The sequence below is a fragment of the Crocodylus siamensis genome, chromosome 3, assembly GCF_052110815.1.
Source record: "Crocodylus siamensis isolate JL-2025a chromosome 3, ASM5211081v1, whole genome shotgun sequence".
In the NCBI taxonomy this organism is placed as follows: Eukaryota; Metazoa; Chordata; order Crocodylia; family Crocodylidae; genus Crocodylus; species Crocodylus siamensis.
This window is the reverse complement of record NC_143397.1, coordinates 234,763,730-234,835,818: the sequence shown is the minus strand read 5'-3', so window position 1 is coordinate 234,835,818 and position 72,089 is coordinate 234,763,730. Positions and strand designations below refer to the sequence as shown.

The 72,089-nt window shown below is 43.1% G+C and overlaps 1 long non-coding RNA gene across 1 annotated transcript; it reads left to right on the top strand.

Annotated features, from left to right (window-relative positions):
* The first annotated feature begins 28,656 nt into the window (after positions 1-28,656).
* Positions 28,657-66,609, top strand: LOC149869564 (uncharacterized). The gene is made up of 3 exons (XR_016441110.1): positions 28,657-28,968; positions 53,809-53,914; positions 66,545-66,609. It is a non-coding gene; the product is annotated as an uncharacterized LOC149869564 (long non-coding RNA).
* The last annotated feature ends 5,480 nt before the right edge of the window (positions 66,610-72,089 follow it).

The following is a 72,089-nucleotide window of genomic DNA, read 5'->3' as shown; positions in this document are numbered from 1 at the left end:
AAGACTCCAGCTTGTACTTTTACCATACTTGCCTTTGCTCAAATATGTGCCAAAACATAATAACCATGTGATGCTCCATGACATGACAGAGACTCGCGAGATCATATTTTGATGCATCTTAATGATGGGTAAACCTCTGTGTGTACTTTGAGCTCATAGAACCGAAGGCTATTGGATAGCACGTTGATGATTTTCCTTGATAAGTCCCTAAGTGAATGCTAGATGTGTGGGCAGATGCTAGTCATTTTATAAGTACATATTATTATGATTAAACCTTTAGAGATTCAAATTTAAGATTCCTACCAGGCAGAATGTTCTTGTGCTTAGAGAAAGCTATGGGTACTGAAGGCACTGGCCGACATCATTGCAGAGCCACTGGCGGGAATATTTGAACGCTCGTGGCGCACGGGTCAAGTCCCGGAGGACTGGAAAAGGGCCAATGTGGTTCCCATTTTCAAGAAGGGGAGGAAGGAGGACCCGGGTAACTATAGGCCAGTCAGTCTCACCTCCATCCTTGGCAAAATCTTTGAGAAAATCATCAAGGCTCACATTTGTGAGAGCCTGGCAGGACAAATTATGCTGAGGGGAAACCAGCACGGGTTCGTGGCAGGTAGATCGTGCCTGACCAATCTAGTCTCTTTTTATGACCAGGTCACAAAACGCCTCGACGCAGGAGGAGGGGTGGATGTCGTATACTTGGACTTCAGGAAGGCCTTTGACACGGTATCCCACCCCATACTGGTGAACAAGTTAAGGGGCTGTGACTTGGATGACTGCACAGTCCGGTGGGTGGAGAATTGGCTGGAGGGTCGCACCCAGAGAGTTGTGGTGGATGGGTCGGTTTCGACCTGGAAGAGTGTGGGCAGTGGGGTCCCGCAGGGCTCGGTGCTTGGACCGATACTCTTTAATGTCTTCATCAGCGACTTGGACGAGGGGGTGAAATGTACTCTGTCCAAGTTTGCAGATGACACTAAGCTATGGGGCGAAGTGGACACGCCGGAGGGCAGGCAGCAGCTGCAAGCAGACCTGGACAGGTTAGACAAGTGGGTAGAAAACAACAGAATGCAGTTCAACAAGGAGAAATGCAAAGTGCTGCATCTAGGGAGGAAAAATGTCCAGCACACCTACAGCCTAGGAAATGACCTGCTGGGTGGCACGGAAGTGGAAAGGAATCTTGGAGTCCTAGTAGACTCCAAGATGAACATGAGTCGGCAGTGTGATGAAACCATCAGAAAAGCCAATGGCACTTTATCGTGCATCAGCAGATACATGACAAATAAGTCCAAGGAGGTGATACTTCCCCTCTATCGGGCGCTGGTCAGACCGCAGCTGGAGTACTGCGTGCAATTCTGGGCGCCGCACTTCAAGAAAGATGCGGATAACCTGGAGAGGGTCCAGAGAAGGGCCACTCATATGGTTAAGGGCCTGCAGGCCAAGCCCTATGAGGAGAGATTAGAGAAACTGGACCTTTTCAGCCTCCGCAAGAGAAGGTTGAGAGGCGACCTGGTGGCTGCCTATAAGTTCGTCAGGGGGGCACAGAAGGGAATTGGTGAGTATTTATTCACCAAGGCGCCCCCGGGGGTTACAAGAAATAATGGCCACAAGCTGGAGGAGAGCAGATTTAGATTAGATATTAGGAGGAACTTCTTCACAGTTCGAGTGGCCAAGGTCTGGAACGGGCTCCCAAGGGAGGTGGTGCTCTCCCCTACCCTGGGGGTATTCAAGAGAAGGTTGGATGTATATCTAGCTGGGGTAATGTAGGCCCAGCACTCTTTCCTGCTTATGCAGGGGGTCGGACTCGATGATCTATTGAGGTCCCTTCCGACCCTAGCATCTATGAATCTATGAATCTATGAAAGGAATTGAATACAAAGGTGGAGGAAGAAGTGTCTTGTAGTTAAATCACTCAACTAAATATAAAGATATAAAAGCCTGGTTCTTTTGAAGTCTTTGACAAGACTTCCAATAGTTTCAGTAGAATCAAATTTCACCCATGCCTCTTTTCCTATACTGCCTATAGCTTGTTTGCCCACTATTGAAATAGGATGCTTTATGATACCTGCCTACCTATTCTTTTATAAAGAATGTTAAGGTCACTACAGAAGGCACTATTGCACATTCAAATAATTATTTCCAGGATGACATTTTGGTTGCCTGTTGGAAATAAATTTTTGTTCCCAGTCCACTGAGTGGATAAGAAATCACAATAAAAATGAACTAACCTCTTTGATGCCAGTCCCAGCAGAGCGGCAAAAAACATCAAATGGATCTGAAGATTAATTTTCTTTCTTTCCTTCCTAAAAGTGGACTTTGGGTAGTAACTTCTCATGACCATGGTACTTTAGTTCTAATTCACATGTTAAGAGCCTCTAAGCTTGGAAGTCTTCCACCATTTGTACACCTTGCACCAGCTGACTTGGTGGATTCATTGGCTAGATAAAGACATTCAAAAAGCCTGTGGCGGGGTCAGTCTAACTTACATGGTTATGTGATTTTTTGGTAGTGAACAGAACATGCATTCACTCATTGGTGAGGGGCAGTGTGCGGCAAATCTTAGACCGTATTCCACCTTCTTTAAACCAGTCTATGTGCATCGAACTTCTGTTGTGTTACAGGTATAGACTGGTTTCTGATCACTTAAACCAGTAAAAGTATAATGTCTGTACCTGGCCCTTTTTTGAAGCCATGGCTATTGTCCAGGATTTTCATCATTTGACACGGGCCCTTCAAGCTGCTGGGCTATTTTTTCTTTTTTTACTTTCTGTTCATGTTCTTAGTGGGTCAGTTCACCAGTCCAGGATTCAGGTAGGCTAGTACAAGCACTACACTCACCTAAAATATGCTGTCCCCCTCCCACTCCCTTGCCTCAAATTAGAACTAGAAATTATTGGGGGGGGGGAGCCACTTAGCAGTTTTATATTCATGTCAAGCTTATTAGAAATATAAAGGAAAAACTGGAGCATGAGAGAATTTTCTATGTGATGTATATTGTAGTCACAGGAGGACAATAATTCCAGCACCCTCAATCAGTTCCAGGTTTTTTTTAATAGACAGCCTTTGTGAAGCATTTTGAGCCTGGACTATACAGCAGCTGTTGGGTCCTGAACTTCCTGAAGCTTGAAACAGCTGATCCCAATGAATAAGTAACCCATTTGCTAACACTCATGGTACCTGACCTACTTTTCAGAACTTTTCCCAGAGGTGTCACTTAACAATGTATAATTCCCCAAACAATCAAAACTTACAGTGCTTTTGATATTGTTCCATAAAAAGAACTTTCCTTTCATGAAAATCCTTTCCCAGTGATCATTTGTGTGTTGAGTCATACATCATGTGATAATTTTAGTTCTGAATTGCTCCCAGGGATGGGTGAGCACATAAGGATCTCCATGAAGTTGGCCTGCTTTTAGGATCACTTTTCCTAGTCTTTGAAAATTCTCAGGTGCTTGAAGGAATATTTTTTCCCACTTCCTTTTCCCAGTCAGGACTAAAATTAGTAAAATATGAACAGAAGAATGATGGTGTTGTGGTCAAATCTCAAGCTGGGGCTCAGGATATTGAGATTCAGCTGTTGTCCCTGCCACAGATTTCCTGGATTATTCTGGGAAAATTACTTGGGGCTAAATTCCAGAAATACATAGGTGCCTACAAGCTAATGTTCAGGAGACTTCTCCACCCCAAAGTGGAATCTAGATCCTAAGCTCCCTATATGATGCATGGGAAGAGTTTTCTTTAAAATGGTGGTGGTGTTGCTACTATATACATTTCATATAAAAATCAAGTATTTTGAGTATCCATCTAGGAAGGAAAGAAAGCACAAGGATAAATATGACTCTCTGGTCTAGCAGCTAGGAATATTCATTTAGGAGCTAGAAATCATGAACTCTGTCCTTCCTCCCATGATTATTCCTGATTTTTTCCCCAATAGCTGTGTAATATAAAATGAAAAAATAGTTTCAGCAGCAACACAGGAGTCCTCTCTCCAAGATGAGTGACCTAAAGACTAAGCTGCCATATTATGGGTCTTTTGTACCCTTTCTCTCTAGCCTATACCTTTTTCATTCTTTTTTTAACCTATCTGTCCAGATACTTACAATTTTGACAAATCGATTCCTTTTGCCCTAAAATTTCTTTTTTATTTTTTTTTTGGGGGGGGGGGGAGTTATCCTAGAGAAGATATTTTTAGAGAGTTGCAGAAAAAGATTATGTCCTTTTTCAATTTTATTTGAACAAATTGTGTTTTCCAAATATCTTGAGAAGCTTCATTTATCTCAGGATCAAGATTCAAATTAAAACATTCAAAACTGTAAAGCTACTGACTCAATTTTTTTCATCCTTAATTTGTTCTGTAGTTTTCATTATTACATGAGAATCAGACGAAGTTTGAAGGCACTGAGCTATATCAGTGGTTCTCAACCTTTTTAGACTCAAGGCAACACTCATTAGACTCAAGGTAATCCTTGGAAAATGCCACCTTTTTGCCTTTTACTCTTTTTTGACCATGGAAAAATAATAAAGCAATTTTTCTGCTGCAAAGGCCTCAGGCCACAACAGGTCAGAATATTTTTAACACTATGGATTCCTATTTGAAATCTCAGCATTTACCTTATAAATCATGTGTAGTTGTTTGCATACCTATCAGTACTAATATTGTACTGTACCCTTAAAAGAAAATCTTGGCTCTCCAAGATGAGAATTGCTGGGTTATATCCTTGGGTCTGAATGAACTATGAAGGCTAAGGGCTACTCTGATTCACTAAAGCACTTATGAATTCAACCTTGGTGGGCATTAGGTGTTAAGTACTTATAGGTGGATCCAGACATTACTGTATGGTGATGTTGGTACACTGCTGTGCTTTAGTACTGCGTTTTGGAAGTACTAAAGCACAGCGCAGTATGGGCAGTTACTGCACCATTTGTGCAGCACACAGGTAAATTTTTGTTTCTATGTCACTGTAGCAGCACACTATACTTGGGGAGTGCGCTGGTACGGTGATGTAGCTGGTGATCACGTGTAGACACATTTGATCATTATGTCACTGTAGCACACCATACAGCAATGTAGCATGTTGCTACCTCACCATAGAGTGACATATTGATGTGAACATAGTTAGGTACGAGTTTACATACTTTGACTAGGGATAGTATTCAATCTGCTTCTTTATGTCCCTACATGAGTGGGTTTGTTTTTTTTTTCTGAACTCTGCAATTAAGCTTGGAAAAGAAATGAAAGGAAAATAATAACAAAATTAAAATAGCTTCATGGAGGATCTTTAAATATTTAAAGTATTAAATTAATGTTCCTTCAAATAGTCTCTTAATGGGAGATTTTTGAAATACTGCTTTTATGCATAAGCTCTGTATACTTTTCACTATCATGAATAACTTTGTGATCAATGAGGCAAAGCTTTAAAGTTAAGCTAGAACAAATAAAACATAAAGCAGCTAAATGGAAATAGAATGTTTTGGGGTCTAAATAGAATGTAGCTTTGCATTTTTTTAGAAAAACAGAAATAATTCAGGTAATGAAAATCATTAAGGGAGGGGAGAGAGGTTTCGGTGTCCCAGATATCTCCATAATTTGCACAGATGTAACGTGAACAGTACATCTATACGATTTTTCAAATTCAAAAAGAGAAATTCTAACTTATTCCCAGTTTTGTAAATAAAGTGGAAGAGAAATTGTTTTAACAAATATATAGGTAGTTTCCAACTTGGCTACAGGATTCCGTTCTCTGCTGTATCACAGATTTCCTTTGTGACCTGTGCAAGCCATTTAATCTGTCTGTGCCTCATTTAGTTATATGTAAAAGTGGATAAAAATACTCTCCTATTTTAAAGACATATAATAAATATATCAAAGACTGAGAGGCATTTAGATGTAAAAAAGGGATAGCTATAAACTTTTTAAATTTGGAAAAGCTTAGATTAGCCTGGAGTGTAAATGTTTTACTGTGCTTACTCAAATCTAAGATGACCCTGAATAGAAGATGATCCCCCAATAGTTAGATTCTATATATGGAAAATCTATATATTTGTTATAATGTTCCAGGTATAGATTCTAATTATTGGAGGTTTGCCTTGATTTTGTCCCCTCCTATTGCTATAGCAGGAAAAAAAAATGGGGTCAGATGACCCCTTTGCCCTCTGCTTCACCTCCCCATTTTCTCCCCTGCAGTCCCTTCCCCTCCTTTTTGCTATCAGACCCTGCTGTCTCTGAGCACATAGAAGTAAGGGGCAATTTGAAAACACTGATCTTGAAATAAACATATTGGGTGTGTCCCAATGAGTGCAGACATGTGTTTCCCCAGGAACAACTAGCAGTGGGGCATATTTGTGCTACTGCAAGTTGTCCCTGGGGAATGCCCATGCACATGTACTCTGGCACATGGCAAATTGCCCCAAATGACCTGGGCTGGCTCTAGCATCTTTACCTGGGGTCCTGAAGGCCTTCTAGTACTGCAGCAGCCGTGATCTGGGCACACATAGACTGGTGTGGCTCTGGCTAGACAGGCTTCAGTTTTGGGTGATACACTCTGCAGCTGTGTGTGCTGCCTTGCTTTTTTTGCCCCATGTTTTTGATACAGTGAGTTTCCAGCATCTAATTTTGCCTCCTCACTGCAAATGTATTCTCTGCACTGCAAATATGTGTGTGGAGAACCAATTCACATGAGCCATGTGCATTTTGCAGCACCTGAAAAACCTTTAAGGTGCTGCAAAGTATATGTTCCCACTCATGGGGATGCAGCCTTCGGTAGTAATTTACACATGGACACATTACTATAGGTACCCTTAGACTGAGTTCTTGCACATTTTGCCTTTTTGAAACTCCTGCAAGTTTTAGTACATGTACTCTGTAAACAAACTTTTAAGCAGCACTTTTATATGTACTCATATAGAGTATAAACTATGCATGGTATTAGCTGAAAACCAAAAGGCTCATGATTTGCCATGTAGTTTATTGAACTGGGCCCCAGCAGAGTCAATGGAATTTCAAGCTATGGTCACCCCTTACCACTGCACAGTAAATGTGTGTATTCCAGATATCCCACAGAAAGGGCGCGTCCATACATGCAAGCATGTGTGCTTGCAGCAGCTCAAATAGAAGAGGTGCAAATTTGAGCTGGGGCTTTTTGTCTCAGCACTTTGGACATGCACTTTGTTGTGGAGCAAATTGTACCACTTGGGGCAAAATAACCCTGCCTGGCTCCTCCCAGATCTGCAGCCCGGGGGAGCTAGGGCCCAGGGCCAGCACCTGTGCAGTACAAAGAGCTGCCCTGGCAAGTAGCTCAGGGCTACTAGCTCTCAGGAGCTTCTGGGCTGTTTGCTAGGGGTGTGCAAAACAGGGTTTGATTTGGTGCTAGGGATATTTGATTCAGATTCAGATTCAGCCTGAATCAGGGACAGTGATTTGATTAGATGATTTAGATCTCCATCCCCAATTTGATTCGGCCAAATCTGAATCTGAAGACTCAATGCTGATTCAGAGAATTGGTGATCCGGCCATAGACATGGCTTTAAACGTTTTTTCTACATACCTCAAGGTATCAGCATGGCTTGTGAATGCTGCGATGCTGGGATGGATGGGGCATCCCAAAGGAGTGTGGGCCCCCACCCACCGCATGCTCGGCAGTGAACCTGGAAGTGGACTGGGAACTTCCGGTCCACTTCTGGGTCTGCCAGGGAGCACGCTGAGGGATCCCCTCGCATGCCATGACTCAGCAGTTGCCCATGTGGGGGACCCTGGGTGCACCCCCAGACCCAGGAGGCACCAGTTGCTAAGCCAGGAGGGGCGCGGTGGGGTGGCGGGGCTTTGCACTCCCCAGTGGACCTGGAAGTGGACCAGAAATGCTTCTGGTCCATTTCCGATTGTGCTGCAGAGTGTGCCAGGGACCCTCCCACACTGCTGTGGGACGCTCCATCTGCCCCACCATTGCAGCATTCTTGAACTGCCTGGTACCTTGAGGTATGTAGAAAAAAATTTAAAGCTGTGTCTATGGCTGCATTGCTGAAACTTTCTGAATCTCTCCAAATTGATTCAAAGGGTTCCAATTCAACTTGGAGAGATTAAAGAGTCTCCTGATTCAATTTGGATTCGGAGGTTCAGCCACTGAAGCAGGCTGAATCTCTGCTGAATCAAATCAGCGACTGAAGCTTCACAAAGCCCTAATGTTTGCCCAATATGGGCCATATGTTTTTGAGTCATGCTCTGTTTTGTCTGCCTTTAATCAGCTTCATAGTTGGTTTCCATTACTGAGCACGTGCTACTTTTGGCAGCAGCTTAATGATAGTGTATTTAATGAGGTCTCCTATTATGCAAATATAAGATGAGGAGCTTTTTTTCTTCAGGCTGACTGTGGGGATGGGGGGTGGGGAGGGGGACACATCTTGTAATCAAGCAAATATGGGAATTTAAAACAATACACATCATTGATATAGCAGAAAGAAGGCATCCAGAAAGATCTGTCTTAGAAAACAGCCTAAGCACTTGAAGGCTTAAAATGGGCTGGGTTGCCTGGGGTCATAATCTCAGCCAAAACAAATTGAGAGAGCTGTCAGGCAGGTGAACTTATTGTGAGGTGCTTGTTTTAGGGCCAAGTCTGAGCTAGCATTCCCAGTAGGCAAACAGAGTACAACAGTATCTTTTTCCAGGCCCAGCATGTTTTCTTGCATCTTTTCCCTTGTTTTTTAGAAAGGACTCTATTAGCAGTGGGTCAGGTGGCTGGGATGTTGTCATGTTGACTGGGAATGGATTTGGATTCTTGTATATGCACATTTAAGGGTGGAACTACATCTCTACAGATTTATTTTGGGCTAGATCCTTATATTTTGTTCATATGCTTGGCAGTCAGAGCTCAGCATGTTGGACTCAGCTGTATTACTGCGTGGAGTCTATCCTGAGTAAGTTGTAACAGGCTGTGAAATACTTACAGTGCTCCTTCATATGCAATTTCAAACTGTTTTACCCTGATGCTTTTTGGATCATAGCTTCTGCAACCTGATGTGAAAAAGAACAATATCCCACTGACTCATTAAAAGAAACTTTTAATGTATTTATATAAGTTTTCTGAAGTCTAAAGTTTTGCTGATGTCCAAGGTGAGATCTTCACCTTAGCTCTGGCCCCTGCACTCCAAATAAAGGGAGTAGTTTGGTTTAAGGGAGCCAAAAATTCTGTATCCCAGTGAAAACACTGTCCAATGTAGGAAATGAGAAAATTAGCCAGGAGGCCCCCTTGTAAGCTCTGGCATAGTGGGAATGTGGTGGAGGGTGTGCCATGTGCCATGTTGAGGACACACTGCCATTGTTCACAGAGTGGCCTTTGGATATTGCTGTAACTTGGATTTCCCTGTCATGATCCACTCCAGCTGCTAGAAGAGCTCAAGCTTAAGAAGTTGTGTAGATAGATTAGAATCAGTTTAGCTCCTTTGTCTCAGCTGCAAGTTTTATTCTGTGCTTCTTTTTAGGAACCATGAATTGTGGGGAAAAACGATCCAAATCTACAAATCCCAGAAATTCCAGCAGCAGACACTGTTTTCCAGTCATGCCACAGACCTTATTCCTCATAGGGTCACAATATCTATTGTCATCCATGCTTAAGTAGGGCCACTTCCAGGGACAGAGAAAGCACTAAGGGACCAAATGCAGCCCTGGTGATTCGTCCTGCAAAGAAGGGGAATTTGGTATCCTTGAAAACTTAACAGTGACTGTACAAGCTTGGTTCTTCCGTACATATTTCTGTACCACTAGATGGCACTGTAGAGTAGTTTTGGTGTCAAGGTACCTTTTGTAATTTAGGCTACTTATGTCACCATAATAATGCATTGTTTCCAGAATGTCCTGATAAAATGGTTCAGGTTGTGTGTTTACCGCTCTGCTTAACAGTTTTCATAACTGAATGACAGCAAGATACATTTTTCTGTCATATGAGTGAAAAGCATGGAGTTTAACTGTAACTAACTACAATAGATAACTAGCCAAATAGATTTAAAAGGCCTCCCAACTCTTACATAGGCTTTCTAGTAGATGGCCTGTGAAGCACCACAGGTCTGGGGCATATTAGGCTTGCACCAGTAAGAAGATCTCCCCTGGCAGAGAAATAATTCTCTGCAGAGTAGAGTTGAAAAGCCACATTGCAGGCATTATGGTAACATAGGCCACAGAAATACAGATAAAGATAAACTGAAATGACTAACTAAAATCAGTTAATGAAACACTGGTGAACAGGATGATCATTCCAGACCAGAATATAAAGTAGGAGAGGAAGGACGATCCAGTAATTCAGGCTCTGGCCTGGAGTAAGCTTAGGTCTGTCTTGCTCTCCCAGACACTTTCTGTGTGACCTTGGAAAAAGTTGACCAGCTTTTGTAGGGGTGATTTTGTTATCTATAAAATGGGAATAATCAGACTTTATTCCATTCAGTTCTTGTAAGGATAAGCCCAGTAAAATCTACTGTGGTAATAGGTGCTAAAAATACTTAATGCAGTTATAGATCTAGATCTAGATCTAGATAGATATATAAATATAGATATATAAAAACTTCCACGACACTATTATTTTGGCATGTTTATTGGGCCTGATAATATCTCTTTGTGTGTTCCATCCAGCTTTGTGCATGCAGATCCCTGGTCTATACACATGGACACTCAGTTATGCTACCATGATTAGGTAGGGTATGTTTGAGTAAGATCTCGTTGTTTACACCATTGAAATATTGGCCCCACAGAAGTCAGTGGCAAAAACTATTGTCAAAGCTTTTCTTAAATGGCTTAAAATGTTACCCTTTGTGTTACGGTCCAAGTGTGGAAGGGAAAGGACAAGTGACTGAAGTTTGATATAGGGTTCAACAGGCATAAGACACTCAGTCCTAAGGCAAAAAAAGAAGGTTGTGAGCTTCTGATCAGCAACTCCTGTCTTGGAAATGCTAAAAAAAAAAAAAGAAAAAGGTTGGCAAAGCTAGCATGAGGTAGTAGTCTCTACCATCTTGCTGCACACCCTGATTACTTCTCCAAGAGACTCCCTGAAATAAAATAAAAAACAACAAAGACTACAAAGTTTATTAAAAAGAATTGCAAAAAGTCACAATGCCAAAGGCAGTTTCATTGCAACTAACTCTCCAGTTCCACCAACAACCCTATCACTGCTAATTTTATCATTAAAGTAGCTAATCTAAAGCTGGTTATCAACGCATGTATTTATTAAATAATTATTCAATGAAAGAAATGCTGATGGTGTAGTCAGTGAGGATAAGATATTAAATAAGTGTTATTGCTGCTACTTTTAATTTAAAGACTTATGGCAAATTGGTTAGTTAAACTACAGGTTTATCAAAATGCAAAATACTCAAGGTTCAATAAGTGGTTTGGGTTTGTTTTATCCTCAGTGTTTTATCCTCTAGAGTCAGTTATATCCACTGTTTAAGAGTATGATTATTTATTTGTATTATTTGTATTTATTATATTCTGCTAGGTGCCATGCAAGCACATAGCTAGAAAACACTTACAGTGCAAATATCCAAGATAGACAAAGGGTAGGAAAGGATGATGACATAGAGGGTAGGAAAGGATTATAACATAGAGACGTGAAGTGACTTGCCCAAGATCTCACTGTGGGTCATTCTGAGAGATGATAACAAATGTCAGCTCTCCTGATTCCCAGTTCAGTATCCTAGTCACTGCAGAATTCCTTGAAGCAATGACCTGATAAGGAATATTAATTTTAATAACTACTGTAGTTGCTTTTTTCTTTTCTCTTGACACAAATTGCTTTTTTCTTTTCTCTTTTTTCTCCTGTGATGCTGAAATAGGAGTCTCAGCCACAGGTCCACTGAGCCTGCTCTCCAAACTTTGATCTTTCTCTGCTTGCTTGAACAGGGTAGGGTTATTCTGAGGCAGAGATTTCCTGTTCCCAGCCCCTGGGCCCCCAATTCACCAATGCTGGAAGTGTGGAGAGGACATTTGGAAGCTGAGTAATCAGCTTCATGTGAACAACCTCCTTGACTCAGAATAATATGACATACACTGATTTAAATACTTTTTTTTTAAGTTTCTGTTTTGTCATTGTAGCAGGGCACTGAGGTGCCTGCTACTTGTAGAGCAGCAAGTAAGGAGCCCAGCTGTGGGTTGCCAGGAAGACTGGTGGGAGTCAGCTGACAGGAAGGGGCAGGGCCTGGCTCCTATATAACTTCCAGGCTGAGGCCTGGCAGGTAGTTGCCTGCCAGCAGCCATAGGGGTAGGAACTCTGCTGAAGTGAGAAAAAGGAAGAGGCTAGAATGCATGGGCAGTTGTTCGGGTGAGAGATGGAGAAACCCGGTGATAGACTTGAAAGTGATTATGGCCAGATGGCTTAGGTTTATGTTACAGCCAAAGGGCTTGAGTTTGCATTGACGGTTTACGACCGGTGGTTTGGGTGAGGCTATTAGGGGTTGGAGGAGACCTCATAGGGGACCCACAGTAGCATGGGGACCCCGGTGCCAGAGAGGGCACAGCATTGGGAGTGCATGGATCCCAACCCCAGTGTGGGCATGGTAACCCCCAGAGCGAGGGGGTAGCGAGAAGCCCCAGGGCAAGGGGGAAGTGAGCAGCCCAGAGCAAAAGAGAGACAAGGGCTGTGGAGAGCCCGAGCACCAGAGGGCATGCAGAGAATGAGACAGACCAAACAACATCTGGTACATCTGTGAGGCCTGGGGTGTGGTACAGGGATGGTTGGAGCCACGCATAGCCCATAAGGCTGGGGTGCTCAGAACCCCCGTATAGAAGCAAGACACGGAGTAGTAGGAGCACTGTGATCAAGACGAAAGGCAGCCTCCCTTTAATATATTTATGATCAAGATGTGGCGGGCGAGAATGAAGGTTGCCTTATAGGTGAACTGGACATGGGGTGGAGCACTAGGGGAGAGCACAGTGACTCTAGGGCGCCCTGCATAGTACAGTCATTGAAGAGGATGTGTCAGGGAAATTTTGCTCTATAAAATGATCTTTATGTGCAAGTAACTACACTTGTGATTCATTAAAAATCATTACTATACACACACATCGTTACACTATATATAATCATCAGCTGGAGATAGGACTTGACATGTATAAGTACATAGCAATATTGAATTTATTTTTTTTGGAGTGAATCCTTCATTCAAAAGTTAGAGTGGGATTCTTATTGTTGAACTAACTCAACTTCTATTGCAATCAGCTAGAAAAGAAATAAGACCATGCTTATTGCTTTGAAAATCCTATCTGTAATCATTAAAATATTGTTTACAGGTTATAAAAAGGACAAGAAATTACTGAGCAACTTAGCCTCCTCTAAATGGCTTCCTGAACTCATTCAAATCTCTTGTAAATGTCAAAGTCACTAAATTATTGTAGAAATATTCCTATTTATTTGCAAGTCTGTAAATAAGGAAGTGCTCTTTCATCCACACTCCCAGTCATTTGTTCAACACAGGTTAAGGCTATTTTTTAAGCCCTGAATAACTATATCCAGTCTCCTCAAGAAATTTATTAAGAGTGATGTTCCAGAAATTAGCATAAGTAGCATAATGACCCATGAATTAATATTAGGACAACATTAAAATATGTTGTCAGAAGTTACCTTTTTTTGTGTGGCTAACTAAGAATTTATTGATTTATTTAAGCAATTTATATGCTGCCCTTCCCAACAAAGCGGCTTATTGCAATAGCAATTTAAAAGGGCAACTAGAATAAATAAAACAAAATATCAGCATAAAGCAAAATAAAGCAGAGACCAACTAACAACATCTCAGCCTAGTCTTGGGTGCTACATGCATGCCCAAGCAAAAAAGTCTTACAGCACTTCCCAAAGATGGGCCTCAGGAAGGAGGGAGTTCCAGAAATGCGGAGCAGCTGCTGAGAATGACCTCAGAAGTTTTAAGACAGTCAGATGTCATATTTGCCACAGTTTATCATGCCATTATCACCTCCAGATTGATTTACTGTAATTACACTGGTAATTGAACTGGCTTCCAAGGAGTCTGCATAAATCAGGACCTGATATTGGATACATTGGCTGATCTTCTGAGTAGAGTAGATCAACGTACGCTGTGGCTTATGGTCATGGTTTAGGTACCTTTAATCTTGAATTTTTTTCTGTTTCATGGACCAGGCTCAGAAGACCTCCTCTTGCCACCTAGAATATCCTAAACCATAATGGTTAGGACATTCTCTTGGGAGGTATCTGTTTGAAGCCCATTCAGCTAAGTAGGGAGTTGAATCCATGTCACACACTTTCTGGGTAAGTGCTCTGACAACTAGGGTATTAAATAAAACAGCCAGCCATATTCTAAAATTAAAACAATGAGTCACCCTCTTCTTTCAAAAAGTAAGCATAAGTGCCTCCTCCTTTCAGCACAGAATTCCAGGCTGTGGATCGCAAACTGGATAGAAGCTGGAGCTCTGAGGCATACCGTGTAACTTCGAGGTATGTAAGTCTAATTGGAGATAGCCCTCACTTTTACTGGGACATCCACCAGGGGGTAGTTTGTTACACACTTGTATATGCATGCATGTACAGATTAGGACCTGGATAAAAAAAGTATTATGTTTCATAAAACAAGTCCAGGTTTTATAATTCATTTGTGTTCTGTCCTGAAAAGAAAATGAGACTTTTTGAAAACTTCCAGCAAAGAAGAGAGAGGATTTCCAAACTACCAGCATAATATTTATGGCAGGGCTGTCCCGCTGTTAAGAAGCCAGGAAGTACAGGCCCTGCAGGCAGTACTAGTGGAGGTTGGCCACCCCATGAGCTGCACTGGTGGGAGTCATGACCCCTGGGCTTCATGGTGCATGATGACCCTATTGTACTAAGAATATGCACCCTTGCTGCAGCTGGAGAAATAGTGGAAACTGCAGATAGTTGGGAGCCCAAGGGCAGCAGCTTAATCCCTCACGATGCACCAGTTGGACAACCTTGTTTTAGGGCATTCATATAAAATGTAGCAGGTCCCTGGTTAAATCATTCAAGTCCCTGGTCAATATTAGAGCAAAGATTCAAACTAATTTTCTCACACGCTGGTCAGTTTGGACTGCTTGTCTTGTTTTCTCTCTCGTAATCATTCCATCCTGGAACTGAAAAACCTCAATATGTTTTCATGAAGAGGTCTGATTTTGTCAAATCAGGATTAGTCAGTGGAAACCCATTTAGCTGACAAATTTCTGTCCTGCACTAACAAATGCTCACAAGCGGTACATCTTTAGTTAACACTGGGCACATCTACAGGAGACGCTTAATGAGCAGTAGACTAATTCTACTATGCATTAGCATGTCATTGCAAAAGCCATGCTAATGCTCAGGAGAATTGGCCTACTGTGTATTAAGCATCACGAAAAGATCATGCATGTTCACTACTGTGCAGTATCACTGGTTACTGTACATTTAGTTAGTACCTCATATTAGAGTTACTAAACTTAATGCACAGTAGCAATGATGCATTAATGCATATGTAGAAGCATCCACTATTGCTATTATAAACTAACAGAAATAACTTGTTTCAGATTTTACTGTTTGCTCTTCCCTGTGCCACTTGTTCCCTTGCTAACTGTATGCTATCCTTAATATTCCTGCTCAACCAGATTTCACAACCAGATTTCATTTAGAATGAATGAGTGATCAGATCATTTGTTTCCTTGTCTTTTGGGTATGATTTTCCTGCTATTACTTTCATATTTGTATTATACTTCCCCAGATCAATTGCCATCAGCATGTTCAGCATTCAGAATGAGTTCTTACTAAGTCACTCCAGCCTTTGCATGCTTTTAGGTATACCCAGTTGACTCTGGTTTTGAAGATATACGTAGTACACCATATTTTGGTTGTTTTCCTCTCTAAATAGAAGGCATGAGAACTAAACATACTTTAGTAAAGATTTTAGATTTATTAACAGATATACTGGTAAAAACCAGATGAAAACTGAAACCCTGAGATGTATGACATTAATATAACGTAATGAGTCACATTCATAAAAAAAGTACAAGAGTTACAATCTCAGTATACATCATAAGTGAATCATCTTGATCAGACCGCTTATGGAAAAAGATATACACACTTTGGATAACTTACCAGCTTAATTACATTCCATAAAAGTTTCTTTAAAACTTTTCTGTATTTGAGCATTTTGTAGATTTTCTCATTTGACAACTTCATTCCCATTAAATGAGATTTTTACAAAAAATGTGGGCTTGTTGTGACAGTTTAAGTAGTACAATGGAATTAACTTTCTGATTTATTTTTCCTCCACCAAAAGGAGGAGCTGATTTTTTTATATTATCGTTGCAGCTCTGTTAAGAGGATGTTTGTTTAAGGGGATCCCCCCAAACAAAACAAAACAAAACAAGAAATGAGGGTTCAAAACAGAGAGATTTCTAAATAATAACTATAGTTAGAACAATGATTTATCTGTGAGCTGGGGAATAAGGGGAATTCCCTTGTCTAAACTGTTGGTTTCCTGACTTTAAATACCCAAGAGCTTCTTAGCCAGGGAAATTGGTGTTCCTCTAGATATTTTTTCCTGTGGTTTCACATTATTATTTGCTAAATTCATTGTGACACACTTATACCTCAGTCCACAGCTCTGAGGCTTTTGTGTGTTTTTCTTCACCACTAGGAATTTCACAGATAAATCAGTTACAAAATAATATACTTTGTTGCTTGTAAGTTTCATGATACATGTAGTTGGGAATGAAGGAAAGTGATAAAGTGTAACAACTTCATTAATTATTATTATTTTTGGTCTACTGTTACAAATTTTGTTTAATCCCTGGTCTGTGTTCATGTTGATAATGGTTCCAAGTAACATCCTTTTTGCTGTTAGTGTAGTTGTCAAGATACTAGTGAGTTTGTTCAATAACATAGGATTCTATTATTTATTAATAGGAATATGTTAATATCAGTATCAAAGCATCTACTATCAGGGGACTCTGGACAAAGAGGAAGGCTAACAATCTGTCCCCCTAACACCTATGATCCTAGATCGGGTAAGGTTAGATTATATTAACCAATCTGCAGACAAAACCAAAATTAATTAATTAAAATATAGCATAAACCAAGCAATGTTATTACTACTGTGTGTTGTAACAGAATTTGCCTTTAACCCATGGCTCCCCATAATGGTCACACATATCCAGATTCCACCCACTCTAGCTTCTGAGGGTACCACCCTGCTACCTCACCTGCCACACCTTGACTTGGAGGTAAGAAACAGATATCAGTGTGGGACATTGCCCCTCAGAATGCCAGAGGGGGTCTTGGCTGCTTCACTCTGCTCATCATTAGGATGCCAATCAGTTTGATCCTTTAACCCTAATCCTAAGCAAGGGCCCTATAGTCTGATTACTGGCCTCTCTAGGACCTGTAGTTTCACCTCCGACTGGCCACTCTTGGGCCTTGTCTCCAGCCCCTTCATTAATTAATAGTCTTTGGGCTTTTTTGCCAGCCCTTTAGATGCGTAGTCTTTGGTTTAGTCTCTATCACTAGTCCCTTCTCTTTATTAGGTTTGCTTGCCCCTCAACTCAGGCTATGGGTTTACTTGCTCCTTTAAGATCAATCCATCTGTTAGTGCATAGGGGTCCTGTCCCTACCTCCTTCCACCAGATCCCTAAAACTGCAACTGAAATTGCTGAATGCCTTCTCTGTCACCCCTCACTGTGCCTCCCTGCTTCCCTTTAGCTGTTCCCAAGGCTCATGGTCTATTCACCCATTGTAATAAAAAACCCAAGCACAATCAGTTGCGTGTGTGTGGGGGGGTGCCTTTTCTTAGTCTCCTGCAGGCTACTACTCAGTTCTTTTGGCTGGCCCCATCTGTGGCACTTTGGGGGCCTATTCACAGTTCCCCTCCAAACCAGTCTCCAGGATTGCTTCTCAGCTCAATGCACAGAGCTCCTTCAACCGAACACTGCCTGCATAAGACTGAGGCTCTTTCCCAGAAGCCAGGTTTATATGGCTCTATGTTCCTCTCTCTTCTGGTCACTTGACCTTTGATCCTCAGGGCCAGGCTCTTCGTTCCCCACCTGGGGTTGCTCCTGGAGCCTTCCCGAACCCACACTGGTCCCACTTGGCTTGATGTCTCGGGCTCTGCCAATCTTCCCTGCTCCTCAGAGGTAATCCTCAACGTCCCTCTCCTCCTCCTGCTCTCTTTGATCTTCTCCCTGGAATCATCTGTCCAGGTGACGTGCATCCTCCTCCTCTCTCTCCATGTCGTTGCCGGCGTCTTCCCTGCGATGGACTTCAAAGCGGTCTTCCGCCCTGTGGGAGGCAGTCCTGCCTCCTCTGATCCCCAGTAGGGGTTCTGGGAAAAACTTCCATGCTGGCGACCTTCTCCCTCACCCGCGGCTCCTTTTATCTCCCCCATCCAGCTCCTGCCGCTTCTCTCCTCAGCTGGCCACAGTTTTAAAAAAATGCGGCTTAGGGGCCACACAGGTCCCACCTCCATTTCCGGCTTCGCCACAGCTTCGGCTACAAGTAAGAGATTTTCCAGCTTTTCTTCTCTTTTCTTGCCTCGCCTGGTGCGTTCCAGCCCCCAGGGTCCCCCCTGGTCCCTGGGGGGTCTGTCCCTTGCTTCCTTCCTGTGACATGCATATTTGGTGAGTTGACTGGGATGGGTAGGAATAGTAAGCTTGCCCAAACTGTGGAGGGAAGAGATATGAAACTACTATGAAACTAAGAAGAGGAGAAGAGAGAAGAGATAAGACTTGAATGACAGGATATGGGTTTAAAGATGGGGAGATGCCCCTCCCATCCCCTCCCCAACAAACGTATAAAAAAACCCTCAAAAAATACTTGAGACTGATAGAAACTATAGAAAATAATCCATCAATACTAATGGACAATATGATAAAAAGGTATCATATTATCATAGCCCTTGCATAAAATATCAAAATCTCTATGGACACCTGTATATAAGTATTGAGGCTGCTCTGATGCACTGAAATTCGCAGCATAGACAAATGTACTGTGCAGTAGACTAATTTATTGTGCAGTAAGCACCTACATGTGCAGACAGTGATGCTTTAGTGCTCAGTAGAGTAAATGCTCAGTAAAGCATCTTGTGTAAACATGACCAGTATCCTATTATGCTATTCTCACTTATACCAATCCATACCAAATATGTTCCTTTTGATGCTCTTGTAATCCACTAGAGGTTTGATTCAGTGTCAATGCTCCAGTGAATCACTGTTTTACAATTATAGAAATTATTTACCTAAAATAGCAGATTTGTGAATTATATAATAACAGGAGAGATTTTCTATGCGTTTAATAGATTTCCATAATGTCGCTATACAAACACTTTATTCAGAAGGTAAACGGCCCTTGTTCTATGCACTTGCTAAATACAGCAGATATAAATGAAAAAATGTGCATCTATACATCATGCTAAGTCTCCATATCGATGTGCTTTGGTGATATAACATCCACAGGTGTCTGCATGTGACCAGCAACTATTTTGCTGTAGGGGTGCCCTCCCCTATTATAGCATGCCACTACAGCGGACTAGCTGCTAAAAATAACCATCTGCTGAGCGTATAGTGCAGTATGGGTGGTTAGTTCATTGTGTTTTAGTACTTCTAAAAGGAAGTACTAAACCATGGTGCAGTAACAACATCACTGTAGGGTAATATGTTGATGTGCCCAATGAGTGGTAGATAGTATTAGGATTATTACCTACTCTTCCGATTAGCATTTTGGGTTGTATAGCTGTATCCTGGGGGTGAAATCTTAGCCCCAGTATAGCTAATGATAGACCCATCAATGACTTTACCAAAGTTAGAATTTCATCCTACATATCCACTAGAGGTTGATAAAAAACCAGATCTCAGTGTAATGTGTAGATCAAAGCAGGGATCAGCTTTTTTAAAAATAATAACATTATTATAAAGAATTAATTAGTACAAAAATACTTTTGTTACATGTTAAACCTTTGGCTTGTGTGTTTTTCTGATGCAACACATTGTGAGGGAGTGGGGCCTAGGAGCGGCCGTGAACTCCCTAGCGCCCCTTACCGTCACGTTAGGGTGGACTCAGCACCCTCAGAATCTCGCCCACCATGACTTTGATGACAAATAAGTTGTATGGGAGGCTGCCTCTGTTTCCCTAGTTAACGGTACCGATGTTCCTGCCCCTACTCTGAAATGGGGTATCTCTATGCGCCCCACCTTAAGGGCTATGCATGCCTCCAAACCTCCCCTTCAGCACGCCCCAAGCCTCACAGCTGTTCTGTGGGATGTTGTACAGTCCCTCGCCCCTCTGGTGCCCTCTCTCTCTCTCTCGGGCACCCTGGGCTCCTCGCCCACCTGGCGCCCCCTTGGGCCAGGCTCCTATCTTCCAGCCCACTCCCTGCGCCCTGGGCCTGTCTTGCCGGCATCTGACTATTGCTGGCGCCCCCTGGGTCCAGCTCACTACCGCCACCCTAATACCAGCGCCCTTGGGCCTGGCTCGCTACCGCCACCCTAATACTGGCGCCCTTGCCAGCGTTCCTCGCCTGCTCGCCCTCTCTCTTTTTCTGCCCCACTCTGGGGCTTTGCCCTCTCTGGGGCCAACACCGTGCACCTCATGCCCTTTCTCTGCCCCACTCTGGGGCCTTGCCCTCTCTGGGGCTGACACCGCGCACCTCGCGCTCTCTTTCTCTGCCCTGCTCTGGGGCCTTCCCCTCTCAGGGGCCGCTACCATGCTCCGCACGCTAGGGGCACAGGCGATCGCCGCCATGCCTGTCCCCTTGACCTTTTTCTGGGTCCAGTTGCCCCACTGGGCAAAACACCGCCCTTATGGGCTGGGGTCTGCAACCCCGCATACTGCGCCTCCCTGGCGCAATACAGTGCCTCTCCAGCACAGACAATAGTGCCCCACTGGCACTGTGCCCCTACTGGGCACCAGGAACCCCCAAGCTGCTGGGGAGCCCCCCGTGAGGCCTCCTCACTCCCCTACAGCCTCACCCAGTCCTCCGGTGCAAACTGTAACATAAGCTCAAGCCACCCAGCTGTAACATAAACCACACAGAGTCTCCCTGCTCCAAACATAAACACAAGCCCCCGCCAAGGCTCTCAAGCCTACCTCCCTTCAGGGCGTTCTTGTTCCCCGCATCATCGCAGCCGGTTAGCGTGGTAAGGCTGCGACCACTAACTCAGGCCACTCAGCTCAGCCACAGAGCTCCTACTCCTGCAGCAGCCAGAAGGGAACTGTGAGGCCAGCTCTGGCCTAAGCTGTTTATAAAGGCCTGGCCCTGCCCCCTTCTGGCCATGTGACCCACCTGGTCGCCCTGGTAACCGGCACCTGAGCTGCCCGGGTGATTGGCAGCTCTGCCAATCACACTCACAGTCACGGGGCACTTACGTGACTCCATGACACACATTTTGTTACCTACGAGTTGATTCTATCATTACATTTTATCACTTACAAGCCTATCTACAGACATTTACATCACATATTCAAGTGTATATTTGGAGGGTGGTTCTATTTTGGATAAAAGAGCATATGGACTATTAGGTCTGATTAACACAGATTATCTAGTGCTTTAAGGACATGAAATTATTAGGAGCTTGATGCAGTGTAGAACAGAAACAACATTTTTTTCAAACAAATATAGATATTTATAGACAGAAAGATAACACTTGAACTTATGTCCTGAATCTACCAGAAATCTTGTTTATGGCTGGTCAGGACCTGGCCCACATTCTTGTCTTTAGAAATTTATTCTTATAAACACAAAACTTCCACTGGAGGGAGCAGGAAGAGAAACAAACTTCCAGTCTAATCTGAAGCATTATGTCTATGCAGTAATTACCTTCTAATCATTTACTTAATGTAAAATCCCCAACCTTTCCCAGCATTCCTTAAATAAATAATACTGCAGAACAAATTAAGAAAAACAAGAGATCATTTCCAAGTTAGCTGGATGGCACAGTTCATATATCAAATGAGAATTCTGGAGTCAAGAGACTGCATGACAACAAGAACTGATCTCCAAGCTGGTATCTGCAGTCCATTTCCAATGGACAGAACACAACAAATAGATACAGCATACCCTTAATCATCTATCATATATTAGACTCTTGATACCATATAAAAAAACTGTATGGAAAACTCCTATAGAATGTAGCATAATGAAAGAAGCAGTAATCTTCCATAGAAATCGAATACTGTGTTAGTATCTGATCTCATAAAGTTAGGGCAAAACAGTAAAAAGTATTAACTTGTCTGTAGATTTTTTTTAAAGCATCCTGTAGATTTTGATGGTAGTGGTGTAATCTACTAACTACTATAGAATCATAGAAATTAACAGCTGGAAGGGACCTCAAAAGATCATTGAGTTCAACCCCCCCTGCTCTGGACAGGAATACTGCTGAGGTCAGATGATCCCAGCAAGGTGTATGTCCAGTCCCCTCTTGAAGACTTCCAAAGTTGGGGACTGCACCACCTCCTTGGGAAGTCTATTTCAGATTCTGGTCAACCTTACCATAAAGAAGTTCTTCCTTACATTCAACCTTAAGCTATCTTCTAACAGTTTATGGCCATTACTCCTTGTCCATCCCTGGGGTGCCCTAGTGAACAGTTTTTCTCCCAGCTCCTGATATTCACCCCTTACAGACTTATAGATAGCCACAAATTCCCCCCTCTGTCTTCTCTTCCCCAGGCTGAACAGTTCCAGGTCCCTTAGTCTTTCCTTATGGGGTCTGTCTTCCAGGCCCTTAATAATTCTTGTGGTCCCTCACTGGACCCTTTCAAGATTCTCTATGTCTTTTTTGAAGTGCAGCACCCAGAACTGACACAGTACTACAGCTGGGGTCTCACCAATGCTTAGCAGAGAGGAAGTATCACTTCCTTGACTCTGCTTATGATGCATTGGCTAATGCATCCCAGTATGCTATTAGCTCTGTTGACTACAGCATTGCACTGATGGCTCATGTTCATCCTGTGCTCAACCATAACCCCAAGGTCCCTTTCAGCCATCATGCTGATCAGGACATCTCCTAACCTATATTCATGTTGCTGGTTACTTCTCCCCAGATGAAGCACTCTGCATTTATCTTTATTGAACTGCATCTGGTTCCATTCTGCTTGCCTTTCCAGGTTGTCCAGGTCCACTTGGATCTCCATCCTATTCCCTAGTGTGACTACTTTTCCCCATAAGATAGTATCATCTGCAAACTTGGCCAGCATGCTGTCCACATCCTCCTCTACATCATTGATAAAGATGTTGAACAGCACAGGGCCAAGAACAAAACCCTGCGAGACACCACTATCCACCTTCTGCCAAGACTATACAGACCCGTCTACTAACACTGTCTGGGTTCGACCCCGTAGCCAGTTCCCAAACCACCTGACCATGGACTCTGCCAGCCCACAATCCCCCATTTTTTTAATAAAAGCATTATGGGAGACCATATTGAAGATATTTCTAAAATCCAAGTATATTACATCAACTGCATGTCCCACTTCTAAGTGGTTTGTTACTTGAACATAGGAGATGAGGTTGGCCAGACATGACCTACCTGCAATGAAACCATGTTGGCTATCTTCAGCATCATGCCTTCTGCCAGTCTGCCTGACTTGCCAGTTTTTCACTAAAGTTTTCAGGTCTTTTCATAAGGCATAACATTGCTTGGGTTAATATATTAAATAGACACTTATAAATAAATCATTGGGTTTTTGTTGGTACTTAACACTTAAGTTGCAATTTTATCTATTCAAAAACTTGTGTGACTGTTAACTAATGAATCCTTCCATGAATGTGAAATAGGTGAATATGGGTGGTATTACCAACATTATTACTACTGGCAAAATTAGATTAAAAACCAATTTTCCACAGATTGGAAATATGGAAAACATTTTTCATTTCTGTCTTAAAATGATGGTGAAACAAAAGTCATTTTTCAAATGTGAATAGTTATAAAGTGAAAAGTAATGGTATAATATAGAATGCAGTGCATAGAGAGAATTTATTATATTAAGTCCAGAATGAATGTTAAGGAAAAAAATGTCACCAACTACAACTACAGACAAGAGCTAAAATATCACAGCCAGAATGTGGTAGCTCCTTGCTACTAAATTATTCCATATTTCCTTTGCTACTGAAGGGCTAATGTATCAGAATATGTGCAATCAACAGCTTTCTGTCCAGGAATGAAGCAGGCCAATGAGGGGTGTCCTCTCATTTTCATTAATTCCTTGTGTAGAAAGAGAGGAGTATTTTACAGACAGACAGATGTGAGATATCATGGCTCATTACATCCTATATTCTGAAAGCACCTGATGACCAAGGAAAAAAGACAGATTGAATTACAGCTTAGAGAAATGGTTCAATGTGACTGTCAAATCCTACCCTGCAGTTCAGTTCAACATACTTCATATGTAAAGGAAAGAAAAATGTCAATGAGTGGCTTGCTGCCCCATTATCTAGATCCAGAATTTTGTAAGGGGAGATGTGGTCTGGTACTGTAGGGGTGACTGCATCCCTGCTCCTAGCTCCCTGCCTGGACAGGTACACTCTGATATGGGAACAGCAGCTGGGGACTTTTTTGAGTCTCCAAAACAGATAAGAATTCCTCCCCTTCTCTCATTGCTCAGTGGCTCATCCCTGCCTGTCCCATTCCTTCCCTTTTCTGTGTACTGATGCCACTATCCCCAGCAGCCCAACTGAGAGTGGGGGAGCTCCAGAACCATTTATGCCTTGCTTCAACCAGCTGTGTGGGGATTTGGGCTCAGCTGGGAACAGCAGCATCAGTGGTAGCAGATGGGTTCTCCTTCCTTGAGCTTGCTTCTGGGCTGCTGGGGAACACTTGGGAGACTGGACAGGAAAGACAAACCATGCACTACTCCCTCTGTCATTGTCCCATGCTGAGCCCAGCCTTTACACAACCAACTGGGGTGGAATACGAGCAGTTTTGGAGCTTCCTCCACCCTGAGGGCAATCATAGATGAAAGCAGCAGTGGGCGGTGGAGGACAAAATGGGAGGGAAGCGAATGTGCCAATGAGCTAGTATCGAAGGAAGTGGTGATGGTGGTGGGGAGGGAGTGGTTACTGCTGCTTCTACAGCAGTAGGAAGTGCAACCATGACACTGCACCTCCTCTGGATCCATCCCTGCTCTCCATATGCCTGGTATATAACACTATATGTTGAAAGAGTGCTGTTCTGTCCTGCTGACCTGCTTTATATTCTTCACAACATGAGTGACATAGCTAAAGTGTAGAGTGATACCAATATAAAACCAAACAGTTATGCCAGGCAGGTAAAACTGATCTCTAAATGTTGCAAAGGTAGCAATCAGCAGTTGGAAGCTATGAGAAATATTTGTTATCATTAATTTAACTGGTGATGTGCTTGTTTTATAAAGAATACTTAGTTCTACTGTCCAGTAGACACGCACACTCTAAGGTGGATAAGATTCCCTAGAGCAGTGAATTTTCTTAAACCAGGTAGTACAGAAACCTGGGATGCTATGAGATCCTTTTAGGGGTCCCATGTGGTTCTGTGAAATGTTAACACTGTTAAGTAGGCAAACATCTATACATGCTTTAGAAGAAGGGATTTACAGTGGACCATAAGCTGAATATGAGCCAACAGCGTGCTTCTCTTGCAAAAAAAGGCAAACAGCATACTGTGTGGTATTAACAGGAATGTAACTTTGCAAATCAAGGAAAGTGATTCTTCTGCTCTATTCAGGACTAGTGAGGCTTCACCTGGAGTATTGTGTCCAGGTTTGGGCCCCATACCACAAGAAGAATGTTGAGCGTTGGAAAGAGTACAGCGCAGGGCAACAAAAAGGATCAGGGGCCTGGGAGACAAGACTTATGAGGAAACGATGAACAAACTGGAGTCATTTACTCTGGAGAAGAGAAGACTTCAACCAGCAGTTTTCAAATACCTGAAAAATAATTATAGAGAGGATGGAGGTTGGCTGTATGGCTGTAAAGGACAGGAGTAGGAGAAATGGACTTCGTTGCAGGAGGGGAAATTTTAAGAAAGATGTGATGGGCTAGCTGGTAGTGATTTGGCCCAGGGGGTTTTAAAGAATAAAAGATGATCGGAGGGCTTGGGATTCCCTTTCCTCACCAATCAGGCCCTAGAGACTCACCCTCCATGCCCCCTGATTGGCTCCTTGGGTCACCTGGAGGGGGATAAAAGGGGCAGCGCAGCTGACTCAGGGGAGACCAGCAAGGGACCACAAGGAAGGAGCTTCAAAGAGCTGGCAAGATCTGGACCAGCAGGGCAGGAGCAGTTGCCCCAGAAGAGCCTGAAGGAGGTGGACCTGCAGGCAGCAGTTGGACCTCCCCAGCAGCGCAGAATTCCCACCCTGCTTCCAGCTCCTCCAATAAGAGGCCAGGACTCTTGGAAGGCCAAGACCCCCCACAGCTTGGAGTAGCTCCAGCACTGGTGGCTGTGTGGTAGCATTTCTCCTATGCTGTAGGAAATTTGAGTTTAAGTCCCAGCTGGGGTGACTTAGGGTGAATGAAGTGACAGGGTAATAATTCTTGTTGCAGGGGGAAGGGGTCATTGTGTTTTCCTTCCTTACCCCCCCCAGGTACGTAGGCCCTATATTCCTTGTTATTTGATGTTTTGTATTCTGTGCCTTTTATATTTCGCCAACCAGTATTGTTTGTTCTGCTGTTTGTGTTTTATGTTTTGTTAACCCTGTCTTTTGCCAACTGGATGAATATGTCTATGATTGTAAGTGCCTAACCTTATTGAATCCTGCCCCCTTGGGGTGTTGCAGTGTCCACTATACCCCCTGGTTTATACTGGTTATGTTCCCAGTACTGTTCTCTCATTAAAAAAGTCTCCATTAATGAACTGGCTCTGCTCTATAAGGGGAGGAGGGTCCCTACACCTCCTATAGCGCTTATGCACCTGCTCTGATCCCTTTAATTGGAAAGGGGGTACCTCTTGGAGTACCACCAGGGTTACAAGGATATTAGGAGGAACTTTCTCACTGTGCGGGTGATCAAGCATTGTAACAGACTACCTAGAGACATTGTGGAATCTTCATCCCTGGAAATTTTCAAAAGCAGGTTAGACAGATACTTGGCTGGGATGGTTTTGCCAGGGATTATCCTGCCTTGAGCAGGGGTGGACTAGCTCAGTGGTTGTCAAACTTCTTTGCATTGGGATCCATTTGCAAAGATCAATGGCTTGTCCCGACCCACACCCCTCTGGGATGGCTGGTGCCTGACTCACAGTGCCCTGACTTGCTTGCAACCCTTTGAATTATTCTTGCAACTCAAAATTGAGTCATGCCCCATGGGTTAAGAAATACTGGACTAGATGTCTTTATGAAGTTCCTCCCTTTCCTACTTTGCTTTGATTCTTGTGATTTCTAAAATAACCCCAGATATTTCAAACACATTGCAATCAAAAAACATTCTGACCAGTTGTCTTTCTGAGTTCTTTGCAACTGAGTTAAAAAGGTCTAAAAATACCACTGCATTTGAGTAACAATTGCATTAGAGTGACAATTTTGCCGATAACTTAAAACAGTGCACTATTTGTGTTTATGTTCTTTTTTCCCTGAAAATGGCATTTTAAAATGTATGCCTTCCTATATTGGTTGTCCATATTTAACATTGGTTTTCCATCATTTAACATTTAATTTTAATTTATTTTATCATCATGTATTTACATTTAATACATTATCATAGTAAGCAAATTCCAATGCATAGGAATCAGAGTTACACCCACACTGAATTACTCCATTTTGTATTATATCTTTATAATATGGAGCTAATAGATCAGATTCTCAACTGATATAAATCAGTGTACCTTCACTGACTATGGTGGAGGTGTGGCAGTTTACCTCAGCTGTTTCATGACCATTTATTACCAGCTACTTAACATTCTTTTTTGATTGTGTCTTGAGCATTGTTTCTGTCTTTCAGTACCAAGGGGACCGAAGGAGAGCAACCTGTGACTGAAGCTTTACCTAGCATTGAAAAATAAAGAGCAGCTCAAAGCCTGCTGTTTGAACAAATATACAGCCATGCACATACCATTACTCTGTGTGCAGACAAACTGTATTTTCAAAGGACAAATTCTTTTAATTTGGTCTGCGCCCAACAAGCCTGGATTTTTGATTCTGGTGTATAATTCTCCCTTTTGCACAGAGCCAGCATAATAGTGAAAAATTTTTTATGGATTAGGAAACACTGAGTAGTTCATAGGCCTGCTTAGGCATCTAGCATAGACACGAATTTCACTCCAATTTTTTTTAATAATTAGATCTTAAAGGAACAAGAATTTTTATAAGGTAAGATGAAAACAAAAATTTCAAAGTAAGCAAACTTCTCTAGAGCAGCAGATAACGACTTCCCAAATGCCAAAGGCAATAGCTTTGGCATTGATTCTCTTTTCACTTACACCAGTTGAATACCATTCATATTAACACTTGTGCATGTAGGAGCCAAATCAAACCTTTGCAATTGTTAGGCCACATTTAGACTGAAACCTTAATGTGCTCAACAGTGGCACCCTCAGACACTGTATGGATGCATACATGTTACCATGCGGAGCAGAAGCAACGTAGTCATGTTCTTGGGACGTGAAAGGCAGGCTAACTGGCACTGCTGAATGCCAGTGACAGATAGCCTTCTCCTGGCATCACACAGATATGGCTATACAACCTCCAGTTAGGGAGGCAGCATGCCTGGAGTTGTGCAGCATACCTAAGAGAGCCACTGCGAGGCACGGTAAGTTTGTTGTCTAGACTTGGACATAAATCTCTTTACATTTTGAAAGTGAGCCAAGATTAGAAGTTAGGAATTTCTGCCTGCCAGTTTCATTTCTTTCTGCTAGACAAGCTGCAAACAACATATGCCCTGCTCTGCTTCAGGTGCTAGTGATGTCATCAGCTGTTAGAGAAGAAACCCAGAAGACTGAACTCAGGTCTTGGCAGGTGAAGAAATGTCTTTTTGTTTCACCTTTGTTTTAACTCGACTATGCTCCATTATTCCCCGGTGTGTGTACGATATGTGGTAAGTTATTGGTAGCTATAGGGTACTTGCAGCTTGTGAAGTACTTTTCTTTTTGGGTTCTGGATGTAATGCACTCCTAATAACATTTACATTTTATGCTTTGCTCATCTCAGTTCGAGTCCAGAGTTGAAGATCAGAAGAGGTCTGTGGAGATGCTCTGAGGCAGCAGCTGTTAACTGTTTTCTTTTTTTTTAAACTAGATTCCTTAGTTGAATGTTATTTGATTATATGTGTTGTTGTTCTTAGTTTCTTGCTCATGATAGTCACTAGTCTCTTTCCAATTTGTTTTAGCTCTGAATATAAAACAGGAGGAAGAAAACAATCTTGCCTTTGTGACGCACAGTAAATTTGGCACAGTAGATACAGTATGTTTTAAGCACAATTCCCTTAGAAGCTAGCGATTAGCAGATGTCAATGCCCAGTTTTCAAGTGGAAGCCAAGACAAAGACTAGAGACCTTCACACAACAATCTGGATATTAAATCGGAAAGAAAATATTTTCCAACCATTTTACTACTCTCTTTTTCTTAATATGACTGTAGCATTGAGGATTCAATTGGAACAGCTGTGCTGAAAAATCAGACTTTTATCAATTTGGCATTTGTCTAGAAAAAAATACAACACTGAGACTTAAATGTAAAGCAGGAAGCAAGGCAGCTCTAATGCAATAGCTCTATAATATTTGACACTTAAAATGAATGTGCCCTGCATTTTGATCTGAATAGGAAAATGCTGCATCTCATCATAGAGTTAACTCCCCTCTTTCTGTGAAAGAAACAGGGTAACCAACGTCTGAAGATCACAAGGCTATCTATATGAAAACTGTGACCCCCATACCAGCTCCAGAAACTCTAATTACTTGACACAGGAGCTCCTGGATTCTCTCAGTCGCTGTTGCCCCTAGAATCTGTTGAGAGAAAGAGGAGAAGAGAGAAACTGGGTATCTCCAGTGCAGAAGGGGAGAATACAAAAGTTAATATTTGGAATACTCTTAGCTGCTCCTTCTCTTTCCTAGCCCAGCATCATCAGTTTGGCTAAGTACAGACATTTGAAAACCCCCTGGCAGAAATGCTCTAACTTATCACACTTTACTCAAAGTTCAATAAGTTAGAGTGGGAGTAAACTAGGCAGATGTTGGGCGTTTGGTGACGGTGCTCCCATACGCCTCCCAGGAAGCTGCCAGAGCAGCCTCTCTCCCCAGCTCTGCCCCTCTTAGCCATAACAGCCAAAAATCAGACATTCATGGCACATAAAGTACTCTAAAAATGGTGGATCTTGCTTTAAGTGAACCCTGGATGAATGTGTACTAACCTAAAGTGCTCTCTTTTAGAGTCCTTCATCGAATGTTTGTGCCAGTTCCCATTAAGGATTAATTTAGAGCATAATCACCACCATCCCAGACTGTGCTGGACTCTGCTCTAGCCTCAGGCAAAGCTCCTGTGCTCTGCCAGAGCACCAGGCTGGCAGGGATGTGGCAGGGGAAGGGCTCTGGGGTCTCCAGGTCAGTGACTTGGGTCAGTGACAGCTGAGGGGGAGGGGCCAGCCTGGAGCTCCAGCAGAGCGCAGGAGCTCTGCAAAACACAGCATGGGATAGCGGTGATTGCTTTTTAAGTTAGCCCATGCTTGGATCTGGCACAGATATTTGATAAAGCACTCCAATGGAAAGCACTTTAGGTTAATACACATCCATCCAGGGTGAACTTAAAGTGGGATCCACCATTTTTAGAGCATCTTTTGTGCCATGCATGTCTGTTTTGTTATGGCTGTAAGGCACTTTGGCACACTTAAGGAGAATATAGTGTAACGTCTGTACAGACCCTATAGAGCTATGAATTGTTCCAACTTGCCTGAGAGAAGTTACATATGCTTTCACAAAATCCACATTGTCCTTCTGTGTTCATTGAGTGGGGCTTTACAGGCTCTTTCTCTCCTTTGCTCCTGGTGGCAAAGAATAGTTTAGGCAGGACTGAAGGAATTGCTATGCCAGCAGTCCACCTAGTCCAGCTTCTGCCAGTGACTAGTCCTAGTCCTAGACTAGTGTTCTAAGCAAGGTGAAAGAAACCTCCCTGTGGGCCTGTTGATACCACCTTCACATAAGGAACTTTCTAATGCTGTCAGTCAGTGACAAGGTTATGCCTTAAAGCATGTGGGTTTATATATGTGTATATATAGATATATAATCATTCTATTGCATCTCTGGATGTTATCATTATAAATATAATTATCTAACTTATTTTTGTATCTTTTTAACCTCTTTGCCTCTATTATATCTTCAGCTAAAGAATTTCACTGGTCCAATATGAATTATGTAAAAAGATATTTCCCTTATTCCATTAAAAGCTGCTTTTTAATATTATGAGAAAAGGTCAAAGCAAGTGTTTGTTTGGCTTTCTCTGAAACATTTGGCATTTTATACACCAGTTTCATGCCCCCCTCCTCCATCCTAAACACATAAGGGCAAAATATTCTGGAGAAGTTATCTGGTCAAGGAACTTCAGTACCACTTTTCCAAGTGACTTGGGGACAGGGCTTAAAAGAGACTTAGGTGTCACAGTGGCAAACACTGTATTCCTGATTTTTATGGGCCTTGGCCTTAACGTAAGCTTCTAGGCTCCATATATATTCCAAAGGAAGAGTTAAGTACTTAAGGAAGGAAGCCTGGCAGCACTCTGAGTAGGAAGCTATCTTGATTGAAGAGGCTTCTAGACTTAACCAGAAGGAAATGTGAAGACAGGATGTGTCTTACATCTCACCCTTTTCTCAGGCTAAGGACCTTCTTTCACTTAGGATTCACAACCTACAACCTTGAAGTTAGGAATCTACACCCTTATTTTAAAAAATAACATTGAGACTTAAATTTTAAATGGAAAATATAAATAACCAGATGCAATGTCTATTTATATTAATATAGTTTAATATTAAGCACATGCTTGAGAGCTTTTCTGAATAAAGAAACACCAACGGCTTTAGTCGAAGCCAAAAGTCTGTAGCATAGCATCCACTAATTAATAGATCTTTATTAATTTGTCTTAGCTTTTGACATGGTTAGCAAAAGCAGGGAAGTAGTAAAAACCTAGCAAAGCTATAACATAAATGAAATCCAAACTAGGACCAAAACCTTCATTCAGCCCAAGCTCAGGCAAAGCTCCAAGTGAATGTTTTGCCTGAGTAAGAGCTTAATGAAAGGTTCATGAATACCTCTAAATAATTAAAACATCCCAAATGTCACAGAGCTTATCTAACAAAAGGCTGATGAAAGCAAAACTGTTTTCCTTATGTTTTGTATAAATAGTGTGGATTGGAGAGCATAACAAATAGCAGTGCAGGGTAGGAAGAAGGGAAGAGGTGTAGAATTGTGAATAATCCCATTTTCGAGTCTCTGTGGTGAATCTCCATGGTAATTTCATAGTCACTGCTAAGAAACAAAACTTATTTCCTTTCCACATGTACCATGTGGAAGTGCTTGTCAGGCACACCTCCCGAGTACATGCGAGCCTGACATCCTGAGACCTTTCTGAGCACGCAGTAAAAAGTGGCTGTGATATTTTTCAGCAAGCGATTTGTGCTGAGGGGAATGAACAGGGCTTCTAGTGGCTGTCGGGTTGCGATCCAACCTCTGTCTGAAAGCATGTTCATAGCTGCTCTTCCACAACCCAAGTTATTCTGTCTTTTCTTGAACAATAAGGATAACATGGAAAATGTACAATTTTCCGTCTCTTACTGCTATTTACATCAGCTGAAGTCTCACAGCCCATTTCTTCAAGGGGCTTAGCACCATTGGTTTCCACTGATCTACTTTAAGTCTGATCCAGCTCCCAGTGAAGCTGATGGAAAAATGCCCATTGATTTCAATAGGAGTTGATGCAGGCCATATGTTCAAAAAGACCTTCTATAACAGCAATATTCATCTCCGGCTCAATCCACACCCTCATTTTCTCACTTCTTTTCTTCCATCTTCTCATATGTTTAAGAGTGAAAAAGTTCCTAGCATTGCAAATGGCTTTTTTTTTACCAGACCAATGTGGTATGTATTGCCTTTTTCAGGAGCTGCTTTTCCTGTCAGTGGCTCAGAGGACATATTGTCTGGGGCTGCCAATTCAAACAGCAAGAGAACAAGCAGTTATGGTCTGCATGGCAGGAAAGATTTGCCTGAATGGCTGCAGCAGCTTAAAACACTGCAAGAGTTTGTTCATAAATGGAATTCAGCTTCAGAATAGCTGGAAGCACATTTCTGTTTCTTCGCCCATGTTTATAAGCAAGCTGCATTTCTCAGATTCATACACGTCTAGATAGTAACTTCTGACATTTTGTGCCTTGCCACAAAAAGTGCCTCTATGCAGCTGGCACGGCACCAGTGATAGTAATTAGTTTAGAATGTTTACTGATTCATGAGTGTGGCCTTTTTGTGTAAAAGGGTCATCATACACTTTATGATGTTAATTGATTAAGTCAAACCAGCCAAATCATTTTATTCAGTAGAAATACTTTGCTCCTTTTAGAAATTATTTGAGTTTTGAATGCGTTTGGAAGGCTTTTTGGAATGGTCTGTTTATCCTTTCTTTTTATATGGGATCATAGTCCAACAGGATACATGTTGCTAAAGTAATCCAGGACTGAAGTGAGATGACTCATACAAAACAATGGAAATAAGATACATCAACAATATTGTAAGACGTCCATCAGAAAACACGGAGCATTTCTGATTCCTGCTTTTTCATAGATTCATAAATTGTTAGGGGCTGGAAGAGACCTTGTAGAGCATTGGGTCCAGTCCCCCTGCACTAGGCAGGAAAAGACAGGTGGGGTCAAGTAACTGCAGCGAGCTGATTGTCCAGGCTCTTTTAGAAGATTTCCAGGGTAGGTGACTGCACCTCATCTGTGGGACTGTGTAGGTATGTTGGGGATTGTTTACTCCCAGATGGAACACCTTGCACTGAGCGCTGAATGTCATCTGCTTCCCATCTGCCCAACTGTCCAGCCTGTCCACATCCACTTGTATCTGCAACCTATCTTCTGGCATGGCCACGCTCCTCCATAATTTGGTGTCATCCACAAACTTGGCCAGTGAGCTTTTCACTTTTGCATCCCAATCATTGATAAAGATGCTGAAAAGCGCCAGTCCAAGCATGGACCCCTAAGGACACCACTGGCCACTTCTCACCAGGACAACACAAATTTATTCATAACAACTCTCTGGGTCCTACCATGCAGCCAATTTTTCACCCACTGAACTGTTGAGCAGTTAAGCCCACATCTTCCAGATTTTCCACAAGGATATCGTGGGATACTAGGTCAAAAGCCTTTTGAAAGTCTATATAATGTTGACCTTCTCTCCCATGTCCATGTGGTGATAGACCTGTTCATAGAAGGAGATGAGATTAGTAAGACGAGACTTACCCACAATAAAGCCATACTGGCTGTTGTTCAGAATCTTAGCCTCAATGAGCATATTGTGCATAGATTCTTTAATGAGTTTTTCCAGGATTTTCCCTTTACAGTTGGGGTTAAATATTTGCTTTACAAATATGTAAATCAGGGGTTAATAATATTTTACAATGGCAGGCCAAAATAACCAAGCCTGGTGCCTAGATGGATCTTAGCTAGGCCGCTAGGTTGTGGCTGCTGCCATTGCCACTTCTCTCTAGCACCCAACCGGGTGAAGCACCTGGACACAGCATTAAATTTACATGTATTTGTATTTTAAACTTTAAGAGATTAATATTTCATGAGAAATATTTTCCAAATATCCTTTAATAATTCATGACCCAATGATCCGGCATATGTAACATTTGAATATAATTTGGGTAAATAACTTATAAAATATAACTCTCTTTTGTCTCTCTCTCTCTCTTTCTCTCTCTGTGTATGAATACGTGTGTGTGTGTGTGTGTGTGTGTGTGTATATATGAATTATACATGAACACACACTACCATGAAATAGCAACTTAGAATTATGGAAGAAACAGAACACCATGCATTACAGAGTTGAAAAAGAAAAAAAAAGTTGTAAATTGTATACAAGTTTTTCTTTATTTCTGAAGTGCTGACCTGTCACTGTCACTGAGGCAATGACTATGTTTTTTAAATGATAATATGTCTTTAAGCAATGTCAGGTATACTTGGAACCAGTTAATGTACTCCCAAAACGTCTGCAGGGCAGGGGCCTGTATAGTGCAGCAGTGAGGGCTTGAGCCATTCCAGCAGGAGGCTTGGGAGTATGTGGCCCATGAAATATCTGGCTGGGAGTCCTCTGGCCCCTCACCAACTCAGAAGTTGGACATCCCTGACTTAAAGGAACAACCTAGTTGACAGTAGTTCTCCAAAATGTTCAGTACCCCATAAGTACCACTTCAATAATTGGGCATTTAAAAACAGCTGAAAGTAGATGGCATGACTTGTATTCTCCAGCCATGCAGAACTGTACTTAGGTGCAAGACTATAACTAGGTGTTGACTACTAGGAACTTGGGTACAGTGTGTAATGTGAATGCTATGAGTCCATTCTTCCTCATTACCTTGAGAGCTGGATGACAGGAAGAGACAGAGTAGGGTGGGAATGTACCAGCTAATACAGTTGACAATAGCTTGTCATAATTGCTATTGGAATTATGACAAGCTAAGGAGGTCATGAGAGTCAATATGCCCCTTGGGAAAATGGGGAACAAAGAAAAGATTGGGCCAAACCCAGGTTAATAAAACCTGGGTATTTTCAGGTAGTAGAATTCGACTCTATTGACAATTCTGCAATGAATCTTGTGCAAAACAAACCTTCAGTATCATTGCAAATACTCTGAACTTTCATAGCACTCTCCCATTAAACAGTCTCTACAAAACTAGTGAATTAAGCCTTCCTGTGAGGCATTTTGGTGACATTCAGGAGTTTTTCAGGATCCCATAGGCAATCTATACCAGGAAACAGAAACCAAACTTTTTGACAAGCCTCCTTTCCACCCACCCCAGATCTGATATTTCTGAAAACAGAATATCTTCTAGATAAGTTTTTCTTTAAACAAAGCTCAATAAAGATGAGGCTGCACAAAGAAGTTTGGGGCACACGTGTCTCCAAGGCAATCAAATATGTTGATAGCTTCCACTTCCCACTATGAATTTGTTAACTCCAGGACTACATATGGTGGTACATACAAGCAAGGGCAGGTCTGAGGGAATCCAGTCAAGATGTGTGTATATATAGATTTCCCAGAGCTAGGGATTCTATATTCAAATAACAATACTAGTATTTTGCAACTGTACACTGTTTTTTCATACACTGGTTTCAAGGTACTTAACAAGTGTTAAATATCAAATTGTGATCAACTTGTTTGTGTGAACAGTCCTGTTCATGCAGCAGTAACTCCACTCTGCGGGCAACTCTGCTGATCATTTACCTCTCTATCCCTAATGTGTTTGTTCACAAATGTGAGAGATGCTGCTGGATCCTCAGCATGCTGTATCCATTTTTGATACAAGCAAAGCAGGTAGGAAGGGCATAGATTGTCCTTCCCTGAGTCTCAGGGATGCAGTGTAGATGTACCCAGAGAGGCTCATGCCCTGAAATTGTTCAGCATGCAACATCAGCAAGATGCGCTTATGTGCTGGTGTTTTAAATAATCAAACATATAGGAGGTATATGTTTTCAGAAGTGTTCAACGATTTGCTTTGTTGGAACTTAAGTATAAAAAAAAAAAGGTTTGTTAAAGTGTTGTGATCTTTCAAGAGTGGATGCTTGAACCTCGAAAAGTCAGGCCTCTCAATGCCCACTCCTTTAGGCACCAAAATGGAGAAATACATAATTGTCAGTTATTTCTGAAAAATGTAGTTCAGGATCCCCTTGAACTCAAGAGGTTGGGTTGGGATCAGCCTGACTCAATGGGACTCATGTCTGCCCCTAATTCTACAGTTAACACAAAGATGGAATCCAAAACGGTTTCTTTGTACATAGGACACATTAATATAAAAGCTACAAATATATTTTTATTAGTACATTAGAGCCTTGTGATGGGAAACAAGTTTTCCAGATGTAGTACTATATAAAGTCAAAATATATTGGACAATCAAATGCCTCATCTGGAAAATCAGGAGATCCTAAATGAAAAATAAGAAGTGTGAGTTGGAAGAAAAAAGCATCTTAAAAAGTAAGGCTTAAAAAACAGAAAACCTGAATGGAGAATTATTGGTGCAGTGAAACGAAGTGTGAAGCAGGTTTCTTTTTAAAGCAGTGGTTACATTGCATGGCAAAATGTCTGCTCCTGCTAACTTTATGAGCTATACCAAGAAAGTAAGGGAAGGGTGTGCTGACACAGCAATCAAGGTGGCTCGTTTAAAGAGCCAAAACTTTGAGCTGGGGCTAAACCATGCACTTCTGTGAAAGACTGCCTGCAGCCCCCCTACCTGCCCCCTGGTGCCCAGCTAACTCAGCAGTAAATGAGTACACAGTGAGTAAATGTAAATGGTGATTCAGGTTTTGTGGTCAAATGCTACCAGATGCAATTCTAGCTACATCATTCCCTTGCATGTTCTTGGGTACAGAAAGCAGTGTGCCTAACTCACACTGGCTTGATGGTACAATTAATTTCTGGCAGACCTCTGACGATGGGGAGATAAATTCATATTCCTTATAATTGTAGTAAGAGTAATAAAAACAAAGCATAAAATCTGAATGAGACTGAACCTTTTCATTTGCCTGTAAATTGGCTGGGAGGACTGGAAAAAGAAAGATTACAGAATTAATGAGGAATATGGGATTAATACTTTGCATAGGAAACTGGGAGTCAAGGTCCTTGGAACCATGCTTCACTCTGCTTTGGCCTCACTTTGTGAATCTCTGTAATTCACTTGCTTTTTTTTTGGCTCAATTTTCCCAGATGTAAAATGGATCTAAACTGTACCTATGAAATCTGTGAGTTTTGCTTATGAGAACTGGGGTTTTATTTGTAGTGGAGGAGAGAGAGAAAAGAGGAGTTTAATGCTTTTCAAATGTTGGTTCCTCCTGGAAGAGATGAAAACAAAATAAAGCAAAACCAAAATTCCAAATTTTTTTCAGCCCAAAAGAACCTAAAAAACTGTATTTCAGGTCAATCAAATAGTTGTCTTTGAAAATGCTGAAATATTATTTTTTAATGCTGATATTTTTAAATTTATATATTATAATATAAAATAAAATAGATCAAACAAGAAGTAATTTAAAACAGGTTAATACAACACTTCTGTTGAAAATTAATGTTTGCATCTTATCAAAATCTTTTCTTTTAGTTGTTCTTTTGAAAGGAATTGTCATTCATGGAGATATTTCTTTGCAAAATATTTTGCTTTTAATGAATCTTGTTTAGTGCAGATGAAGGGTACTGATGCCCATGGATTAAATGGGAGCTATAAATCCAAAGTAGTATAAGCCTGTGGCTGTGATCAAATTCTACTTTATCCTTGCACAACAGGTTGTACTTGGGGTGAAGTTATATGTTACACTTGGACCATACTAAGTACACTTAAAATGTGAAAATCCACACATTAAAGCGTGTTAACTCATGCTAGGTGCCCTCTGAGCATCTTAAAGTTATGTCACTTCAAGCAAGGGTTAACTCTGAGCTGTGCTACCTAGCTCATGTTTTTCGGTAACTTTAGTCTGCTTCACAAAGATAAAATGAACAATTTGCAGTTCTCCAGCATCCCAGGATATACTGCTCTCAGCCCTTGCAATCCAGAGCAGGAATTTCAGAGATTTCAGAGATATTAGGGCTGGAAGGGACCTTGGAAGATCATCGAGTCCAGCCCCCCGCCCAAAGGGCAGGAAGTCAGCTGGAGTCATAGGATCCCAGCAAGATAAGCATCCAATTTACTCTTGAAGGTGTTCAATGTAGGTGCTTGAACCACCTCCGATGGCAGGCTGTTCCAGACCTTGGGGGCTTGGACAGTAAAGAAATTCTTCCTTATGTCCAGCCTGAAATGGTCTTGCAGTAGTTCATAACCATTTGACCTCGTCATCCCTTGGGGCGCTCTGGTGAACAAACGTTCCCCCAGATCCTGGTGGTCTTACAGGTGGCCATCAGATCACCCCTGAGCCTGCGCTTTTCCAGGCTAAAGAGCCCCATGATCTTTAGCAGTCCTTCACCATCGAGGATGATTGTCTTCCGTGATTGTTTTATCTGTGTGTCTGAAAGTGGCTGGTGATGACTATTGAGGATTGACAGACTCTTCTGCAGCTTAGACATGTGATTCTGTATGGCGTGGGTGGCTCTGGATTTTTGATTTGGTTCACAACATGCTGTTTCTGCCACTTCTGTTTTTTCATATCCTGTTGTTGTCACAAGGTTTCAAAGTAATGCAGCAGACTCTTCCTCCATTTGGGGTGGTCCTGGGTGATAGTCTCCCATGAATTGACATGGACATTGCATTTTTTTAAGATGGCCTTAAACTCAGGGTTCCTGAAGTGCTTTCTCTGCCCTCCTCTTCAGCGTACAACTTGGCTGAGGTGGGAAAATAAAGCTTGCTTCAGGAGTCTGGAATTGGACATCTGGATGACATGGTCAGCCCACTGAAGTTGGTCATTGCCTCAACATTCATGGTGTTTGCTTGCAGGAGGATGCTAATACCAGTCTGTCTTCCCACTGGATTTGGAAGATCTTCCATAGGCAGTGTTGATGGTACTTCTGCAATAACTTTAGATGTCTCCTGTATGTTGTCCATGTCTTGGCTCCATACAGTAAGGTGGAGATCATGACTTCTTGATAAACCATGAGCTTGGTTTTAGTTCTGATGCCATGATTTTTTAACACCCATTTTTTCAGGCATCCAAAGGCTGCACTTGCACATTTGAGGTGATGTTGGATTTCTTCACTGATGTCAGTTTTCTGCAAGAGATGGCTTCTGAGGCACAGGAAATATGCAACGTTCTCCAGAATCTCCCCATGGATCTGGATTATTGGAGCTGAGGACTGTTCATTAGGAGCTTATTGGTGAACAACCTTAGTCTTCTGATGTTAAGCATTAGTCCCATTTTCTTGTATGCATCGGTAAAGATGCTGATGATTGCCTGAAGGTCTACTTCTGAGTGGGCACACACTACAGCATCATCAGCATATGGGAGCTCAATTACTGAAGTCAGGGTAGTCTTAATTTTGACTTTGAGTTGGTTGAGGTTAAACAGCTTACCTTCTGCATGGTAGTTTAGCTCCATTATGGCTGGAAGCTTGCTAGTGGGAAGATGCAGCATTGTGGAATATTGAGAAGAGTGTTGGAGTGATGTTGCAGCTTAACTCCAATTTTAACCTTAAAGAGATCTGTTATAGATCCATTACTGAGAGCTACCACTCACACACCATGAAGGCAGAGAATAGTGACACATTTCAGTTGGTATTGAGGGATCCTCCACAATATTTCTCAGCTGACAGGGTCAAAAGGCCATGTAGAGAGGCTTATGTTTTTCCCAGCATTTCTCCTACAGCTGGTGAGATGTAAAGATCATGTCAGGTGTGCCTCTTGATGCCCCAAACCCGCACTGAGATTCCAGGACTACCTCTTTAACAAGTGGAAGGAGGCAGTTCAGCAAAGTTCTTGCAGTGATCTTTCCTGTGCTGCACAGCAAGGCTATCTATTTGTAATTTTCAGCTGGACTTGTCTCCTTTTTGAAGATTGTCACAATAATGTCATCCTTGAGGTTGTCTGGGATTTTCTTGTCATTCCAGATCCTTAAAATGAGGGCATGAAGCTGTGAGATGAGCTCCTCTCCCCCCTGCTTGAAGATTTCTGTGAGAATTCTGTCCACTTCAGATGCCTTCTTGTTCTTCATCTGCTTGAGGGCTTTCCTCACCTTGTCAAATGTTGGAGGGAGTCTGAGGTCATCTCAGCCCCAAGGGCTACACTCCAAACATGTAAACATGTTCAGGTTAGATTGGGCGTGCATTAGCTCTTTTTAAGTAGTTCTTCTCTTAGGTAAACTAAAGTTAGATTAGGCTGGCCATTTTTGCCTGATCTAACCTTCCCAAATATATGTACAGATTGGCATTTAGATGGACCTAACCTTAGTTAGGTTGATCTAATTGTAAGGTCTGCACATCCCCTTAGATGCCACCCTGTCCTTGATTCTCCTGCCCCCCATCACCTCTGCCTTCTACCTACCCCTCTGCAGCCTTGAGTCTCCTGTTCCCATCAGCTTCTGCTCCACTCTTCTACTTCAGGTCCCCATTCTGCTTTATAATTTCCTGGCTAAATTAGTGATAGCTGTTATAAGTAGAACTATCTTTCAAAATTGCAGGTGGAACAGGATGTATGTGCCCAATTTTGAAATGCAAAAATCACTAGGAACATATAAACTGTATTCTTAGCAGTTGATATTATATAGTTATGGTGGTTACATAACATTAGTTGTTATCCTCAATAATCATAGTATCATGCCAACAACAGTGCTTTTTTGCTGTCAGTTCTTCAAATTAAATTCCCCAAATGGATACCTCAGTACAGGGCCACCTTTAGCATTTCCCCTAAAACAGAAACTAGTGGTATTCTAAACATCACAGATAATGTTCTTTATTTGGCTTAGGTTTCCTCTAAGTTTTGATTTTTGATTATATTTATTTTGTATTGACCAAATTACAATTATAACTGTAGGCACCTGGCAATAGGGCTTGGGTGAACTTACGTAATTTAACATTGTTTACATGTATTCATAAGCACCTGTTACATCAATATAAAATATATATATATTAGATAAGTATAACAATTTGCTTCAATCCCAACAGTTTCTGACATGGATGACCCTGAATTTAAGACAACTCCCCAGTAATTAGATTCTATACTTAGAAAATTTATAAATTTGTTATAATGGTTCATGTATAGAATCTAGTATTTGGAGGTTCATCTTTAATTAATCCCTCCCACCACTGTAGGGGTGCCAGCACCAGAGAGGTAGGTGGTATGGGAAGGTCAAGCAGCTTACCCCTGCTTATGCTTGCCCCCCATCACCTCTGCTTCCTACCTGCCCACCCTGCAGCCTTGAGTCTCCTGTTCCCATCAGTTTCTGCTCCCCTCTTCTACTTCAGCTTATGCTCCCCACTCCCCCCCAGCCACTGCTCCCCCCTGCTCCTCTAGCCTCTGCTCTGCACCTTCAGTCTTGGTCCTCATTCTGCTTGGAGTAGGCTGCATGCTCGTGCTACAGGGCTGGGTTGGGGCCATTCTCAGTGCCCCAGGCTTCAGTGTGGGTGGAGCTTGCTGGCATGAAGCAAGAGTAAAGAGGGAAGAGAGAGGGGGAATAAAGGGAAAGGCCAGGGGAAGATGGCAGGGTGTAGGGAGTGGGATACAGGGAGCAGCTTTGACTATGGTCCTGACCCTGGGTAGGGGCTGGAGCCTGGGCCATAGCAGACACCTACCCCTCACATCACTGCCTGTGTACTCCATTGTAAGATGAGGGGCTTTCCTCCCATATCCCAAGATGAGGGACACATATTAGAACTGAACAAATAAGGTGAGTAGATCTATGTAAACCTTTTGCAGAAAAAGATTTTTTTAAAAGCCTGATTCAGCATATTTCTAGTAAACTAGTATTTAACAACATTCTGATGGAAGCTTTGCTGAATTTAACAAACTAATTGTGTTTCAGTAAAAAATAATCCCATGTTGATTTGGCTATAACTCCCCCCAGATATTGGCCATTTTTGTTCTGTTTCATCCTCAAATAGGGATAAACGTTTTGCCGACTGAGTTCTTGTAATTGGATCTCCATTGTGTTAACCTGCACCTCTTTTTTTGGTAATTTCAGATGCATAAAACATAGCCAGTGGTCTAGGTCTACCCTCTTTACTTTTATTTCAGGACTAAAGAAATGATACATTTGTTCATATTTAGATAAAATATATTTAGGACAGTCAGTATCATCTTCATATTTAAATTTTATTTTAAACTTTGTTGTTGCCACTACTTTCACTGACTTCCCTAACATTAACCCAGATCCAGGGTCTCCCTGCACCACAGAACATGTAATTTGATGGCTGTCACATTCTGTAGTATACTGGTGCATTCTGGGTCATCTCTCAATACTAGAATAAAGTAAAAGCCATGGAGTAGAACAGGGAGCAGTGTTCAGAGTTTTAAGAGCCTAGCCTCACTTCATTTTATTTCCCATTTTGTCCTGAATAGTGTCACTTCAATGGAGAATTAAATATATGTGTGTGTGTGTATTGAGACCTTATCATGTGAGCATTCAAGAACTCAATTTATTTGGCGTACTGAAGAAAAGATTGGGGTACTACTCAACAAATATATCTTTGCACATAGTAATACAAAAATAGAGATTTTTGTTCCACAGACTAAACAGGCTCATCAGGAGGGCTGCTGTGAGGGTAAACTGACAAAAGATTTTTATTAAGATAAAAAATGCCAGCCCAAGAATGGGCAGCTTGGGGAGGGAGAAGTGGCCAATCTTCTAACACCCTGAAGTGAGTCACTGGATCCAGGTGCTAATGAGAGAAGGTGGATAAGAGCAAGATCAGAGGATTAATGTTGGAGGAAGAGAGTGCCTGGAAGAGTGCAGAGAGTGCAAAGCAGGGAGGTAGCCCTGCAGAGAAGTGAAGCCCTCACACTAAGAGACTCCTGGTAGGAGATCAGACTCTTGGGAACCAGATAGGGAGAAGCCTGGAAGGGGGTTTACCAGAGGAAGATTTGCATACTTAATGCAGCGGACTAGTGTGCTGTAAATTGCTACTTAAGACAAAGCATCAGGAAACCTTTTGTTAGAACTTAGGTGTACCTATGGCAGGTGTAGGACATTAGCTAGACTTTCAGTTGATTTTACCTGTGGTTTTGGTGGGATTAAGTAGGGGTGAAAGGAAGTCCCATCACTGCCTAGAGAGGGCAGAGACAGGAGTAAAGAGCCCAGAGCCCAGAGACAGGCAAAGACTGGGACCAGAGGCCTGCAGCCTGAGATGGGCAGAGGTAAGAGCCCAAGAGGGCAGGACCAGGGCTGGATCCCAATAGCCAGGACCAGCACAGTGGGCCTGGCTAGAAGGCTTCAGTGAGAGAAAAGGGGCAGAGGCCAAGAAGGCTGAACTTCAACAGGAGAGTGATGGAATGATACCACCTATGAGGCATGGGCAGGGCCTAGGGGAGGTTGGAGAGCATGAATCATCCTCAACACCACTGGTGCCTTAAGAGTCGAGGAACATATCCCATAAGGACCTGGGACTGAGTTAGCCAAGGGAGACAGGTATTTAGATGAGATAAGTGGTTCCGCAGGGTCCTGGGCAGCCTCTCTGTGACTACTTTCTTCCAAGAGACATCAAGGTGTGGCAGGTGAAGGAGAACCTTGGTAAGCAGGAATCCAGAGGTTATCAGGGGGCTCTACTACATGCTATGTCCCATCCTGCTAATCATGTGAAAAGTAGATCTCCCATTGAAGGCTTATCAGTCTTGCTGACAAAAGCAGAACAAGATCCAATAACTGGATATTGAGACAACAACAAAAAATTTCCTGCCTACCTATAGTGGTGGAACTCCTTGCAGACTCATCATTACTTATCTATGAATGTCAGTCTTCAGGTCCATCCCTTTTCTTTCTGAGCTATGGGGATAATAGGATTTTCTGTGTGCCCTTAAACATGTCCAGAAAAACTTCAGTTCTGTTAAGCCAAAGGGTATGTACAAGCATTACATTTCTGATCAACCTAAACTTGATCCAAAGTTAGGTCAATCTTAATGGCCTGGCATGCATGCTTTCACGGGGCTTAAATTGACCTAAAATGGCACACATGCTCTAAAGTTAGTTCACTTCAGAAATGAACTAGCTTATGATTGACCTGGGTTAACTCAATCTGAAGTGGGCTAATTCAGCCTAATAAACAACTACAAACACCTAGCCACTTACTTGAGCCCTAGGGCTTTTCTGTTTTAACTGTCCTCCCTCCTTCCCCCACAACTAGCTTCCTCCTCTCCCTGGCCCCAGAGAGCCCCTGCACCGATGCACCAGTCCCCTCATAGACCGTTTTTACCCCCTGAAACCATAAGCCTCTCTCCCCCTGCCCCCCACCCTTTTTCTTTGCCTTTTGCCTTCCTGTGAAATATCACATTAGGCACAGCTTGAGATAGCACGCTAGGTAGTCTCAACTGGTGCTGTGAGATGGTTCAGAGAAACTTCTTTTTATATATCTGGCTGATGTGTCTTGTGTATATGCTCAAGGGTATAATGGTTACCAGATTTGGGGTAGGAAAGAAATTTTCCCTTGGTTAGACTGGCAGAGACCTTGGAGGTCTGTTAGCCTACTGTGCTGCATCAGATATGGTTAACTGACTGGAATCTCCTTTGAACAACTTCCTGCCAGGTTCAGAGGATTTGGGCCTTGGTGACATCTTGGTCTTTCTCCTACTCTTTGTCTGTGGCACACAGATTTAGTCTCCTGTGGACTTAAGTGCTTTAGGACAATCAAAAGTGCTAGAACTTGATATAGGGGTATCTGGATGAAATGTAATGATCTGCTGATGTACATGATGCCAAAATAGATGATCTAAATGGACCCCTGTTTTTAAACTCTGAAACTTTTATAGTAATTGGGTCCTGAACTTGCCTAACCAAAACTTTAGCAAAATAAAACATTAATTTCATTTAAATTATTTTTCAATTTTGAGCCATTTCCACCCTCTAAAATGTTATTCTTGTCCCTAGAGAACCTAAGCCAAAAGAAAATGGATTAGAAACAATGGACATTTTTCATACAGCTCCATACTCTGATGCTGAATGTAATCAGTGTAACCAACAGACATTCAGCACATCAGCAAATTCATATGAAGCAGATCATAAATTACAAAGAGGAGCTGAGGACAAATTACAGAATATCCTTGAAGGGGGGAAGAATATTTGTTCTTAAATTGAAAAAAGTCATTATTAAAGTTTGACAAAATGTATTTGTCAAACAAATACAAAGAATGAAAACCAAGTGATTTGGCATATTTTATACATGTGACAGGTAAGGGTCTTTGGCTTATGCTAATATTTTTTTATGAACCTCATCCCTTAAGAGTGTTTGCTGTTAAAAAAAATCAGTTATGCTACTATGTAAACACTTGAAGCATGAATTTTGTTGTAATATGAACAACCTTGAAAAAGAGGAAATGCCTTTTTTATTCCTCTAATTTTTGCAAACACAAATGTGCATAGAAATCAGCAACACTCAGACTTTAACGCTTTATCAAAACCTCTTTTTGAACAGCTGGTATATGGAGCTGTTGGCGGGAGACTGGGAGAGGGGCTGACATCTGCTCTACCGCATAAACAGAGATATCTCATTTTTACCAGTATTAGTTTTCTTATTACTGCAAGTAATATAGATTTGTGCATCCATCTATCCATACTCTTGGTGTATAAACAGTCATTCAGGCTTTCACCTTTAGTATTTACTTGGAAGAATGGAAAAGTACAACTCCATTCTAACTTCTCTCAGTTTTATTTTAACTCAATTACATTTCATGATGCTGATGGGTACTATAATATTCTTAAAAACACATAAAGACATATGAAAAATATTGGAATTAATCTTCAAACCTTGCTAAGTGCACTAAGAAAGCAGACAATCAGTATCAGAATTCATTCATAGCATAAAAGACAGCTACTGCACATATTATGTATGGTGCACTGGTTCATGCTGAGAGTAAAACACAGGCAGTGCTTAAATTCTTGGTACTCCACTTCATCCTCTGCTAGGGGATAAAGCTCCAAACAACAAAACACAGGGATATCTTTTGGTCATTCTGACTTGCTATGTGTCATTAGCAACATAAAGCCCCTGCCTTTTCTGACCCTTAGCTGCACTAAGCATGAGCTTGGCACACCTCAGCATCAAGCCTATTGCAGTCTTCCTTCTCTCTCTCTCTTTCTCTTTCTCCTCCTCCTTTTTCAATCCCTATTTTATTTTAGCCACTGCACTAGGAATAGTATAAATGCAGTTGGCATAAAAGATGTCTTATTGTTTAATGGTCTGTTGCCTATACCACTCTGTAAAGGTAAGCACAGGATGCTATTTTGTAAAAAGAACTTAAGGCCATGAGAACTGAAATCACTTAGGATCTCTTAAGTGGGAATGAGTGCACTGTGGGATTAAGCTGTGTACTCAGTCTAGATGCTTAGTCAAACCTCTCAGCACATCATGTCCTGGGCAAATACAGGAATGGAAACTGGGTCCACTTAAGTACTGGCTGTGTGCATAGTAAAGGAGAAATGTACTTCTTTCACATTTTCCTTTCCTGCCCTGCTTCTCCCAACTCTTCCTCCCCACACACATGCACATGGACCTGTACCCCTGTACAAGGACCAGGGACAATTTCTCCTATGCTTTGGATATACATATAAATACATCTATCTCTGCTACCAGCTCTGAAGCAAAGCAGTAGGAAGGAAGAAAGAAAGGCAGAGAGAGAGAGAGGGAGAACAGACTTGAATATAAATGAGGAGAGTTGAAAGACAAAACTAAAACTAATGACTTGGGAGAGGTTACATATTTTTAATAAATTGTAAGCATATTTGTATCTTTTTTATTCATAACCCTAGCTTTATTTATATCTACATAAAGAAAAGAGATTAATTATTCAGGCTTAAATCAAAGCCCTTTTGCTGTATCCTATGCTATCTAATCACAAATACTCCATTTATTTATTTATTTATTATAATTGTTTTCATCTTTGAAAAAGGAGAGAGGTTAGAAATAGGAAGGAAGGAAGGACTTTTGACTTTTTAGCTACTTTATTCAGGGGTTTGGGTTACAAAAATTTGGCCCCTTCAGGGTCCAGGTCCAATGTACAACGCAAAGACAAACAAATTTCCATCAAACCAAGAATACCATGCCATTACATTTATAGCATCACACCATGACAGATGCCCTCACAGTATTACACATCGTGCCTAACAGGTCGGTATGTGGTCGGGACACTGGCCACATGGTTGTACAGGCCAAAGCCCCCTATAAACAAGTGATTCCTACCTTGCTCGATTTCATAGATTTCATAGATATTAGGGCTGGAAGGGATCTCAGAAAATCATTGAGTGCAACCCCCTGTCCCAGGGGCAAAAAGTCAGCTTTATAAGTATCCAAACATTTCTTAAGAGAGTCCAGAGTAGGTGCTTGAACCACCTCTGCAGGAAGTCTGTTCCAGGCCTTGGGGGCTGGGGCTGTAAAGAAGTTTTTCCTTATGTTCAGTTGTCACGGAGTCACGTAGGTGCCCCGTGACTGCAAGAGAGATTGGCAGAGCTGCCAATCACCAGAGCAGCTCAGGTGCCGGTTGCCAGGGCGACTAGGCGGGTCAGGTGGCCAGAAGGGGGCAGGGCCGGGCCTTTATAAACAGCTTAGGCCAGAGCCTGACCAGCAGTTCCCTTCTGACTGCTGCAGGAGCAGGAGCAGGAGCAGGAGCAGGAGCAGGAGCAGGAGCAGGAGCAGGAGCAGGAGCAGGAGCAGGAGCAGGAGCAGGAGCAGGAGCAGGAGCAGGAGCAGGAGCAGGAGCAGGAGCAGGAGCAGGAGCAGGAGCTTTGCGGCTGAGCTGAGCGGCCTGAGTTAGGAGTTGCAGCCTTACCACGCTGACTGGATGCGATGATGCTGGGGACAAGAACACCCTAAAGGGAGGTAGGCTTGAGAGCCTTGGTGAGGGGCTTGGAGTTTGTGTTTGGAGCACGGAGACTCTGTGTGGTTTATGTTACAGCCAGGTGGCTTCAGTTTTGGTTACAGTTATCCGGAGGACCGGGTGAGGCTATAGGGGAGTGAGGAGGCCTCACAGGGGCTCCCCAGCGGTTTGGGGGTTCCTAGTGCCCAGGAGGGGCAGGGTGCCAGTGGGGCACTATTGTTGGCGCCAGAGAGGCAAGGTGTTTATGCCGGTGAGGCGCGGTGTTGTGCCGGAGAGGCACGGGGTGCAGGGTCAGGGAACCCAGCCCATAAGGGCGGTGTTTGTCCAGTGGGGGCAACAGACCCAGCGAAGGGTCAAGGGGACAGGCAAGGCGGCGGCCGCCTGTGCCCCAGCGTGCGGAGTGCGGTAGTGGCCCCAGAGAGGGCAAAGCCCCAGAACGGGGCAGAGAGAGAGAGCACGTGCGAGGAACGCAGGCGTGGGCCCAGAAAGGGTGGGCAACAGCCGTGGAGAGCGCGGGCACAGTAGGGGCCCGGAGAAGGGCGGCAGTATCGAGCCAGGCCCAAGGGCGCTGGTAACAGGGGCGGCAGTATCGAGCCAGGCCCAAGGGCGCCAGGAGCGGGCTGGTGGATAGGAGCCTGGCCCAGGGGCGCCAGGCGGGCAAGGAGCCCAGGGTGCCCGTGAAGGAGAGAGAGCACCAGAGGGGCGAGGGACCACACAACGTCCCACGGAACAGCTGTGAGGCTTGGGGCGTGCTAAAGGGGAGGTTTGGAGGCACGCATACCCCTTAAGGGACGGGCGCACCGAGGCACCCCATTTGGAGTAGGGGCAAGAACACATGCCGTTCACTAGGGGAATAAAGGCAGCCTCCCATTTAGTCATTTAAGTTGTGGCAGGCGAGAATTTGAGGGTGCTGAGTACAGCCTTGAGTGACGGTAGGGGGCACTAGGGAGTTCATGGCCGCTCCTAGGCCCCGCTCCCTCACACCAGTCTAAAACAGTTTTGGAGGAGTTTGTGACCTTTGGACCTTGTCATCACTTGGGGTTGTCTGGTGAACAGGCGTTCCCCCAGATCCTGATGCAAAAGTATCCAATAGTACACGTAACAAAACCTTCAACTTCCCACACACAAAAAAGGTAAAAGGCAGCCTGGTGAGGGCCCAGGGCATGGCGTGAGCTTGGAGTCGCAGTCTGCCACTGAGCCTGCCTGGTTGCCCAGACTGGTCATGACATCAGAGTGCATATTGAAGACAGTCATCCCCCACATGACAGAGTCTCCTCAGGGGCCACCACACCTCAAAGGCAGGCACCACCCATTGGAGCATAACATGCTCAAACTCAAGTGGGAGGTGCTCCTGCACCAGGAGGCTGAAAAGCCACAGGGCATCGTCTGAGCCAGTCCCGGCAAGCCGGTTGTGGTGGTTTTTGAGGATAGCCATCTTGCCCCTGACCCAGCAGAAAGTTGGCCAGGCAGATGGTGCCCCAGTTGGCCACCCAGTATAGGCATGAGTGCATGTAGGTGTTTTCTGCGAGGATCCTGCCCAGCACCCTCAGCAGTGGTTCAAGGGTGATAAAGAGTGGCCGCAGGCAGGGGCAGTTGATGAAGGCATGAAAGAGGCTTTCTTCAATGCCCACAGAGCAGAAGGGGCAGGCCATTAAGATGGCTGGATCAAAGTTAGACCCAAACATGCTAGTGGCTAGGATGCTGTGCAGCAACTGCCACTGCAGGTCATCAGTCAGTCTGCACCAAGCCAAGTGGGCTGGTGGGGAAGCCAGCAGCCCCAGGCAACATAACCACAGTGTATTGGGGTGGCCCACCAGCACCTAGGCAAACTGCTGCATGAAACTATAGTTTTATGATTAACAGACCTCCTATGTGGATCACAATGCTTGGGCCTAACTAAATAACAGATTTACAGAGGCGCAAGGACTCAGCAAAAAGGCATGTTGCTCAGTAAGGGGACCCAAGGTAAATGAGAGCGGCTGTGCAACGGGGTGGTCAATGCACTGATCCCCAATGCCTACAGCAGTGATTACTTTACTAGAAATGGGAACATTAGAAACAAAACCAGAGCTAAGCATAGACAAAGAAGCACTGGTGTCGACAAGAAAGGGAACAGTTTATCCTCCCACAGTAACAGGTATCGTAGCATTGGAAAAGGTAGAAAGTAAAGGGGCTAGAGTCTCTGGGTTGTCTTGGCTGTCCTAATACTGATTTTCAACTTTGAGGGACTGGAGAGGAGCTGGTTTGGGTGGTGGAGCTCGGTGGGTGCCTGGCCGAAATGGAGGGGCACTAGCTGAGAGTGGGGGGGCCCCCAAGGTTTATTCGGGCACTCATTCTTCCAATGGCCTTTTTGCTTACAGTAGCAGCAGACATCATTGGGAATATCAAAGGGACCAGGTGGTCGGGCCAAGTGAAATGGTCCTGCAGGGTGCCGTGGTCTGGTGCCACCCTGGAGATCTCTGATTTGCAAAGCCATCAGTTTGTCCCTGAGCCCTTGATTTTTGTTGCTGGGCTTTAGTATAGAAATGAGTGGCAACAGCCAAAACTTCGGTGAGGAGTTTAGTTTCCCACTTAATCACAGTGTTTTGCAGGGACTTGGAGATCCTAGGTAACAGCTCTAAAACAAAGGTCTTAATAATCATGGCAGGGAGGCTAGTTTCTGGGTCCTGACTACCAGAATGTGCTTTAAAGGCTTGGACCAGGCGAGAATAGTAGTTGGCAGGATGTTCTTCTGGCTTTTGCTTCTTAAATTTTTCTTCATTATTCTTATAGGAAGCCACAAGGGAGCGCTTATGGTGCTTTTCGGACTTGTCTTCCCATAGGTACCAGGCTTCCATTTGAACAGCGTGCTTGCTTTCCAAATTTTCTGAGATGTTTGAGGATATGATGATCCCACGACCCATCTAGGGCAGCACAATTTGGGGTCACCACCGGTATACTCGTTCCATTTAATTATGTACTGCATTGACCAGGGCCCATATTTTAGATACATAGACCAGGCGGGATTCCGCAGCAGGACCTTAGAGGTCCTGCTATGCATTGTCACGCCTAGGACTTACTGACACGGAAACAGGCAGGTACTCACCCTGGCCAGGGATTTTTCCAGAGCCAAACAGATGGCTGGTAGATCAGGGTCTGGGGTGTTGAGACCGCAAAACCAAAGAACCGAGTCGATGATAGCCTTCTCGGAGCGACTGAGTTGAAGAGCCAAGACAATGGTCCTACTCGGGGCAGTCTGCGTGAGGACACCTCCCAGGTGAACCCCCAAGATGATGTGGAAATTCAGACAGGATTACTGTTTGGTTATCAGAAGCACTTTATTTTGCATGACCACAGGAGAAAAAGCAAGGGGCAGCTAATTTTTAACAAAAGCAAAGCACAGACTTCTTTATATACTGATAAGTCACATACAGATCTGCCCACCCCGTAACATACTTTTGGCAGTCTGACAGCGACTCATCCTGATGTCTTGCTGAATTAGGTGTGTTTTCTCAAGCTGTTTTCTGATAAGCTTATCCTGAAGGCCGCTGTGTTGTTCCTGCTCGGCCTTCTCCCACATCTCCCATCCTGTCCTGACATGTATACACTCCTTTCAGTACTTTTCCGTTCCTCGTCAGTGCCAAATCAACAAAATCCTGATTGGTTCAGTCTATTCTGGATACTGTGTTTGGTCTTGTTAGGGCACCTGGGCTCCCATCACTGCAAACATCTGCAGAATCAGGAATGGAGCATCTCTGAGATGGCTAATAATCAGAGCTATCAAAAATTATCAATATTGAATTGCTCTTATTGGAACAATGAATTTTCTTTCATCAGGCCCATTGACTGAATGACTAAATAACCAGTAAGCCATGTGATTCTAGATTGTGTCCCCAAAACTTTTGCACATGGCCTTAGAGGCTAACTGGTTCAGAGAAAACTTGAACTTTTGTAGGTGTCAGTATACTTTGTCAGACGATAGTCATGAATTTTGTTGGTTATTTGTAACTAGTGAGAGGTGTTCAGGCCAAAGTGAAATGGTCAGCTTCTAAGAGATGCTAGGGATAAAGGGCATAGTGATACAACTTGTGGTCATTGTACTTTATCCACCATTTCATTTCTAGGAGATATAAGAATATTCATTCAAGCTGGTGTCCTTTTGGAACAGGGTAGAGGAAATCTGCTATTCCTATTTCCCCAGTCTACAGCAAATAGTCAAATTACTAAATCCTAGGGCTCATAGTTTTAATCTTCTAGTGGCTTCTAATGTGGCTAATAAACAACTAGTTCATCTTTTGCCTAAGCCTTTTCTGTCAGTGTGCATCCCTGATCTGCTACAAGATCTTATCCTGACACTACACTGTCATAAATTTACAATTGCCATGAAACACCATATAGTAAAGATGCGTTTTGGAGAAATGCCCATTGCCACAAAAAAAATTGTGATCTTGCTCTCCTCACTTCAGCATCTCAGGCATCACCAGTTTTTATCTGTCAGTTCATAACATCAAGCTAACCAGCTACTCCACATATACATTCAGAGCAAGTTAAAAAATAGGTGGGGAAAAATAGGTGGGCTGGCAGGTTACTCATTTCTTTATTGCAATGTTCCTTTAATGTACACAACTTGTTGCTAAAACAAGTAATAAAAACCTTTTTGTATACCTTATACATAAGCAGCACTATCACCATATAAATATCCTCTCTCTTTAATGGCTCCACTGGGCCTATACTTTCCTTCATAGCTGCTTGGATTAAGAACTGCCTGTAAGGATTTACTTCCTGGTTTTTGTTAGTTTAGAAAAACTTCTAGGCTCTGGTTGTGTGAAGTGACTCTCTTTACTGAATAATGCACGTACAGAAAACTGCTATTTCTGCATGTAAATAGAAACCACCAAACAGTGCAAATACATAGTTATCAGTAAGTGCATACAGTTAACATTTTCACATGAAAATATGGGATTGAGTTGTTCTGTTAGTGTTCATGCCCTTTTTGTAACTGTTGCTTAAGCAATGACATTTAACTGACACTACAGAAACCCATTTTTAACTTAGTAAGGACTCTGTGACTAAGCAAATACACAGAAAATATTAATTATTGGAAGGGAACTGGACAGTTTTATTAAAGTATAACATGTAGGACCAGACAGCTAATAAGACTTTAAAGAAACTTAGCATTTGAAGTAGCTCATATATTCAATAGGCAATTGAAATCATGTGCAGCTGATGTTTTTTCAAAACCTTATAATGACTTTTAATTGTTCTATTGTTTTTTACAGAAACAGAAAGATTATTTTAAACAGCCATGACTTCTCACTGAAGAGTAATAAAGGGTCTTAAACTGTCCATAGGTCTTTTGAAAGGGCCACTGATTTTGTGAGTGAGGTGAGTCTAACAGTTTCATAGCTTTATTGTATCAGACCCTGCACAAACCTGTCATGAACACCAGCATCCAGCAATAATTCTGTAAAACTCTTGTCAGCACAAGGTAAAGAAATCTCAACAGTGTTAAATAAGTCTATAAAAACTACATTGTAAAGCAGCTGGAGAGAACTGAATGTGTGTAATGAAAATGAATCTGTCAGCAAAAAAGCCCAAAGGAAGGGGCAGGGAAACCATCCTAAATTAACAAGATTTTTTTAATAACTTGGACAGTTGCACTGGTTCTGGTTTGTAGAGATTATTTGCTTTTTAGAGGGGGAATGAAGAAGAAGACTTGAGGAAAAGAAGGGAGAAGATTCATAATTCATAGTGTTTGTCTTTTGCCTATGGGTTACTCATTTCCAATAAGTAAAATGCTCCATTCATGCCTGGGATCAAAAGTCTGCCCAAAAGCAGGGGAAGATGTAAGGCTATAAAAGTCAGGTAGCACAACAGTGGGTGTGTCTACATGAGATGCTTTACTGCACATCAGACTACTGTAACGCACAGAAAAGCATCACCAACAACACGAGTGGCACTTAATACGTATTAGATTACTGTAACGTACATTTGGTAGTACCAGCAAAAACAAGTACTAGAAAATGGCACATTGTAGTGTACATGTAGACACTGACCACTACCAATTTTCCCCCCCCATCAGCCCAGGCAGCAGGGTGCCATAGCTGCTGAGCTCTGGAGAGCTTTTCTGGAGCTGGGGACAGCACCCAGCTGTGTAGAGCTCAGGATTACAGCTTGGCTCGATGGCAGTGGCTTGGGGCCTCTGCACCTCTACAAGGCCATTCTACCTGCCATGGTATTTGGCTGGAGAGAGATCAGTACTGAGCCCCAGCCCATGCCCCAGCTCCTGCCCAGCGCTAGGGGGAGGTGGGAACTGAGCAGTGCTGGGATCAGTGGGATCCACATCTCCTAGAATGGGACATCTGGGGGTGCTGTGTTGTGCTGTGCAGGGACCTGCCGGCCCTGCACATCTCTCTCAAGGCTCCATGCTACAGAGGAGTCACTCGGAGCTCCCTGCCTCAGTTGGGTCTGTGAGACTTGCTCCCTTCCTGTTGCCTGAGCCCAGATCAGCCCTGCAGCAGCTGGATGTGCAGAGTCTAGCTAGCACAGGGCCAGCAAGAGTGCCTGTGGGCCCTGGGGTTGCCTCATCTGTCCAGTCCTCCTCAGGGAAGCATCTCTGCTGTCCCCTCCGGGGAAGCATCTCTGCTGTGCCTGTGACTTTGTGGCTGAGACGGGGAGTTCTGAGCAGCTTCTCTGTAGCAGTTTTCTCCGCTCTAGGATCTGGGGCTTGTGCACTAGGCTGGGTTACCCAACCCCTCTGTAGTCTAGCCTGGCTCCATGCTTCTGGCCTCAGGAAGGACTGAGGTGAGGCCTCTCTCCAGTGACTCTCAAACCTCATCTGTGATGGTGCTGGTGCAATCAAAGTCTTGGCACAGATGCAGGGGATGGCAGATCCCTGCATGGCACAGCACAACATCCTGAGTTACCCTGTCCTCCTCTGCCAGCGGCCCCAGTGCTCATAGAATCATAGAAGTCGAGTCGGAAGGGACCTTGTAGATCTTCAAGTCCGACACCCCCCCCCACCTGGGCGGGAGAAAAACTGGACTCAACTGAGTGCAGCCAGGTAGGCATCAAGCCTTCTCTTAAAGACCCCGGGGTAGGAGCCAGCACCACTTCCCTTGGAAGTTAGTTCCAGCTCCTAGCCGCCCTGACTGTGAAGTAGTTCTTGCAGATGTCTAATCTAAACCTACTCTCCAACAACTTGTGTCCATTATTCCTTGTTATGCCAGGGGGCGCGAGGGGAAACCAGTATTTCTCCCAAACCCTTCTGGTCCCCCCCTAGTGAGTTTATAGATGGTCACCAGGTCCCCCCTCAGCCTTCTCTTGTGAAGGCTGACCAGGTTCAGGTCCCGCAGTCTTTCACTGTAGGGTCTGCCCTGTAGTCCTCGGATCATGCGGGCGGCCCTCCTCTGGACCCTCTCAATGTTGTCCACTTCCCTCCTGAAGTGGGGTGCACAGAGCTGGACACAATACTCCATCTGTGGCCTGACCAGCATGGTGTAGAGGGGGAGGATCACCTCCTTGGCTCTACTTGAGATGCACCTATGGATGCACGACAACGTCTGGTTAGCCCTGCCAACCGTGACCTCGCGTTGTCGGCCCATGTTCGTCTTGGAGTCAATAATGACTCCAAGATCCCTTTCTGCCTCCGTGCTCTCAAGAAGGGAGTTTCCCATCCTATAAGTGTGCTGCTGGTTTCTACTGCCCAAGTGCAGCACCCTGCACTTATCAGTATTGAAACGCATCCTGTTTATGTTAGCCCACCCCTGTAACCTATCCAGATCTTGCTGCAATTTTCTCTCCCTACTAGTGTGCTCACCTCACCCCAAATTTTGGTATCATCAGTGAATTACTCAGCTCCCACCTCCCCCTGGCACTGGGCAGGAGCTGGCTGCAGGCTGGGGTATCCCAGCTCATTGCTACCCTCCCTCAAGCTGAGTGCCTTGGGAAGCAGAGCAGCCCCAAGGTCCAGAGGCCCCAAGCCGGGACCATTGAGCTGGACTGTGATTCTGAGCTCCATGTGACGGAGCTGTCCTTCAGTCTGGGACAGCTCCCCCTGATTCCCCAGAGCCCAGGCCTGACTCCTGTGCACCCTGTCAGGCCAGAACTGGCACCTGGGGGAGTTTGGAGCTCCCCCTGGCTGCTGCAAGGAGGCAGAGCAGAGCAGAAAGGCAGGAGCAGCCCTGGACTGAACTTCTCCTATCAGGAGTAAACTTACTTCTGACACAGGTGCACATTCAGATGCGTGCCCAGGCACACTTTAATGAGACTGAATTTTCTGCCCAGGAAGGTCAGGTGCATTAATTGTGTGAGTAGACATGCCCAGTCTGTCTATACCTTGCAGTATCAAATGGAATAGCATGGTAGTCTTGATCCCTGCTATGCTCTAATTAGAGGAATACAATTTCTGGATCCTTCCTGGACCTTCCTTACTATGACCCAGTAACAAACTGCCATAATCTGGTCCCTATGTAGAGTTCATACTTGTGAAAATGAGGGACAAATTGTAGCTGTCATTGAACAATACATGGCTGCTGAATATACTTGTCTCAAAATGTGAGCAGGCATCTTTGGAAGCATAGATCATACATGCTAAAATAACATTCACTTGATTAAGTGCATGCCCAGGATGTGCTTTTTGTACTTAATTCATCACCTGGCATGAAAATGTGAGGTCTGATCTCACTTATCTTACTCCTACATGATGTTCTGTTAAGCCTGAGCAAGGCAAATGAAGTCAGCAGGATTTCATCTGGGACAGGATTCTTACTTAATTCAAATGACAAAATTAGATGCTTGTTTTGTGTCTGTTCCTCAGAACTGGCTAATTTCAAATGGGAGAAACAATGGACTATAGTGTTAAGAAACAAAGTTCAAAAGTGAGCAATCTGGAAGGCTGAAGGAAATAAAGGGAAACTGTGGGACTGGATGAACAAACTCAAAGAAAGAGATGCAGAAGGAAGCACTGGAAGTGCATCACAGAAATGAAAGTTTCTTTTTGTGGAGCTTACGTTAGAGCAAGGGGCTCCTCAGGAGAATTAAACCTGCTCACTTCTACATAGTATTACAAAATGTTTGTTAATAATGTAGCAATTTCTTCAAATGCTTCCTACAACTATAGTTTGTATTATAGAAATGTATCTCATAAAGTGAAAAGATAAAGCCAACTTAATGTAAATGGAATACTTTTATGAATGGCTAAGGTTTCATCTTATCACATCTATCGAGCAGTTCTGGAATTCAGCTTTCAGTATGAGGAGGCCTCTCTTTCATTTTCTCTCTGACTTTCTAACCAAAAAGAACCCGGACTACCCACAGCTGTAATTATAAAAATTTATGCTTAGGTAGCACCTTTTACTCTGAAGGCGCCAATTTTGCAGAAAGTAAACCAAATGAAAGGGAGCATATTCTTCTTAGTATTTTAGCTATGGGCTCTTTTGGAGGTGAAAGTACATAACTGGAATATTCAGGTACTGGGCTATAGTACCTTCTGGATGCAGGGGGTATGCAGGCACAACTACATTTTTTGACCTCCAACCTCTGTGATGCTCTCAGTTGCCTTATTCTATTATTTATGTTCTAAGTAACAGGAACTGGCACAAAAAACCAATCTAACAAACGTTGGCAAGGCCCCCTCCTAAAACCAAAAGCCTTTGTATGGTGATAACAAATTAGTTTTTTACTCTGCAGCAGCACACATGTAGACTCTGTCCCATCTGGCTGGGACATAAGGGTGCTTCAGTGAAGGGGCTACCAGCTGGCTGGGGCATGAGGGTGCTCCTGTGTGAGGTTAGTCAGCTGGTAGCCCCTTCACTGAAGCACCCTTATGCCCCAGCCAGCCGTCTGTGGCCTTGTTGAAACAGGAGGGAGCAACCTTGGGCTGGCAGGCTGACCGCCTGGGCCCCCTGCCAGCCAGGGCTGCTCCAACTTGGCTCAGTGGGCACACATTCAAATGGCACACCCAGGAGCATTAAATTGCAGAGCAATTAGCCCTGGAGTTTATTGCTTCACATTAATTGCATGTGTAGATGTACCCAGTTTTGCCTACTGGACCATAAAGTGGATGCAAATGTGACTGATAAGACGCACATAAAACAGCTATTGTACATTTTGTTCGTTAAAAACTTATAGCATTTTGGTAGTTGTCAGCTTGCTTGTGTAATCCATGATTCACTCATATACAGGACTCGGGTCCTGCTCTCACTGATGTTAAAGGGAGTTTTGCCATGAGGCTCAGCAGAAGAATTTGGTTCGTAGTACAGGAATCCTGCCACTTGTTACATGTGGTAGTGATACATTGGAATCAACATGTTCCCATACAGGTATGAAAGAAAGGATTTCTGTATGCAGTTGAAGACGGGTGGGAACTTTGTGGGAATTAGCAAGGTTGTAAATGATGATGTCTCTTTCCTACACAGTTTATTTAGGATCACTTAATGTCTTTAATAAGGCAGAACAGGTGTCATACTGTACTCGTAATAAGGAAATAGAGGATCTCATACAAAGGGTTTGTCATTCAACTGTATGGTCCAGACAAGGAGTCCATGTGTCTGGTCACATACAGCTCCTGTCCAGCTCAGTGAGTTGCAGAGGGGTTAGCTGGGGCATGAGGGTGCTACAGTGCAGTGCTAGCCAACAGGCAGCCCTATACTTTAGCACCCTTGAGCCCTAGCCAGCCCTGGTCACTATCTACATGTGTGTTGTGGCAGAGTAAATAACTGTCATAGAATAGTACATGTATTGGGCAGTATTATCCTATGGTGGAGTTAATTAATTTACTCTGGTTTAATAGCACTGCCCATGTAGATGGTGATGCTTTACTGCAGAGCTAATTAGACAATCCACAGTAAGCTTCTCATGTAGATGTGCCCAGCGTTAGCCAATGAAAGCTAATCACTTTTAGTGGGAGTGAAACATTGCACCCATACAACCTCTGCATTAGCTGACCTCTTCACTTACTGTAATATTTCCATGTCTCACGGATGGTCAAGAGAAGCATTATTTTCTTTGCTACTCCACTTCTCCAGGACATTTCACTCCAGCACTGTCCCAGCGTTTAGGCTTTGGTCCCTATCTGTCGCATATAGGAAAGGGATAAATGTTGATATCATGAGGTAACAGCTTATGTTCAAAGACAAAATGTGGGCCTGAGGGAGAGAGAAAATGAAGGGAGAATAACTGCAGAAGTCAGCACAAAGGGCCCCATTTATGTGTTTTTGAAGTCAGTGAAGACAGGAGCATATGAAAGTCTATTTATTTGATCCATTAGTCTGTTTTAGCACAGGAATTTTGCAGCTTGTTCTAACTTCAGAAGGTGCATTTAGGCAAGGAAGGTATGACTCACAATATTTTTTTCTGTTTTACTTTTTTGATATCATGAATGAATTCAGGTGAATAATAAAGATGCCATTATAAAAAGCACATTTTTATTCACTGTTACTTTAATTTACAATTGGAAAAGCAGTGTGCTTAAAAATACTAATGTGATTGTATAACACTTAGAACTTTTGGGAAAGCTTTTAAAGTAGTTTGTATGCTCTTTAGCTTTTTCATCTTCCATTAAAAATATACCATGAATTTTGGAAAGCTGATGTTTATCTGCTTTTACATACTGTAATCACATTGGAAAAGGGTGAGGAAAATTGCCTCTCAGAGTGTTTATGATGTAGCTGGGTGCTTGGGGCATTTACCCGGAGCAGAAGCAACCATGGTTGCGGCAGGATGGTCATGTGGCTATACAGGCATCTATTCCTCCCTCTCCCAAGTCAGTGCTCTGGTCACCCTGTCCTAGTTATGCCACTGCATCACTATGGAATCAGTCATAGATCCATCATATACTATGGTTGACAAAAACCTTTAAACTAGATTTGTCAAGATGCAGAGAACACATATTAATCAGAAAAAGCTAAAGAGCTCAAGGAACTCCACTCAGCCCTGCTTTGCTTACATAAATGACAGCTATCTGACTTGAGATATCTGAGATCCTAGGTTGTTATCAGGCATTAGTTGATGGGTACTAAAGCTAGTTGCTCCAGCTGGAGCCCACTGGCTGCATCTACATGAGATGCTTACTGCACAATAGCTTGTTACTACTGTGCAGTAGCATCGCAGGCCATAAACCATGATGTGACACTACTGTGCAGTAGTAATGAGCTACTGCACAGTCAGCATCACCACAAAGCCATGCAGAGATACTACTGTGCAGTATCGCCCATTACTGTGCAGTCACTTAGTACTTGGGTATGCAAGTACTAAATGACTTTGCGGTAACAACTGTGCAGTCAGTGTCTTTAGATGTGGCCACTGAATAGCACTGTTTTTGTCAGAAAGGCTCAGCCTATGTATGGCAATTCTATTGGAGAAAACTAAATACCATGTTGGGTAGTATCTTGAGGTGTGTACTGGGGCACCTTAATTCCAGGAAGAAATGAATAAACTGCAGGGATTTGAAGCAAACTTGTCCAACTACATGGCATAAGTGCAAAGTCTTAAAGGAGAAATATCAGCTCATCTGGGGCTGATTAAGAAGCAGAGCACACTGGCAGCTCCCATGCTGTGTGAGAAGCCTGCATGCAGCTGGTTACCCCTTACAGACATGGTAAGGTAGGCACATTTGTTAAACTGATATTTTAGGGTGGTGTCACGCATTTAGGTTAACATTTACTAAGTGCAGTTTTAGCACCCTAACTTTAATATGAACTAACTGTAATATGTCACAGCTTTCCAATGATTTGTAGCTGTTGCAAGTAAACATGTGACTGCATCCTTAGCAGCCTCCTGAGGAAACCTGCTACACCTGGGGTCTGCCTGAAGGAAAGGGAAGAGATAAATCTAATGAGCCTAAAATCTCCACTGGTTTTGGTTTTTGCAGGATTTTGACTTGGGTACCCTCAGACACAGGAAGGGCCTGAATTCTCTCAGTGACTTGACTAAAAGGTTAAGTTAAAATCATAGCAGTCTGAAGAGTAGGAAAATTAGGTAAAGTTGCTTTACACAAGGGGCTATGTAGGGACAGCACCTGTGTTGCAACATATCTTATAGCCTGCATATGGCTTATATTTAATTTGATAGCCTCTTTGGACATGGGAAGATCCAAGATAGCATCCAGAAGGGTGGAGCCACACCTTTGTCTGTGGAGTAAGCTTTCTCTCACTCCTATCACATACTGTGCCCCAGCATGAAGGTGCCACAGCCCCTTGCCATGATCCTGGATGCCAGCAAGGTCTCAGAGCTCACTGGCATGTCTGTGCAGCTCCCACTACAGCTCTGCATGTTCTGTAAGCTCTAAGCTTGCCAGCCGGATGGCACGGGCCCCGGTCAGATCTCCTGCTTTCATGCAGCTTCAGAGCTCAGGTGCTGTTGCTGTTAGCCCTCCTTTCCCTGCCCTTACCTCTCTCTGGTACCAAATTCAGCAACAGAGGGAGTGAATAGTAACAGTGCTCAACCACCGCTGTCACACAGCTCCTGAGCCCAGTGGTTAATACTGCTACTCCTTGGCTCTCTTTTCCATTCCTGCTGAATTCAGCTGAGGGGCGGGGGGGCAAGAGAAAGGGAGGGCAAATGTCGCAAGTGCTCATCCCCTGAGTTCTGGAGATGAAGGCAGGGTTTGTGGCCAGAGCCTGTGCCAAGCAGATGGGTAACTCAGAGAGGAAACAGCACTGGAGGGGGAGAACTCACTGCAGGATTGCTCACTGCACAGGTGAAGGAGGGTGCAACTGCACTGCGTCACCCTGCTCCACTTGCAGGCTTTGATACATTCATGGTTATATTTGAAATAACTTTCCAGTGACATTCTTTGCTAATCTCACATTTCTTCTACAGGATGCTAGGCGTAAGATTTCATTCTTCAGTGTCTTGGACACTGCAATAATGGCCTTGTTACATCTTAATGTTAGGCAGCTCAGGGAGCACTTAGCCCCTGGATTGTCTGCACGTTAAGATATGCAACTTATTTTAAGCACCCTTTAGACATCTTAAAGTTATGAATCTCCACAGCCGGTTTATCTCTGATCTGTGTTACTCAGCTTGTGTACCATAAATGTTGGCCACTCTGCACAGATAAGCCACCCAAGTTTCAGTCCTCCAGCATCGCAGGATGCAGTATCCCCTCCCCTGACTCTCCAGTTCTGTGGGGACAAATTTTCACCCTCTGAACTCTACTGCCTGGGAGTAGTACTGACACCAAGCCGACTCCTCCACCTGTCCCTAGGGATGTGACCTAGCTGGGCAGCTTGCAGGGGAACAGACCAATCTGGGAGGGAGGGTTGGAGAAATGGAGAGGGGAGATGGGGAGTAGCCAGGTCAGGGGTCCCTGTGAGCTGGGACTTCCCTTCTGGGGCAGGGGTAGTGTCCCCATGAGCTGGGGCTTCCCAATCCCAATCCCAACTTATTAACACATGAAACTTTTAAAAATGTACTTACTTACTTTCTTTCTTTCTTTTTTCTTCTTTTATCCTTTGGTGGCTGACTTCTTCCATTTCACCACCCTGACCCCTAGGGACAGACATTACACATCAACCAGTTTAAGTGATCAGAAACTGGTTTAAACTGTAATAGAACTTAAGTTCAGTGCACATAAAACAGTTTCAAAATGTCTAAAACTAGTTTAAAATAAACCCCTGGACTGGACTGTCTGCTCCAGAGAACAGGGCTGGCCCCATGCCTCTGTTCCCTAGCCAGAGCTCCGGCAGAGACTGTAGGCACAGCAGGGTCTGCCTGGATTCCACTACCCCCACCCCATCCTGCTTCACTACTTGCTGCTCTAGCAGGGATTCTCCCTACCCCCATCTCCCACAGCATGGACCCCAGCCCCACAGACCCTAGGTATGTGGTATGCTAGCTAATGCTAAGAATTGTTTGTGTATGTGTCCATCCAATTTCACTGGGACAGGCAGAGAGAACAGTGCCATCTTAGGGCTTTTTGGAGCTAATCAACAAGTCGGATGGTAATGTCCCTCCGTTCCTTCCTTGGAAAAAGCTGTTTAAGGAGAGCTTGAACTAATGAGAGGCTTTTGTTTTGTTGATGGTGGCCTGATAAACACTGTGTTATCATCTCCCTGCTGTCTCCCTCCTCTGTTAGGTCTGTTGCAGATGGTATGAAAAAGCAGGGAGAGGGAGATTGAAAAGGTCAGTATCATCAACAGATGCATGCACTGCACACTCTGCCTCTGCCTCAGACTGCTAGCTCTAGTGCACTCAGAGTGCTAGGTTGGGGTCTGGCAACACTCCTGTCCTTTGAACAGTGAGCAGGGAGAAGCCTGGGACTGTGCAAGTAGGGTTGGGGTTTAAACCCCTCCCTAATCAGGGCATCCTGCTGGGGCCTGGGCATGCTTCCTCCTCAGCTTAGCACTGTTGAAGGGAAGAGAGGGCTTCTGTAGTGCTCCCCCCTTTACCCTTAGCTCCTAGCCTGAGTCACTGCAGGCATGTGCCTGCATTTTTTCAGTCAAGAGGGAATGTCTTTCCAGTTGCAAACTGATTCAATCTAGGCAGATTAGACTAACTTGCCAAGATTGAATCAATTCAGGCTCAGGCTTTTTGAATGTCTGCCCCTAGCCCTAGTAGAAATTCACAGGGGTAGCCCCTGCTTGCCAGCCCTCTTGAGACAAGTCACAGCTGTGCAGGTCAGGAATAATCAGAGGTTTTTAGAATGTATGACTGCTCTAAAAATGAAGTTAACACTAATACTAATAAACATTTGAGAATCTTAAAGTGTAATATGTAACAGTGGCCTAAGGCATTCATTTCACAGTACAAGAGCATAAATGAAAGCTTTCTTGGATCATTTTGCAGTGATCCAAGATCTTATAACTTCTTTCAGTAGTTGCTTGCAGATGAGTAAACTAAAGTCTGTTCTTTTTAATGCCAAGGCAAGTTTGAATTAAGATCTCAAATGACTTTAAGGAAGTTACCTTGAATTTGTGCCAAGAAATAGCTGAATATGGCCAGTTGTCAAGCAGCTGATGCTAACATGACATAACTTAAAATAGTTAAACACATGGGGTGGCCCTTTAAATTTGTTTGCTAATCATTTTTTCTCTAAGGATAAGGTCTGAATAAAATGATTTACAAAAACGTGTGTAATAGTGTTGCATGCTCTGTCATTAGAAGATAGGTCAATAATCCTTTAAGCCTACTGTCATGTGCCTCTGGGTGATATGTAGTGTGGAAGTTCACAAAAGAGATCACAATAGTCTCCAAATAGTTCCCCTGCCACCGAACCAGAGACCATTTGAACTTTTCCATACAAGGAAAATCAGTTTTGTATCTTTGGGTTGGATTAGATGGGTAAAGAATGGGGACACAGACAGTATTTGTAGCTTTTTTTTTTTTTTACTGTACTGTTAGCAAGCATCAAAATAATTAGCAGTTTTCTGCTAAACAATACTGCACAAAGGGAAGATCTGAAGTAAAAGAAATAAAGGTAGGATGTCTATTTTTTTTATTTTTTTTTATTGAAGAAACAGAAGTTAAGACCTTAAATGGGATGAAGTCTTGCAGTCTTGTGCACAACCATGGCCAGTGAATGCCCAGGTACACATTTCTCTCAACTCGGGGGAAGTTTATAGTATGTACTCAGGGCGTTCACTTCAAACCCATTCTAAACTTCCTGAAGTCACTGCAGAACCTCCTATTGACTTCACTAGGAGTCAGAATCTGGACATTGTAGAGTTGGGAAAGTGGCCTAACCTTATGTGAATCTCTCAGCATGAAGCTTCCTGTTTCAGATCTGTTTTGACAATGATCTTATTACTTTATTACATCATTCCCAGTTACTATTTACATAAGGAAATAATCTAATGTTATTAAAAATTAAGAATCACAGTAGTTCCATTGCTAATAAAAGCAAATATTTATGTGGCTTTATTTTCTAAAGACACAAGTATAATTAACTTTATTTTAGAAACAAGGAACTGAATCAGAGATGTCTCTCTTCTTTATACCATTTATTTTTGCATCTACATTTTAAAAAACTACTTTGCTTACTGCAGCAGAAAGGAAACGGACTGGAACAAGGCAAAAAAGAAATATTATTTTTACACAACGTGTAAGTAGTCTGTAGAAATCACTTTACTGGTGCAGTAAGCATAATAGTAGTATTCAGAAAGAATTAGAAATGTATGTACCTAATAAGAACATCCAGTTAGATTTAACTCTCATCTTTTCTCATGAAACTGCAATCATTGTTGTTCTCATGGGGTAAGTTGTTACCCCTCAACTCACCATTGTTGGTCTCATGGGGTAACTTGTTATCCCACCGCATGAACAAAATGGAACCAGTGACAACAATATAAATGTACCAAAAACTAAGTATTAAATATACAGATTGTCTGAAAGAGTATTTATGATGATTTGAACCCAACATATTTTTTAACTAGAACTATGAACAAAACTTAAACATTTTTTTAGAGTTTCAACATGTGAATGAACAATTTGCTAAGTCTGCAGTTCACACCATTTTCAAACTAACAGTTACTTCCAAAAACATTTCCTAACTGTTTTAACTAAATATTGCATTTCTCACAGAGCAGCAGTAATGTACTATGGTGCACACAAGCAAATTGCTTACAATCTTCGCATTGTTTCCAGGTTTTGTGGTCATCGGTCCTTGGACAAAAAGCACAATGTCCACTCATGCTTGCAGAAGATTCTACTGGGGTGAATTGTGGCAATTTATAAATTAGGGCAGTCATACCAGACTTGACAGATTACATGTATCCATCATTCTTCATTTTATTTGTCCATTGATCAACTGCTTTCCAACCTCCTGAAAAAAAAAAAAAAAAAAGCAGTGTCTTCTTAAATGTGATCTTTTCTTCCCGTTTGCATTGTGGCCTAGCCAAATGATGAGGCTGGCAATGGCAGCCACATCCAGCATATTGAAAAATAGTGTCATTGGCCACCTGTTGGTTTTCTGTCTGCAGGTGATCATAAGTGGTGAAGGTTATCCACCCCACCCTTGTTTTTATTGTAGTCATGGATGATGTTCAGCTTTCTTTCCTCTCCACCCACTGACAGGTCATGGTACATGCTTGACAGCAACAGCACAACTTTGGACTTCTTTGGAACACAGGAAACTAGGGTGAGTTCTCCACGAAAAGCAAAAATGGATGAAAAAATATTCTTTCTTTGATTTGCTTGCATTTCATTTGGGATATCGGCCTTATTTTTTCAAATCGGAGACACATAGGTCAAGTCCTGCTGTAGCAGTCATTCTGCCAGGTCAGTACTTGTGAAGAAATTATCACTCACAATATTCCTTCCCATCTTGTACCAGCGATAAACCAGTTTTTCAGTGACCTGAGTACCAAGATTACCTTGGTGTGGAGCTTCTGGTTGTTTGCCCAGGTAGATGTCTGCAGATAGGGAGAATAATGTTGCTGCATCATAGCACCACCACATTTTTAAGCTATATTTGGCAAGCTTGCTGGGCGTATACTGTCTGAAGGGACAGCGACCCCTGAACACAATGAGCTGCTCACCAACCATCAGGTGTATTCCTGCAATATACCATTTCCTGAGCTGCTCCACAAATTGTGTCCAAATATCTTTGAGGGCAGCAAGCTTGTCCACAGGTCTTGTTTTCTCATGTGTCAATTTGTTGTCAAATCTCAGGTAGTTGGTGATTTGACAGAATTGTTTTTAACTCACAGTGGCATGGAAGCAAGGCACCTGGTACGTTGATCCCACAATTTCTGCAGTGCCTTGTGACCATCACGGTAGAGACCACTCACAGTAGGAGGCCAATGTAGGCTTTCAGCTTTGTTTCATTCAGCTTTTTCCACTCCTTTCTATTTTCAGGATGGCTATCATTCCTCTCCCTGAATCTTCTTTCTGCCTCTCTGTTTGTTTCTCTTATGATAACAGTCAGGATATCTTGTGAGAGAAACAGGTAAAATTTTTCCACCACTGTCTTTATTACTTTCTCTTGTTGGCCCAGCACTTTCATGGATTATGTCCTTGGCTGTTCTCCAATGATGTATTAGCTGTGGACTTTTCCCCCACATTCTGCCATTCCTTCTTTTATAAGGTGTCGTCATCTGCAGTGTTTTCTGGGGGTGGTGGCCCTGGGCTGGTCCTCTTCCCTTTCCCAATGGAAGTGTTGGCATCACTTCTGCTTGTGACACCAACTCCTCCTCATCTGAGCTGGATGAAGCTTCCACAGACACATGGTCTTTTTGCTCTGAACAATCTCCCATGTCTGGAACAAAGTCAGCATCCTCATTGCCCTGGGACAAGATTTCATCAGTGGATATGTTGCTGTCATCCCCGATTACCTGTGCAAGCCAGGTTTCAGCACTGAATATGTGGCAATGGCCTTCTCATCCTGGACTGCAGAAAAAAAGAAAATTGATTACTGATTGTCGCGCTCCGATGACTGGTGCACCCTTGACCTGAAAGCCTGGGTCGGCATGACTGGCTTGGCATGAGGAGGGATTTATGACCGGACAGGTGGGTGTTAACGGCGAGCAGGAGTTAGATGATTTAAAGTGTATTGGTTACACAAAGTTTATTTTACTTACGCTACTGATTGTAGTGCAGCGTAGACAGAGGAGTTGATTTATTCAGTTACAGTATGCAGATATCATGTTACCCAGCATTTACAGGGTGGGTAATAGACTTGCTTGTTATAGATTCCAAGTGATTCACATAAGCTGTTGCAGTCTGCAGATTACCGAGAGCTCTTGATAAGAAAGATAACGAGAGAGAGGTGAGTTGGCAAGGACGATTATGCCGAGATAAAGATCGGAGGTGGGGAGATGTTTGTAAGAGGCCAATTTACAAACTATGTCTCCTGGGTGTGTGTGTGTGGAGAGTTCTGCGCTTTGGGCGGAAGTTCTTTCAAAGTTATACTTGGCAAGGTGACCAATTACTACACGCCAGGCATGAATAATTAACAGGCTGGCACTCGTGCTCTCTTTGTTTGCTCAAGTTTCAGGAAAAGGGGGGGTTATTTTTTTGCTTGGGTGGTACTGGTCCTGTTTGGTCACAGGAGGGCGAGTATAGTACATTATTTAATTTTACAACTGCATTAAAGTCAGCTAATTTGCAGTCTTATTATCTGGTCACCATGGGTACCGATATCTTTTTTTTGATGTCACGGTACCAGGCTGCAATTTGTTCAAGGCTAGTTTCTCTCTCGTATGGGAGCTCAAGTGATTTGAAATGAGGCACAGACAGGGGTGTGTATCTGCAGCACTGTTAATACAGAGGGATAGACTACAGAGTTTGTAGAGTTTGTTAGCCTCTGACCTTTTGCTTCTGACCTTTTGCCATCGGCATCTGAAATCAAAGACTTTGATCTTTGACACTGATGAATGAATATAAATAATAATTGAAGACAAGCCTGTCCACCTATGCTGTCACAGAAGCAATTCTGCCTTGCCCTATGGCAGTGCAGGTAGCACCCTCTCCTCCTGGGCACAGAAGTCAGAGACCAGCATCCATCCTTTGCAGGCAAGCCAAATGTGGGTGGATGCTATTTGGAAACCACACATGCAAGGGCTTATTGAGAGCAGGCAAAAGGGGCATGGAAGGTATCAAGTCCCTACCTTTGAAGGGAACTCCATAGTGTACGCTGTATTGCAGTATGATGTTCTTCTATTTCTTCTCTGCTGTCCCTTTTCTCCTTGTCATCACTTCCAACAAAGGCAGGGCAAACTAGCTTGTATATTATGAAAGGGGCAGGTGAAGCAGAGTTTTGCCATGAAAAAAGAGAACAGAGGTGGATTTGGGTGTAGCAAAGTGTATGATTTTTTTGGGGAAAGGATAGGGTGTTTTGATGACCTCAGAGCCTGCAAACAAAGTGGTTAGGAAAAAAAGATTACCACATCTTCTGCAAAAGTAGAGTGCAGGATGGCCAACCATTAGTTACCATGGATACCTGAGGTGGATATGAATGAGGTGTGAATGAATGCTGACCTTTCAGGTGCATCCACCCAAAGTGGCCAAACAGGTCATTTATACAGAAATTGCACTGGGGTAACAAGTTACCCTAATGCATTAACATGGACTTTGGGTAAAGTGTTACCCCATATGGAAAAACACATTCATGCCTGAGGTAACATGTTACCCTGGGCAGTTTTTAATTTGCAGAGAGTGAACCATTCATGTAAGCTTGCTGTTCGTTGGGGATATTGTGCACTGTGGTGCCAGTGACAATGTCCTAAAAAGAACATTTTTTAGAATTAATTAACTTTAAGATATTGCACAAAATATGTGTCTGGGGTAGGAAATTACCCCATGGGAACATATGAAAGTTAAGGATACAAATATAGACAGAATACAGACCCACATCTTAAAGGCAGCAGGGTGCAAACCTCACATTGAAAGCAATAGGATTTATATGCTTAAATACCTCTTGATGATCTGAACCATAACCCCTCAGTGCTTCAGGACAAAAATAGCATTATCTTGGAATAAACTTCAACTGTGTGCAGTAGGATTGTATGAGTAGGCAGCTATTCTATCTGGCTTCAGATCTGGCCATTTTGGACACTGGTGATTTGATCCGGAGCTCTGGACTGGGTTCCGACTTTGATCCGGCTGAAGCAGCTCTGAAGATCCTCGGAGCAGTGCCTCAGAGATCTGGCCATAGGGTATAATGGGGAATCAATGAAATATCTATAACTTTCTTTTTGTTGTTTTTTTGTCTGATATGGACAAAACATCCAGGGATGGTAGCCTCCATAGAGAGTATGAAGTCTGAAAGGTTTCAAGAAGATCGGTGTAGGGATTTGGGGGAAACTGTACCCCAAATCTGTGAAAGCAAAACTCATGTCACATGTATGTGTTATACCACAGGGGGGTGAAAACTTCAGAGATGATATCTCCTGATGAGGCCACAAAGCATACCAGGTTTCAAGAAGATAGGTACAGAGGTTTGGGAGGAACTGCACCCCAAATTCTTGAAAGCAAAACTCATGTCACATGTATGTGTTAAGCCAGAGTGGGGTCAAAACTGCAGGTATGGTAGCCCCTGGTGAAGCCACAAAGCCTCCCAAGTTTCAAGGTGATAGGTGCAGGGGTTTGGGGGGACTGTATCTCAAGCTGCTGACAGGCAAAACTTGTGCCATAGATGACCCTGTGTGTTAAGGTGCAGCAGGATAAAAATTGCAGGGATGGTGGCCCCTGCTGAGGCCACAAAGCCTGCCAAGTTTCAAGGAGATTGGTGCAGGGATTTGGGGGAAACTGTGCCTCAAGCTGTGGACAAGCAAAACTCATATGACACAGGTGACACTGTATGTGTTAAGGCGTAGCAGGGTGAAAGCTAGCTGTTGAGGAGATACATACAGGGGTTTTGGGTTCTGGGGCCCTGCACCTCTAGCTGCTGACAGGCCAAACTCGTGGCATGGGTGCTCGTGCAACTGTGCCTGTCTTGAGGCATGGGGGTGAATACTGCAGGCCTGGCTGCTAAGTTACCAGTTAATCGTGATTCGCTCAGGCACCAGCTCAAAATACAGTACCTAGCTACTACATAAGGAGTTAACGAGCATGGATTAACACCTACAAAACCACAGACTAAGGAGAGGAAATAATCAATACAGACAATCAACTGCCCCAAGACAGAGACAGTCTGCACAAGCACACGTCATGAGTTTTGTCTGTCAGCAGCTAGGGGTGCAGGGCCCCAGAACCCGCCTGCACCTATCTCCTTGACAGCTGGCAGGCTTCATGGCCTCAGCAGGGGCTAGCAGGCTTGCAGCTTTCATCCCACTGCACCTTAACACAAACAGTGTCACCCATGTAATGAGTTTTGCCTGTCAGCAACCAGAGGTGCAGGGATCCAGAAGCCAGGACATCCTTTTCTGTTTCCCCTCTTCAGAATGGAGTGCTCAAAATTTAAGCCCAAGAGATTTAAGCCTAAAGTGATAAAGGCATATAGTTTTGATCCATGAGATAGGACTATATGAATATCCCTTCAGTTTTAGATGCTGCATTTGAACTATCCTTCTATAATGTGTGGAGAGCTTACAGATAACTAGCAGCTGACTAGACATTTCACTGGTATTATTTAGGAATCAGAATAATAATCCAAATTCAAATTAAGAGCTTTGTTTGCATCCCAAAACTTATGGCTACAAATAAAAAAGAAAACATAATTACTTTATTCTGTGGCAACTCATTCTAGTAATCTTTAAACAGTTTTTTAATTTCAACCTTTTAAGGAAATGAGCATTCTGATGCTTTAAGGAATGTTAAAAAGTAAATGGAAGCATTTCCTTTATTCCAAGTGGACTTAATACAAGTTACTGGTATAACATAGATTTCTAGCCTCTAGGCCATTTTTTTTTTTTTTTTATTTGTCTGGCTAGAGTAGTCTGATCTTCAGAAGAGCTGAGTTCCTGCAGCTCCTATTGACTTCTACTAGAAGGAATCAATATTGCCTAACTTTTTATATACAAAACCACATTTCAAGAATGTTATATAACTAGACTTCCTAAAATAAAGAAATCTTTAATTGCTGTTGCCCATGCCAGCTTATTTTGGCCTACTGTCATGTGGGTATTATGGTTGTTTTTTTAATAACAACTGTATATTGCCTGCTGGAAGCTGCAGTGGG